Source organism: Ambystoma mexicanum, chromosome 2q (assembly GCF_040938575.1).
Source record: "Ambystoma mexicanum isolate Mex_15411 chromosome 2q, UKY_AmexF1_1, whole genome shotgun sequence".
Lineage (NCBI taxonomy): Eukaryota > Metazoa > Chordata > Amphibia > Caudata > Ambystomatidae > Ambystoma > Ambystoma mexicanum.
In genome coordinates this window covers 648136438-648208526 of record NC_090924.1, presented here as the reverse complement: position 1 = coordinate 648208526, position 72089 = coordinate 648136438, and positions in this window count along the sequence as shown.

Genomic DNA, 72089 nt, shown 5'->3' with positions numbered 1-72089 from the left:
GTTGTTTCCAGTCACCTGTCAGCAAAATCAAGTGCATAAAATACAAGTACCAGAATCCTCAGAGCTAATTAACTTGCCACACCTGAAAAAGAAATGCAGACCTGCCTGAAATAACTAAGAAACTCAGCCTCCCTGAACACTGATGAAGTCATGAAAATGTGCGTTAGGAGGAGAAGCTAAAGACTGGTAACAGAGCGGCTGCCTTTACATCTTTAAACATTGTTCCAGGAGTCCTGGGCTCAAAAGGCAGTAGCAGCAGGGCCATCATGCGTTACATTGGAGAGCCACAACCATGGCTTTCCCCCTCCCCGCATCAAGGGGAAGATTTGTGCTATGGAGGGAGTTGTTTCCAGTCACCTGCCAGCAAAATCAAGTGCGAAAAATACGAGTACCAGAATCCTTACAGCTAATTAACTTGCCTCACCTGAAAAAGAAATGCAGACCTGCCTGAAATAACTAAGAAACTCAGCCTCCCTGAAGATTGATGAAGTCATGAAAACATGCATTAGGAGGAGAAGCTAAAGACTGGTTACAGAGCGCCTGCCTTTACATCTTTAAACATTGTTCCAGGAGTCCCGCGCTCAAAAGTCAGTAGCAGCAGGGCCATCATGTCTTACATTGGAAAGCGACAACCATGGCTTTCCCCCTACCCCCGTCAAGGGGAAGATTTGTGCTATGGAGGGAGTTGTTTCCAGTCACCTGCCAGCAAAATCAAGTGTGAAAAATACAAGTACCAGAATCCTCAGAGCTAATTAACTTGCCACACCTGAAAAAGAAATGCAGACCTGCCTGAAATAACTAAGAAACTCAGCCTCCCTGAAGATTGATGAAGTCATGAAAATGTGCATTAGGAGAAGCTAAAGACTGGTAACAGAGCGCCTGCCTTTACTTCTTTAAACATTGTTCCAGGAGTCCCGGGCTCAAAAGGCAGTAGCAGCAGGGCCATCATGCCTTACATTGGAGAGCCACAACCATGGCTTTCCCCCTGCCCCCATCAAAGGGAAGATTTGTGCTATGGATGAAGTTGTTTCCAGTCACCTGCCAGCAAAATCAAGCGCGAAAAATACAAGTACCAGAATCCTCACAGCTAATTAACTTGCCACACCTGAAAAAGAAATGCAGACCTGCCTGAAATAACTAAGAAACTCAGCCTCCCTGAAGATTGATGAAGTCATGAAAACATGTGTTAGGAGGAGAAGTTAACGACTGGTAACAGTGCGCCTGCCTTTACTTCTTTAAACATTGTTCCAGGAGTCCCGAGCTCAAAAGGCAGTAGCAGCAGGGGCATCATGCCTTACAATGGAGAGCCACAACCATGGCTTTCCCCTGCCCCCATCAAGGGGAAGATTTGTGGTATGAAGGGAGTTGTTTCCAGTCACCTGCCAGCAAAATCAAGTGCGAAAAATACAAGTACCAGAATCCTCAGAGCTAATTAACTTGCCACACCTGAAAAAGAAATGCAGACCTGCCTGAAATAACTAAGAAACTCAGCCTCCCTGAAGATTGATGAAGTCATGAAAACGTGTGTTAGGAGGAGAAGCTAACGACTGGTAACAGAGTGCCTGCCTTTACATCTTTCAACATTGTTCCAGGAGTCCCGGCTCAAAAGGCAGTAGCAGCAGGGCCTTCATGCCTTACATTGGAGAGTCACAACCATAGCTATCCCCCGGCCCCCATCAAGGGGAAGATTTGTGCTATGAAGGGAATTGTTTCCAGTCACCTGCCAGCAAAATCAAGTGCGAAAAAAACAAGTACCAGAATCCTCAGAGCTCATTAACTTGCCACACCTGAAAAAGAAATGCAGACCTGCCTGAAATAACTAAGAAACTCAGCCTCCCTGAAGATTGATGAAGTCATGAAAATGTGCATTGGTAGTAGAAGCTAAAAACTGGTAACAGAGCGCCTGCCTTTACATCTTTAAACATTGTTCCAGGAGTCCAGGGCTCAAAAGGCAGTAGCAGCAGGGCCATCATGCCTTACATTGGAGAGCCACAACCATGGCTTTCCCCCTCCCCCATCAAGGGGAAGATTTGTGCTATGGAGGGAGTTGTTTCCAGTCACCTGCCAACAAAATCACATGCGAAAAATACAAGTACTAGAATCCTCAGAGCTAATTAACTTGCCACACTTGAAAAAGAAATGCAGACCTGCCGGAAATAACTAAGAAACTCAGCCTCCCTGAAGATTGATGAAGTCATGAAAACGTGCGTTAGGAGCAGAAGCTAAAGACGGTAACCGAGCGCCTGTCTTTACATCTTTAGACATTGTTCCAGGAGTCCCGGGCTCAAACGGCAGTAGCAGCAGGGCCATCATGCCTTACATTGGAGAGTCACAACCATGGCTTTCCCCTGCCCCCATCAAGGGGAAGGTTTGTGCTATGGAGGGAATTGTTTCCAGTCACCTGCCAGCAAAATCAAGTGCGAAAAATACAAGTACCAGAATCCTCAGAGCTAATTAACTTGCCACACCTGAAAAAGAAATGCAGACCTGCCTGAAATAACTAAGAAACTCAGCCTCCCTGAAGATTGATGAAGTCATGAAAACGTGCGTTAGGAGGAGAAGCTAAAGACTGGTAACAGAGCGCCTGCCTTTACATCTTTAAACATAGTTCCAGGAGTCCTGGGCTCAAAAGGCAGTAGCAGCAGAGCCATCATGCCTTACATTGGAGAGCCACAACCATGGCTTTCCCCCGCCCCCATCAAGGGGAAGTTTTGTGCTATGGAGGGAATTGTTTCCAGTCACCTGCCAGCAAAATCAAGTGCGAAAAATACAAGTCCCAGAATCCTCAGAGCTCATTAACTTGCCACATCTGAAAAAGAAATGCAGACCTGCCTGAAATAACTAAGAATCTCAGCCTCCCTGAAGATTGATGAAGTCATGAAAACGTAGGTTAGGAGGAGAAGCTAAAGACTGGTAACAGAGCGCCTGCCTTTACATCTTTAAACATTGTTCCAGGAGTCCCGGGCTCAAAAGGCAGTAGCAGCAGGGCCATCATGCCTTATATTGGAGGGCCACAACCATGGCTTTCACCCTCCCCCCATCAAGGGGAAGGTTTGTGCCATGGAGGGAGTTGTTTCCAGTCACCTGTCAGCAAAATCAAGTGCATAAAATACAAGTACCAGAATCCTCAGAGCTAATTAACTTGCCACACCTGAAAAAGAAATGCAGACCTGCCTGAAATAACTAAGAAACTCAGCCTCCCTGAACACTGATGAAGTCATGAAAATGTGCGTTAGGAGGAGAAGCTAAAGACTGGTAACAGAGCGGCTGCCTTTACATCTTTAAACATTGTTCCAGGAGTCCTGGGCTCAAAAGGCAGTAGCAGCAGGGCCATCATGCGTTACATTGGAGAGCCACAACCATGGCTTTCCCCCTCCCCGCATCAAGGGGAAGATTTGTGCTATGGAGGGAGTTGTTTCCAGTCACCTGCCAGCAAAATCAAGTGCGAAAAATACGAGTACCAGAATCCTTACAGCTAATTAACTTGCCTCACCTGAAAAAGAAATGCAGACCTGCCTGAAATAACTAAGAAACTCAGCCTCCCTGAAGATTGATGAAGTCATGAAAACATGCATTAGGAGGAGAAGCTAAAGACTGGTTACAGAGCGCCTGCCTTTACATCTTTAAACATTGTTCCAGGAGTCCCGCGCTCAAAAGTCAGTAGCAGCAGGGCCATCATGTCTTACATTGGAAAGCGACAACCATGGCTTTACCCCTACCCCCGTCAAGGGGAAGATTTGTGCTATGGAGGGAGTTGTTTCCAGTCACCTGCCAGCAAAATCAAGTGTGAAAAATACAAGTACCAGAATCCTCAGAGCTAATTAACTTGCCACACCTGAAAAAGAAATGCAGACCTGCCTGAAATAACTAAGAAACTCAGCCTCCCTGAAGATTGATGAAGTCATGAAAATGTGCATTAGGAGAAGCTAAAGACTGGTAACAGAGCGCCTGCCTTTACTTCTTTAAACATTGTTCCAGGAGTCCCGGGCTCAAAAGGCAGTAGCAGCAGGGCCATCATGCCTTACATTGGAGAGCCACAACCATGGCTTTCCCCCTGCCCCCATCAAAGGGAAGATTTGTGCTATGGATGAAGTTGTTTCCAGTCACCTGCCAGCAAAATCAAGCGCGAAAAATACAAGTACCAGAATCCTCACAGCTAATTAACTTGCCACACCTGAAAAAGAAATGCAGACCTGCCTGAAATAACTAAGAAACTCAGCCTCCCTGAAGATTGATGAAGTCATGAAAACATGTGTTAGGAGGAGAAGTTAACGACTGGTAACAGTGCGCCTGCCTTTACTTCTTTAAACATTGTTCCAGGAGTCCCGAGCTCAAAAGGCAGTAGCAGCAGGGGCATCATGCCTTACAATGGAGAGCCACAACCATGGCTTTCCCCTGCCCCCATCAAGGGGAAGATTTGTGGTATGAAGGGAGTTGTTTCCAGTCACCTGCCAGCAAAATCAAGTGCGAAAAATACAAGTACCAGAATCCTCAGAGCTAATTAACTTGCCACACCTGAAAAAGAAATGCAGACCTGCCTGAAATAACTAAGAAACTCAGCCTCCCTGAAGATTGATGAAGTCATGAAAACGTGTGTTAGGAGGAGAAGCTAACGACTGGTAACAGAGTGCCTGCCTTTACATCTTTCAACATTGTTCCAGGAGTCCCGGCTCAAAAGGCAGTAGCAGCAGGGCCTTCATGCCTTACATTGGAGAGTCACAACCATAGCTATCCCCCGGCCCCCATCAAGGGGAAGATTTGTGCTATGAAGGGAATTGTTTCCAGTCACCTGCCAGCAAAATCAAGTGCGAAAAAAACAAGTACCAGAATCCTCAGAGCTCATTAACTTGCCACACCTGAAAAAGAAATGCAGACCTGCCTGAAATAACTAAGAAACTCAGCCTCCCTGAAGATTGATGAAGTCATGAAAATGTGCATTGGTAGTAGAAGCTAAAAACTGGTAACAGAGCGCCTGCCTTTACATCTTTAAACATTGTTCCAGGAGTCCAGGGCTCAAAAGGCAGTAGCAGCAGGGCCATCATGCCTTACATTGGAGAGCCACAACCATGGCTTTCCCCCTCCCCCATCAAGGGGAAGATTTGTGCTATGGAGGGAGTTGTTTCCAGTCACCTGCCAACAAAATCACATGCGAAAAATACAAGTACTAGAATCCTCAGAGCTAATTAACTTGCCACACTTGAAAAAGAAATGCAGACCTGCCGGAAATAACTAAGAAACTCAGCCTCCCTGAAGATTGATGAAGTCATGAAAACGTGCGTTAGGAGCAGAAGCTAAAGACGGTAACCGAGCGCCTGTCTTTACATCTTTAGACATTGTTCCAGGAGTCCCGGGCTCAAACGGCAGTAGCAGCAGGCCATCATGCCTTACATTGGAGAGCCACAACCATGGCTTTCTCCCTCCCCCCATCAAGGGGAAGATTTGTGCTACGGAGGGAGTTGTTTCCAGTCACCTGCCAGCAAAATCAAGTGTGAAAAATACAAGTACCAGAATCCTTAGAGCTAATTAACTTGCCACACTGAAAAGAAATGCAGAGCTGCCTGAAATAACTAATAAACTCAGCCTCCCTGAAGATTGATGAAGTCATGAACACGTGCGTTAGGAGAAGCTAAATACTGGTAACAGAGCGCCTGCCTTTACATCTTTAAACATTGTTCAAGGAGTCCCGGGCTCAAAAGGCAGTAGCAGCAGGGCCATCATGCCTTACATTGGAGAGCCAGAACCATGGCTTTCCCCCTCCCCCCATCAAGGGGAAGATTTGTGCTATGGAGGGAGTTGTTTCCAGTTACCTGCCAGCAAAATCAAGTGCGAAAAATACAAGTACCAGAATCCTCAGTGCTAATTAACTTGCCACACCTGAAAAAGAAATGCAGACCTGCCTGAAATAACTAAGAAACTCAGCCTCCCTGAAGATTGATGAAGTCATGAAAACGTGCGTAAGGAGGAGAAGCTAAAGACTTGTAACAGAGCGCCTGCCTTTACATCTTTAAACATTGTTCCAGGAGTCCTGGGCTCAAAAGGCAGTAGCAGCAGGGCCATCATGCGTTACATTGGAGAGCCACAACCATGGCTTTCCCCTTCCCCCATCAAGGGGAAGATTTGTGCTATGGAGGGAGTTGTTTCCAGTCACCTGCCAGCAAAATCAAGTGCGAAAAATACAAGTATCGGAATCCTCAGAGCTAATTAACTTGCCACACCTGAAAAAGAAATGGAGACCTGCCTGAAATAACTAAGAAACTCAGCCTCCCTGAAGATTTATGAAGTCATGAAAACGTGCGTTAGGAGGAAAAGCTAAAGACTGGTAACAGAGCGCCTGCCTTTACATCTTTAAACATTGTTCCAGGAGTCCCGGGTTCAAAAGGCAGTAGCAGCAACCCCATCATGCCTTACAATGGAGAGCCACAACCATGGCTTTCCCCCTCCCCGCATCAAGGGGAAGATTTGTGCTATGGAGGGAGTTGTTTCCAGTCACCTGCCAGCAAAATCAAGTGCGAAAAATACAAGTACCAAAATCCTCAGAGCTAATTAATTTGCCACACCTGAAAAAGAAATGCAGACCTGCCTGAAATAACTAAGAAACTCAGCCTCCCTGAAGATTGATGAAGTCATGAAAACGTGCGTTAGGAGCAGAAGCTAAAGACGGTAACCGAGCGCCTGTCTTTACATCTTTAGACATTGTTCCAGGAGTCCCGGGCTCAAAAGGAAGTAGCAGCAGGGCCATCATGCCTTACATTGGAGAGCCACAACCATGGTTTTCCCACTCCCGCCATCAAGGGGAAGATTTGTGCTATGGAGGGAGTTGTTTCCAGTCACCTGCCAGCAAAATCAAGTGCGAAAAATACAAGTACCAGAATCCTCAGAGGTAATTAACTTGCCACACCTGAAAAAGAAATGCCGACCTGCCTGAAATAACTAAGGAACTCAGCCTCCCTGAAGATTGATGAAGTCATGAAACGTGCGTTAGGAGGAGAAGCTAACGACTGGTAACAGAGCGCCTGCCTTTACATCTTTAAACATTGTTCCAGGAGTCCTGGGCTCAAAAGGCAGTAGCAGCAGGGCCATCATGCCTTACATTGGAGAGCCACAACCATGGCTTTCCCCCTTCCCCCATCAAGGGGAAGATTTGTGCTATGGAGGGAGTTGTTTCCAGACACCTGCCAGCAAAATCAAGTGCGAAAAATACACGTACCAGAATCCTCAGAGCTAATTAACTTGCCTTCCTACAAAAGAAATGCAGGCTTGCCTGAAATAACTAAGAAACTCAGCCTCCCTGAAGATTGATGAAGTCATGAAAACGTGCGTTAGGAGGAGAAGCTAAAGACTGATAACAGAGCGCCTGCCTTTACATCTTTATACATTGTTCCAGGAGTCCCAGGCTCAAAAGGCAGTAGCAGCAGGGCCATCATGCCTTACATTGGAGAGCCACAACCATGGCTTTCCCCCTCCGCCCATCAAGGGGAAGATTTGTGCTATGGAGGGAGTTGTTTCCAGTCACCTGTCAGCAAAATCAAGTGCGAAAAATACAAGTACCAGAATGCTCAGAGCTAATTAACTTGCCACATCTGAAAAAGAAATGCAGACCTGCCTGAAATAACTAAGAATCTCAGCCTCCCTGAAGATTGATGAAGTCATGAAAACGTAGGTTAGGAGGAGAAGCTAAAGACTGGTAACAGAGCGCCTGCCTTTACATCTTTAAACATTGTTCCAGGAGTCCCGGGCTCAAAAGGCAGTAGCAGCAGGGCCATCATGCCTTATATTGGAGGGCCACAACCATGGCTTTCACCCTCCCCCCATCAAGGGGAAGGTTTGTGCCATGGAGGGAGTTGTTTCCAGTCACCTGTCAGCAAAATCAAGTGCATAAAATACAAGTACTAGAATCCTCAGAGCTAATTAACTTGCCACACCTGAAAAAGAAATGCAGACCTGCCTGAAATAACTAAGAAACTCAGCCTCCCTGAACACTGATGAAGTCATGAAAATGTGCGTTAGGAGGAGAAGCTAAAGACTGGTAACAGAGCGGCTGCCTTTACATCTTTAAACATTGTTCCAGGAGTCCTGGGCTCAAAAGGCAGTAGCAGCAGGGCCATCATGCGTTACATTGGAGAGCCACAACCATGGCTTTCCCCCTCCCCGCATCAAGGGGAAAATTTGTGCTATGGAGGGAGTTGTTTCCAGTCACCTGCCAGCAAAATCAAGTGCGAAAAATACGAGTACCAGAATCCTTACAGCTAATTAACTTGCCTCACCTGAAAAAGAAATGCAGACCTGCCTGAAATAACTAAGAAACTCAGCCTCCCTGAAGATTGATGAAGTCATGAAAACGTGCGTTAGGAGCAGAAGCTAAAGACGGTAACCGAGCGCCTGTCTTTACATCTTTAGACATTGTTCCAGGAGTCCCGGGCTCAAAAGGCAGTAGCAGCAGGGCCATCATGCCTTACATTGGAGAGCCACAACCATGGTTTTCCCACTCCCGCCATCAAGGGGAAGATTTGTGCTATGGAGGGAGTTGTTTCCAGTCACCTGCCAGCAAAATCAAGTGCGAAAAATACAAGTACCAGAATCCTCAGAGGTAATTAACTTGCCACACCTGAAAAAGAAATGCCGACCTGCCTGAAATAACTAAGGAACTCAGCCTCCCTGAAGATTGATGAAGTCATGAAACGTGCGTTAGGAGGAGAAGCTAACGACTGGTAACAGAGCGCCTGCCTTTACATCTTTAAACATTGTTCCAGGAGTCCTGGGCTCAAAAGTCAGTAGCAGCAGGGCCATCATGCCTTACATTTGAAAGCCACAACCATGGCTTTCCCCCTTCCCCCATCAAGGGGAAGATTTGTGCTATGGAGGGAGTTGTTTCCAGACACCTGCCAGCAAAATCAAGTGCGAAAAATACACGTACCAGAATCCTCAGAGCTAATTAACTTGCCTTCCTACAAAAGAAATGCAGGCTTGCCTGAAATAACTAAGAAACTCAGCCTCCCTGAAGATTGATGAAGTCATGAAAACGTGCGTTAGGAGGAGAAGCTAAAGACTGATAACAGAGCGCCTGCCTTTACATCTTTATACATTGTTCCAGGAGTCCCAGGCTCAAAAGGCAGTAGCAGCAGGGCCATCATGCCTTACATTGGAGAGCCACAACCATGGCTTTCCCCCTCCGCCCATCAAGGGGAAGATTTGTGCTATGGAGGGAGTTGTTTCCAGTCACCTGTCAGCAAAATCAAGTGCGAAAAATACAAGTACCAGAATGCTCAGAGCTAATTAACTTGCCACATCTGAAAAAGAAATGCAGACCTGCCTGAAATAACTAAGAATCTCAGCCTCCCTGAAGATTGATGAAGTCATGAAAACGTAGGTTAGGAGGAGAAGCTAAAGACTGGTAACAGAGCGCCTGCCTTTACATCTTTAAACATTGTTCCAGGAGTCCCGGGCTCAAAAGGCAGTAGCAGCAGGGCCATCATGCCTTATATTGGAGGGCCACAACCATGGCTTTCACCCTCCCCCCATCAAGGGGAAGGTTTGTGCCATGGAGGGAGTTGTTTCCAGTCACCTGTCAGCAAAATCAAGTGCATAAAATACAAGTACTAGAATCCTCAGAGCTAATTAACTTGCCACACCTGAAAAAGAAATGCAGACCTGCCTGAAATAACTAAGAAACTCAGCCTCCCTGAACACTGATGAAGTCATGAAAATGTGCGTTAGGAGGAGAAGCTAAAGACTGGTAACAGAGCGGCTGCCTTTACATCTTTAAACATTGTTCCAGGAGTCCTGGGCTCAAAAGGCAGTAGCAGCAGGGCCATCATGCGTTACATTGGAGAGCCACAACCATGGCTTTCCCCCTCCCCGCATCAAGGGGAAAATTTGTGCTATGGAGGGAGTTGTTTCCAGTCACCTGCCAGCAAAATCAAGTGCGAAAAATACGAGTACCAGAATCCTTACAGCTAATTAACTTGCCTCACCTGAAAAAGAAATGCAGACCTGCCTGAAATAACTAAGAAACTCAGCCTCCCTGAAGATTGATGAAGTCATGAAAACATGCATTAGGAGGAGAAGCTAAAGACTGGTTACAGATCGCCTGCCTTTACATCTTTAAACATTGTTCCAGCAGTCCCGCGCTCAAAAGTCAGTAGCAGCAGGGCCATCATGTCTTACATTGGAAAGCGACAACCATGGCTTTCCCCCTCCCCCCATCAAGGGGAAGATTTGTGCTATGGAGGGAGTTGTTTCCAGTCACCTGCCAGCAAAATCAAGTGTGAAAAATACAAGTACCAGAATCCTCAGAGCTAATTAACTTGCCACACCTGAAAAAGAAATGCAGACCTGCCTGAAATAACTAAGAAACTCAGCCTCCCTGAAGATTGATGAAGTCATGAAAATGTGCATTAGGAGAAGCTAAAGACTGGTAACAGAGCGCCTGCCTTTACTTCTTTAAACATTGTTCCAGGAGTCCCAGGCTCAAAAGGCAGTAGCAGCAGGGCCATCATGCCTTACATTGGCGAGCCACAACCATGGCTTTCCCCCTGCCCCCATCAAGGGGAAGATTTGTGCTATGGATGAAGTTGTTTCCAGTCACCTGCCAGCAAAATCAAGCGCGAAAAATACAAGTACCAGAATCCTCAGAGCTAATTAACTTGCCACACCTGAAAAAGAAATGCAGACCTGCCTGAAATAACTAAGAAACTCAGCCTCCCTGAAGATTGATGAAGTCATGAAAACATGTGTTAGGAGGAGAAGTTAACGACTGGTAACAGTGCGCCTGCCTTTACTTCTTTAAACATTGTTCCAGGAGTCCCGAGCTCAAAAGGCAGTAGCAGCAGGGGCATCATGCCTTACAATGGAGAGCCACAACCATGGCATTCCCCTGCCCCCATCAAGGGGAAGATTTGTGGTATGAAGGGAGTTGTTTCCAGTCACCTGCTAGCAAAATCAAGTGCGAAAAATACAAGTACCAGAATCCTCAGAGCTAATTAACTTGCCACACCTGAAAAAGAAATGCAGACCTGCCTGAAATAACTAAGAAACTCAGCCTCCCTGAAGATTGATGAAGTCATGAAAACGTGTGTTAGGAGGAGAAGCTAACGACTGGTAACAGAGTGCCTGCCTTTACATCTTTCAACATTGTTCCAGGAGTCCCGGCTCAAAAGGCAGTAGCAGCAGGGCCATCATGCCTTACATTGGAGAGTCACAACCATAGCTATCCCCCGGCCCCCATCAAGGGGAAGATTTGTGCTATGGAGGGAATTGTTTCCAGTCACCTGCCAGCAAAATCAAGTGCGAAAAAAACAAGTACCAGAATCCTCAGAGCTCTTTAACTTGCCACACCTGAAAAAGAAATGCAGACCTGCCTGAAATAACTAAGAAACTCAGCTTCCCTGAAGATTGATGAAGTCATGAAAATGTGCATTGGTAGTAGAAGCTAAAGACTGGTAACAGAGCGCCTGCCTTTACATCTTTAAACATTGTTCCAGGAGTGCCGGGCTCAAAAGGCAGTAGCAGCAGGGCCATCATGCCTTACATTGGAGAGCCACAACCATGGCTTTCCCCCTCCCCCCATGAAGGGGAAGATTTGTGCTATGGAGGGAGTTGTTTCCAGTCACCTGCCAGCAAAATCACGTTTGAAAAATACAAGTACTAGAATCCTCAGAGCTAATTAACTTGCCACACTTGAAAAAGAAATGCAGACCTGCAGGAAATAACTAAGAAACTCAGCCTCCCTGAAGATTGATGAAGTCATGAAAACGTGTGTTAGGAGGAGAAGCTAAAGACTGGTAACAGAGCGCCTGCCTTTACATCTTTAAACATTGTTCCAGGAGTCCCGGGCTCAAAAGGAAGTAGCAGCAGGGCCATCATGCCTTACATTGGAGAGTCACAGCCATGGTTATCTCCCGGCCCCCATCAAGGGGAAGATTTGTGCTATGGAGGGAATTGTTTCCAGTCACCTGCCAGCAAAATCAAGTGCGAAAAAAACAAGTACCAGAATCCTCAGAGCTCATTAACTTGCCACACCTGAAAAAGAAATGCAGACCTGCCTGAAATAACTAAGAACCTCAGCCTCCCTGAAGATTGATGAAGTCATGAAAATGTGCATTGGTAATAGAAGCTAAAAACTGGTAACAGAGCGCCTGCCTTTACATCTTTAAACATTGTTCCAGGAGTCCAGGGCTCAAAAGGCAGTAGCAGCAGGGCCATCATGCCTTACATTGGAGAGCCACAACCATGGCTTTCCCCCTCCCCCATCAAGGGGAAGATTTGTGCTATGGAGGGAGTTGTTTCCAGTCACCTGCCAACAAAATCACATGCGAAAAATACAAGTACTAGAATCCTCAGAGCTAATTAACTTGCCACACTTGAAAAAGAAATGCAGACCTGCCGGAAATAACTAAGAAACTCAGCCTCCCTGAAGATTGATGAAGTCATGAAAACGTGCGTTAGGAGCAGAAGCTAAAGACGGTAACCGAGCGCCTGTCTTTACATCTTTAGACATTGTTCCAGGAGTCCCGGGCTCAAACGGCAGTAGCAGCAGGCCATCATGCCTTACATTGGAGAGCCACAACCATGGCTTTCTCCCTCCCCCCATCAAGGGGAAGATTTGTGCTACGGAGGGAGTTGTTTCCAGTCACCTGCCAGCAAAATCAAGTGTGAAAAATACAAGTACCAGAATCCTTAGAGCTAATTAACTTGCCACACTGAAAAGAAATGCAGAGCTGCCTGAAATAACTAATAAACTCAGCCTCCCTGAAGATTGATGAAGTCATGAACACGTGCGTTAGGAGAAGCTAAATACTGGTAACAGAGCGCCTGCCTTTACATCTTTAAACATTGTTCAAGGAGTCCCGGGCTCAAAAGGCAGTAGCAGCAGGGCCATCATGCCTTACATTGGAGAGCCAGAACCATGGCTTTCCCCCTCCCCCCATCAAGGGGAAGATTTGTGCTATGGAGGGAGTTGTTTCCAGTTACCTGCCAGCAAAATCAAGTGCGAAAAATACAAGTACCAGAATCCTCAGTGCTAATTAACTTGCCACACCTGAAAAAGAAATGCAGACCTGCCTGAAATAACTAATAAACTCAGCCTCCCTGAAGATTGATGAAGTCATGAAAACGTGCGTAAGGAGGAGAAGCTAAAGACTTGTAACAGAGCGCCTGCCTTTACATCTTTAAACATTGTTCCAGGAGTCCTGGGCTCAAAAGGCAGTAGCAGCAGGGCCATCATGCGTTACATTGGAGAGCCACAACCATGGCTTTCCCCTTCCCCCATCAAGGGGAAGATTTGTGCTATGGAGGGAGTTGTTTCCAGTCACCTGCCAGCAAAATCAAGTGCGAAAAATACAAGTATCGGAATCCTCAGAGCTAATTAACTTGCCACACCTGAAAAAGAAATGGAGACCTGCCTGAAATAACTAAGAAACTCAGCCTCCCTGAAGATTTATGAAGTCATGAAAACGTGCGTTAGGAGGAAAAGCTAAAGACTGGTAACAGAGCGCCTGCCTTTACATCTTTAAACATTGTTCCAGGAGTCCCGGGTTCAAAAGGCAGTAGCAGCAGGGCCATCATGCCTTACAATGGAGAGCCACAACCATGGCTTTCCCCCTCCCCGCATCAAGGGGAAGATTTGTGCTATGGAGGGAGTTGTTTCCAGTCACCTGCCAGCAAAATCAAGTGCGAAAAATACAAGTACCAAAATCCTCAGAGCTAATTAATTTGCCACACCTGAAAAAGAAATGCAGACCTGCCTGAAATAACTAAGAAACTCAGCCTCCCTGAAGATTGATGAAGTCATGAAAACGTGCGTTAGGAGCAGAAGCTAAAGACGGTAACCGAGCGCCTGTCTTTACATCTTTAGACATTGTTCCAGGAGTCCCGGGCTCAAAAGGCAGTAGCAGCAGGGCCATCATGCCTTACATTGGAGAGCCACAACCATGGTTTTCCCACTCCCGCCATCAAGGGGAAGATTTGTGCTATGGAGGGAGTTGTTTCCAGTCACCTGCCAGCAAAATCAAGTGCGAAAAATACAAGTACCAGAATCCTCAGAGGTAATTAACTTGCCACACCTGAAAAAGAAATGCCGACCTGCCTGAAATAACTAAGGAACTCAGCCTCCCTGAAGATTGATGAAGTCATGAAACGTGCGTTAGGAGGAGAAGCTAACGACTGGTAACAGAGCGCCTGCCTTTACATCTTTAAACATTGTTCCAGGAGTCCTGGGCTCAAAAGGCAGTAGCAGCAGGGCCATCATGCCTTACATTGGAGAGCCACAACCATGGCTTTCCCCCTTCCCCCATCAAGGGGAAGATTTGTGCTATGGAGGGAGTTGTTTCCAGACACCTGCCAGCAAAATCAAGTGCGAAAAATACACGTACCAGAATCCTCAGAGCTAATTAACTTGCCTTCCTACAAAAGAAATGCAGGCTTGCCGGAAATAACTAAGAAACTCAGCCTCCCTGAAGATTGATGAAGTCATGAAAACGTGCGTTAGGAGGAGAAGCTAAAGACTGATAACAGAGCGCCTGCCTTTACATCTTTATACATTGTTCCAGGAGTCCCAGGCTCAAAAGGCAGTAGCAGCAGGGCCATCATGCCTTACATTGGAGAGCCACAACCATGGCTTTCCCCCTCCGCCCATCAAGGGGAAGATTTGTGCTATGGAGGGAGTTGTTTCCAGTCACCTGTCAGCAAAATCAAGTGCGAAAAATACAAGTACCAGAATGCTCAGAGCTAATTAACTTGCCACATCTGAAAAAGAAATGCAGACCTGCCTGAAATAACTAAGAATCTCAGCCTCCCTGAAGATTGATGAAGTCATGAAAATGTAGGTTAGGAGGAGAAGCTAAAGACTGGTAACAGAGCGCCTGCCTTTACATCTTTAAACATTGTTCCAGGAGTCCCGGGCTCAAAAGGCAGTAGCAGCAGGGCCATCATGCCTTATATTGGAGGGCCACAACCATGGCTTTCACCCTCCCCCCATCAAGGGGAAGGTTTGTGCCATGGAGGGAGTTGTTTCCAGTCACCTGTCAGCAAAATCAAGTGCATAAAATACAAGTACTAGAATCCTCAGAGCTAATTAACTTGCCACACCTGAAAAAGAAATGCAGACCTGCCTGAAATAACTAAGAAACTCAGCCTCCCTGAACACTGATGAAGTCATGAAAATGTGCGTTAGGAGGAGAAGCTAAAGACTGGTAACAGAGCGGCTGCCTTTACATCTTTAAACATTGTTCCAGGAGTCCTGGGCTCAAAAGGCAGTAGCAGCAGGGCCATCATGCGTTACATTGGAGAGCCACAACCATGGCTTTCCCCCTCCCCGCATCAAGGGGAAAATTTGTGCTATGGAGGGAGTTGTTTCCAGTCACCTGCCAGCAAAATCAAGTGCGAAAAATACGAGTACCAGAATCCTTACAGCTAATTAACTTGCCTCACCTGAAAAAGAAATGCAGACCTGCCTGAAATAACTAAGAAACTCAGCCTCCCTGAAGATTGATGAAGTCATGAAAACATGCATTAGGAGGAGAAGCTAAAGACTGGTTACAGATCGCCTGCCTTTACATCTTTAAACATTGTTCCAGCAGTCCCGCGCTCAAAAGTCAGTAGCAGCAGGGCCATCATGTCTTACATTGGAAAGCGACAACCATGGCTTTCCCCCTCCCCCCATCAAGGGGAAGATTTGTGCTATGGAGGGAGTTGTTTCCAGTCACCTGCCAGCAAAATCAAGTGTGAAAAATACAAGTACCAGAATCCTCAGAGCTAATTAACTTGCCACACCTGAAAAAGAAATGCAGACCTGCCTGAAATAACTAAGAAACTCAGCCTCCCTGAAGATTGATGAAGTCATGAAAATGTGCATTAGGAGAAGCTAAAGACTGGTAACAGAGTGCCTGCCTTTACTTCTTTAAACATTGTTCCAGGAGTCCCAGGCTCAAAAGGCAGTAGCAGCAGGGCCATCATGCCTTACATTGGCGAGCCACAACCATGGCTTTCCCCCTGCCCCCATCAAGGGGAAGATTTGTGCTATGGATGAAGTTGTTTCCAGTCACCTGCCAGCAAAATCAAGCGCGAAAAATACAAGTACCAGAATCCTCAGAGCTAATTAACTTGCCACACCTGAAAAAGAAATGCAGACCTGCCTGAAATAACTAAGAAACTCAGCCTCCCTGAAGATTGATGAAGTCATGAAAACATGTGTTAGGAGGAGAAGTTAACGACTGGTAACAGTGCGCCTGCCTTTACTTCTTTAAACATTGTTCCAGGAGTCCCGAGCTCAAAAGGCAGTAGCAGCAGGGGCATCATGCCTTACAATGGAGAGCCACAACCATGGCTTTCCCCTGCCCCCATCAAGGGGAAGATTTGTGGTATGAAGGGAGTTGTTTCCAGTCACCTGCTAGCAAAATCAAGTGCGAAAAATACAAGTACCAGAATCCTCAGAGCTAATTAACTTGCCACACCTGAAAAAGAAATGCAGACCTGCCTGAAATAACTAAGAAACTCAGCCTCCCTGAAGATTGATGAAGTCATGAAAACGTGTGTTAGGAGGAGAAGCTAACGACTGGTAACAGAGTGCCTGCCTTTACATCTTTCAACATTGTTCCAGGAGTCCCGGCTCAAAAGGCAGTAGCAGCAGGGCCATCATGCCTTACATTGGAGAGTCACAACCATAGCTATCCCCCGGCCCCCATCAAGGGGAAGATTTGTGCTATGGAGGGAATTGTTTCCAGTCACCTGCCAGCAAAATCAAGTGCGAAAAAAACAAGTACCAGAATCCTCAGAGCTCATTAACTTGCCACACCTGAAAAAGAAATGCAGACCTGCCTGAAATAACTAAGAAACTCAGCTTCCCTGAAGATTAATGAAGTCATGAAAATGTGCATTGGTAGTAGAAGCTAAAGACTGGTAACAGAGCGCCTGCCTTTACATCTTTAAACATTGTTCCAGGAGTGCCGGGCTCAAAAGGCAGTAGCAGCAGGGCCATCATGCCTTACATTGGAGAGCCACAACCATGGCTTTCCCCCTCCCCCCATCAAGGGGAAGATTTGTGCTATGGAGGGAGTTGTTTCCAGTCACCTGCCAGCAAAATCACGTTTGAAAAATACAAGTACTAGAATCCTCAGAGCTAATTAACTTGCCACACTTGAAAAAGAAATGCAGACCTGCCGGAAATAACTAAGAAACTCAGCCTCCCTGAAGATTGATGAAGTCATGAAAACGTGTGTTAGGAGGAGAAGCTAAAGACTGGTAACAGAGCGCCTGCCTTTACATCTTTAAACATTGTTCCAGGAGTCCCGGGCTCAAAAGGCAGTAGCAGCAGGGCCATCATGCCTTACATTGGAGAGTCACAGCCATGGTTATCTCCCGGCCCCCATCAAGGGGAAGATTTGTGCTTTGGAGGGAATTGTTTCCAGTCACCTGCCAGCAAAATCAAGTGCGAAAAAAACAAGTACCAGAATCCTCAGAGCTCATTAACTTGCCACACCTGAAAAAGAAATGCAGACCTGCCTGAAATAACTAAGAACCTCAGCCTCCCTGAAGATTGATGAAGTCATGAAAATGTGCATTGGTAATAGAAGCTAAAAACTGGTAACAGAGCGCCTGCCTTTACATCTTTAAAAATTGTTCCAGGAGTCCAGGGCTCAAAAGGCAGTAGCAGCAGGGCCATCATGCCTTACATTGGAGAGCCACAACCATGGCTTTCCCCCTCCCCCCATCAAGGGGAAGATTTGTGCTATGGAGGGAGTTGTTTCCAGTCACCTACCAGCAAAATCACATGCGAAAAATACAAGTACTAGAATCCTCAGAGCTAATTAACTTGCCACACTTGAAAAAGAAATGCAGACCTGCCGGAAATAACTAAGAAACTCAGCCTCCCTGAAGATTGATGAAGTCATGAAAACGTGTGTTAGGAGGAGAAGCTAAAGACTGGTAACAGAGCGCCTGTCTTTACATCTTTAAACATTGTTCCAGGAGTCCCGTGCTCAAAAGGCAGTAGCAGCAGGGCCATCATGCCTTACATTGGAGAGCCACAACCATGGCTTTCCCCTCCCCCCATCAAGGGGAAGATTTGTGCTATGGAGGGAGTTGTTTCCAGTCACCTGCCAGCAAAATCAAGTGCGAAAAATACAAGTACCAGAATCCTCAGAGCTAATTAACTTGCCACACCTGAAAAAGAAATGCAGACCTGCCTGAAATAACTAAGAAACTCAGCCTCCCTGAAGATTGATGAAGTCATGAAAACGTGCGTTAGGAGGAGAAGCTAAAGACTGGTAACAGAGCGCCTGCCTTTACATCTTTAAACATAGTTCCAGGAGTCCTGGGCTCAAAAGGCAGTAGCAGCAGAGCCATCATGCCTTACATTGGAGAGCCACAACCATGGCTTTCCCCCGCCCCCATCAAGGGGAAGATTTGTGCTATGGAGGGAATTGTTTCCAGTCACCTGCCAGCAAAATCAAGTGCGAAAAATACAAGTCCCAGAATCCTCAGAGCTCATTAACTTGCCACACCTGAAAAAGAAATGCAGACCTGCCTGAAATAACTTAGACACTCAGCCTCACTGAAGATTGATGAAGTCATGAAAATGTGCGTTGGTAGTAGAAGCTAAAGACTGGTAACAGAGCGCCTGCCTTTACATCTTTAAACATTGTTCCAGGAGTCCCGGGCTCAAAAGGCAGTAGCAGCAGGGCCATCATGCCTTACATTGGAGAGCCACAACCATGGCTTTCCCCCTGCCCCCATCAAGGGGAAGATTTGTGCTATGGAGGGAGTTGTTTCCAGTCACCTGCCAGCAAAATCACGTGCGAAAAATACAAGTACTAGAATCCTCAGAGCTAATTAACTTGCCACACTTGAAAAAGAAATGCAGACCTGCCGGAAATAACTAAGAAACTCAGCCTCCCTGAAGATTGATGAAGTCATGAAAACGTGTGTTAGGAGGAGAAGCTAAAGACTGGTAACAGAGCGCCTGTCTTTACATCTTTAAACATTGTTCCAGGAGTCCCGGGCTCAAAAGGCAGTAGCAGCAGGGCCATCATGCCTTACATTGGAGAGCCACAACCATGGCTTTCCCCCTCCGCCCATAATACCATATCATATCATATCATATCATTTGTGCTATGGAGGGAGTTGTTTCCAGTCACCTGCCAGCAAAATCAAGTGCGAAAAATACAAGTACCAGAATCCTTAGAGCTAATTAACTTGCCACACCAGTAAAAGAAATGCAGACCTGCCTGAAATAACTAAGAAACTCAGCCTCCCTGAAGATTGATGAAGTCATGAAAATGTGCGTTAGGAGAAGCTAAAGACTGGAACTAGAGCACCTGCCTTTACATCTTTAAACATTGATCCAATAGTCCCGGGCTCAAAAGGCAGTAGCAGCAGGGCCATCACGCCTTACATTGGAGAGCCACAACCATGGCTTTTCCCCCTCCTCCATCAAGGGGAAGATTTGTGCTATGGAGGGAGTTGTTTCCAGTCACCTGCCAGCAAAATCAAGTGTGAAAAATACAAGTACCAGAATCCTCAGAGCTAATTAACTTGTCACACCTGAAAAAGAAATGCAGACCTGCCTGAAATACCTAAGAAACTCAGCCTCCCTGAAGATTGATGAAGTCATGAAAATGTGCGTTAGGAGAAGCTAAAGACTGGTAACAGAGCGCCTGCCTTTACTTCTTTAAACATTGTTCCAGGAGTCCCGGGCTCAAAAGGCAGTAGCAGCAGGGCCATAAAGCCTTACATTGGAGAGCCACAACCATGGCTTTCCCCCTCCCCCATCAAGGGGAAGATTTGTGCTATGGATGAAGTTGTTTCCAGTCACCTGCCAGCAAAATCAAGCTCGAAAAATACAAGTACCAGAATCCTCAGAGCTATCAAGCCTTACATTGGAGAGTTCCAGTCACCTGCCAGCAAAATCAAGTGCGAAAAAATACAAGTACCAGAATCCTCAGAGCTAATTAACTTGCCACACCTGAAAAAGAAATGCAGACCTGCCTGAAATAACTAAGAAACTCAGCCTCCCTGAAGATTTATGAAGTCATGAAAACGTGTGTTAGGAGGAGCAGCTAACGAGTGGTAACAGAGTGCCTGCCTTTACATCTTTAAACATTGTTCCAGGAGTCCCGGGCTCAAAAGGCAGTAGCAGCAGGGCCATCATGCCTTACATTGGAGAGTCACAACCATGGCTTTCCCCTGCCCCCATCAAGGGGAAGGTTTGTGCTATGGAGGGAATTGTTTCCAGTCACCTGCCAGCAAAATCAAGTGCGAAAAATACAAGTCCCAGAATCCTCAGAGCTAATTAACTTGCCACACCTGAAAAAGAAATGCAGACCTGCCTGAAATAACTAAGAAACTCAGCCTCCCTGAAGATTGATGAAGTCATGAAAACGTGCGTTAGGAGGAGAAGCTAAAGACTGATAACAGAGCGCTTCCTTTACATCTTTATACATTGTTCCAGGAGTCCCGGGCTCAAAAGGCAGTAGCAGCAGGGCCATCATGCCTTACATTGGAGAGCCACAACCATGGCTTTCCCCCTCCGCCCATCAAGGGGAAGATTTGTGCTATGGAGGGAGTTGTTTCCAGTCACCTGTCAGCAAAATCAAGTGCGAAAAATACAAGTACCAGAATGCTCAGAGCTAATTAACTTGCCACATCTGAAAAAGAAATGCAGACCTGCCTGAAATAACTAAGAATCTAGCCTCCCTGAAGATTGATGAAGTCATGAAAACGTAGGTTAGGAGGAGAAGCTAAAGACTGGTAACAGAGCGCCTGCCTTTACATCTTTAAACATTGTTCCAGGAGTCCCGGGCTCAAAAGGCAGTAGCAGCAGGGCCATCATGCCTTATATTGGAGGGCCACAACCATGGCTTTCACCCTCCCCCCATCAAGGGGAAGGTTTGTGCCATGGAGGGAGTTGTTTCCAGTCACCTGTCAGCAAAATCAAGTGCATAAAATACAAGTACCAGAATCCTCAGAGCTAATTAACTTGCCACACCTGAAAAAGAAATGCAGACCTGCCTGAAATAACTAAGAAACTCAGCCTCCCTGAACACTGATGAAGTCATGAAAATGTGCGTTAGGAGGAGAAGCTAAAGACTGGTAACAGAGCGGCTGCCTTTACATCTTTAAACATTGTTCCAGGAGTCCTGGGCTCAAAAGGCAGTAGCAGCAGGGCCATCATGCGTTACATTGGAGAGCCACAACCATGGCTTTCCCCCTCCCCGCATCAAGGGGAAGATTTGTGCTATGGAGGGAGTTGTTTCCAGTCACCTGCCAGCAAAATCAAGTGCGAAAAATACGAGTACCAGAATCCTTACAGCTAATTAACTTGCCTCACCTGAAAAAGAAATGCAGACCTGCCTGAAATAACTAAGAAACTCAGCCTCCCTGAAGATTGATGAAGTCATGAAAACATGCATTAGGAGGAGAAGCTAAAGACTGGTTACAGAGCGCCTGCCTTTACATCTTTAAACATTGTTCCAGGAGTCCCGCGCTCAAAAGTCAGTAGCAGCAGGGCCATCATGTCTTACATTGGAAAGCGACAACCATGGCTTTCCCCCTACCCCCGTCAAGGGGAAGATTTGTGCTATGGAGGGAGTTGTTTCCAGTCACCTGCCAGCAAAATCAAGTGTGAAAAATACAAGTACCAGAATCCTCAGAGCTAATTAACTTGCCACACCTGAAAAAGAAATGCAGACCTGCCTGAAATAACTAAGAAACTCAGCCTCCCTGAAGATTGATGAAGTCATGAAAATGTGCATTAGGAGAAGCTAAAGACTGGTAACAGAGCGCCTGCCTTTACTTCTTTAAACATTGTTCCAGGAGTCCCGGGCTCAAAAGGCAGTAGCAGCAGGGCCATCATGCCTTACATTGGAGAGCCACAACCATGGCTTTCCCCCTGCCCCCATCAAGGGGAAGATTTGTGCTATGGATGAAGTTGTTTCCAGTCACCTGCCAGCAAAATCAAGCGCGAAAAATACAAGTACCAGAATCCTCACAGCTAATTAACTTGCCACACCTGAAAAAGAAATGCAGACCTGCCTGAAATAACTAAGAAACTCAGCCTCCCTGAAGATTGATGAAGTCATGAAAACATGTGTTAGGAGGAGAAGTTAACGACTGGTAACAGTGCGCCTGCCTTTACTTCTTTAAACATTGTTCCAGGAGTCCCGAGCTCAAAAGGCAGTAGCAGCAGGGGCATCATGCCTTACAATGGAGAGCCACAACCATGGCTTTCCCCTGCCCCCATCAAGGGGAAGATTTGTGGTATGAAGGGAGTTGTTTCCAGTCACCTGCCAGCAAAATCAAGTGCGAAAAATACAAGTACCAGAATCCTCAGAGCTAATTAACTTGCCACACCTGAAAAAGAAATGCAGACCTGCCTGAAATAACTAAGAAACTCAGCCTCCCTGAAGATTGATGAAGTCATGAAAACGTGTGTTAGGAGGAGAAGCTAACGACTGGTAACAGAGTGCCTGCCTTTACATCTTTCAACATTGTTCCAGGAGTCCCGGCTCAAAAGGCAGTAGCAGCAGGGCCTTCATGCCTTACATTGGAGAGTCACAACCATAGCTATCCCCCGGCCCCCATCAAGGGGAAGATTTGTGCTATGGAGGGAATTGTTTCCAGTCACCTGCCAGCAAAATCAAGTGCGAAAAAAACAAGTACCAGAATCCTCAGAGCTCATTAACTTGCCACACCTGAAAAAGAAATGCAGACCTGCCTGAAATAACTAAGAAACTCAGCCTCCCTGAAGATTGATGAAGTCATGAAAATGTGCATTGGTAGTAGAAGCTAAAGACTGGTAACAGAGCGCCTGCCTTTACATCTTTAAACATTGTTCCAGGAGTGCCGGGCTCAAAAGGCAGTAGCAGCAGGGCCATCATGCCTTACATTGGAGAGCCACAACCATGGCTTTCCCCCTCCCGCCATGAAGGGGAAGATTTGTGCTATGGAGGGAGTTGTTTCCAGTCACCTGCCAGCAAAATCACGTTTGAAAAATACAAGTACTAGAATCCTCAGAGCTAATTAACTTGCCACACTTGAAAAAGAAATGCAGACCTGCAGGAAATAACTAAGAAACTCAGCCTCCCTGAAGATTGATGAAGTCATGAAAACGTGTGTTAGGAGGAGAAGCTAAAGACTGGTAACAGAGCGCCTGCCTTTACATCTTTAAACATTGTTCCAGGAGTCCCGGGCTCAAAAGGAAGTAGCAGCAGGGCCATCATGCCTTACATTGGAGAGTCACAGCCATGGTTATCTCCCGGCCCCCATCAAGGGGAAGATTTGTGCTATGGAGGGAATTGTTTCCAGTCACCTGCCAGCAAAATCAAGTGCGAAAAAAACAAGTACCAGAATCCTCAGAGCTCATTAACTTGCCACACCTGAAAAAGAAATGCAGACCTGCCTGAAATAACTAAGAACCTCAGCCTCCCTGAAGATTGATGAAGTCATGAAAATGTGCATTGGTAATAGAAGCTAAAAACTGGTAACAGAGCGCCTGCCTTTACATCTTTAAACATTGTTCCAGGAGTCCAGGGCTCAAAAGGCAGTAGCAGCAGGGCCATCATGCCTTACATTGGAGAGCCACAACCATGGCTTTCCCCCTCCCCCATCAAGGGGAAGATTTGTGCTATGGAGGGAGTTGTTTCCAGTCACCTGCCAACAAAATCACATGCGAAAAATACAAGTACTAGAATCCTCAGAGCTAATTAACTTGCCACACTTGAAAAAGAAATGCAGACCTGCCGGAAATAACTAAGAAACTCAGCCTCCCTGAAGACTGATGAAGTCATGAAAACGTGTGTTAGGAGGAGAAGCTAAAGACTGGTAACAGAGCGCCTGTCTTTACATCTTTAAACATTGTTCCAGGAGTCCCGTGCTCAAAAGGCAGTAGCAGCAGGGCCATCATGCCTTACATTGGAGAGCCACAACCATGGCTTTCCCCTCCCCCCATCAAGGGGAAGATTTGTGCTATGGAGGGAGTTGTTTCCAGTCACCTGCCAGCAAAATCAAGTGCGAAAAATACAAGTACCAGAATCCTCAGAGCTAATTAACTTGCCACACCTGAAAAAGAAATGCAGACCTGCCTGAAATAACTAAGAAACTCAGCCTCCCTGAAGATTGATGAAGTCATGAAAACGTGCGTTAGGAGGAGAAGCTAAAGACTGGTAACAGAGCGCCTGCCTTTACATCTTTAAACATAGTTCCAGGAGTCCTGGGCTCAAAAGGCAGTAGCAGCAGAGCCATCATGCCTTACATTGGAGAGCCACAACCATGGCTTTCCCCCTCCCCCCATCAAGGGGAAGATTTGTGCTATGAAGGGAGTTGTGTCCAGTCACCTGCCAGCAAAATCAAGTGCGAAAAATACAAGTACCAGAATCCTCAGAGCTAATTAACTTGCCACACCTGAAAAAGAAATGCAGACCTGCCTGAAATAACTAAGAAACTCAGCCTCACTGAAGATTGATGAAGTCATGAAAACGTGTGTTAGGAGGAGCACCTAAAGACTGGTAACCGAGCGCCTGCCTTTACATCTTTAAACATTGTTCCAGGAGTCCCGGGCTCAAAAGGCAGTAGCAGCAGGGCCATCATGCCTTACATTGGAGAGCCACAACCATGGCTTTCCCCCTGCCCCCATCAAGGGGAAGATTTGTGCTATGGAGGGAGTTGTTTCCAGTCACCTGCCAGCAAAATCACGTGCGAAAAATACAAGTACTAGAATCCTCAGAGCTAATTAACTTGCCACACTTGAAAAAGAAATGCAGACCTGCCGGAAATAACTAAGAAACTCAGCCTCCCTGAAGATTGATGAAGTCATGAAAACGTGTGTTAGGAGGAGAAGCTAAAGACTGGTAACAGAGCGCCTGTCTTTACATCTTTAAACATTGTTCCAGGAGTCCCGGGCTCAAAAGGCAGTAGCAGCAGGGCCATCATGCCTTACATTGGAAAGCCACAACCATGGCTTTCCCCCTCCGCCCATAATACCATATCATATCATATCATATCATTTGTGCTATGGAGGGAGTTGTTTCCAGTCACCTGCCAGCAAAATCAAGTGCGAAAAATACAAGTACCAGAATCCTTAGAGCTAATTAACTTGCCACACCAGAAAAAGAAATGCAGACCTGCCTGAAATAACTAAGCAACTCAGCCTCCCTGAAGATTGATGAAGTCATGAAAATGTGCGTTATGAGAAGCTAAAGACTGGAACTAGAGCACCTGCCTTTACATCTTTAAACATTGATCCAATAGTCCCGGGCTCAAAAGGCAGTAGCAGCAGGGCCATCACGCCTGACATTGGAGAGCCACAACCATGGCTTTTCCCCCTCCCCCATCAAGGGGAAGATTTGTGCTATGGAGGGAGTTGTTTCCAGTCACCTGCCAGCAAAATCAAGTGTGAAAAATACAAGTACCAGAATCCTCAGAGCTAATTAACTTGTCACACCTGAAAAAGAAATGCAGACCTGCCTGAAATACCTAAGAAACTCAGCCTCCCTGAAGATTGATGAAGTCATGAAAATGTGCGTTAGGAGAAGCTGAAGACTGGTAACAGAGCGCCTGCCTTTACTTCTTTAAACATTGTTCCAGGAGTCCCGGGCTCAAAAGGCAGTAGCAGCAGGGCCATCAAGCCTTACATTGGAGAGCCACAACCATGGCTTTCCCCCTCCCCCATCAAGGGGAAGATTTGTGCTATGGATGAAGTTGTTTCCAGTCACCTGCCAGCAAAATCAAGCTCGAAAAATACAAGTACCAGAATCCTCAGAGCTATCAAGCCTTACATTGGAGAGTTCCAGTCACCTGCCAGCAAAATCAAGTGCGAAAAAATACAAGTACCAGAATCCTCAGAGCTAATTAACTTGCCACACCTGAAAAAGAAATGCAGACCTGCCTGAAATAACTAAGAAACTCAGCCTCCCTGAAGATTTATGAAGTCATGAAAACGTGTGTTAGGAGGAGCAGCTAACGAGTGGTAACAGAGTGCCTGCCTTTACATCTTTAAACATTGTTCCAGGAGTCCCGGGCTCAAAAGGCAGTAGCAGCAGGGCCATCATGCCTTACATTGGAGAGTCACAACCATGGCTTTCCCCTGCCCCCATCAAGGGGAAGGTTTGTGCTATGGAGGGAATTGTTTCCAGTCACCTGCCAGCAAAATCAAGTGCGAAAAATACAAGTCCCAGAATCCTCAGAGCTAATTAACTTGCCACACCTGAAAAAGAAATGCAGACCTGCCTGAAATAACTAAGAAACTCAGCCTCCCTGAAGATTGATGAAGTCATGAAAACGTGCGTTAGGAGGAGAAGCTAAAGACTGATAACAGAGCGCCTGCCTTTACATCTTTATACATTGTTCCAGGAGTCCCGGGCTCAAAAGGCAGTAGCAGCAGGGCCATCATGCCTTACATTGGAGAGCCACAACCATGGCTTTCCCCCTCCGCCCATCAAGGGGAAGATTTGTGCTATGGAGGGAGTTGTTTCCAGTCACCTGTCAGCAAAATCAAGTGCGAAAAATACAAGTACCAGAATGCTCAGAGCTAATTAACTTGCCACATCTGAAAAAGAAATGCAGACCTGCCTGAAATAACTAAGAATCTCAGCCTCCCTGAAGATTGATGAAGTCATGAAAACGTAGGTTAGGAGGAGAAGCTAAAGACTGGTAACAGAGCGCCTGCCTTTACATCTTTAAACATTGTTCCAGGAGTCCCGGGCTCAAAAGGCAGTAGCAGCAGGGCCATCATGCCTTACATTGGAGAGCCACAACCATGGCTTTCCCCCTCCGCCCATCAAGGGGAAGATTTGTGCTATGGAGGGAGTTGTTTCCAGTCACCTGTCAGCAAAATCAAGTGCGAAAAATACAAGTACCAGAATGCTCAGAGCTAATTAACTTGCCACATCTGAAAAAGAAATGCAGACCTGCCTGAAATAACTAAGAATCTCAGCCTCCCTGAAGATTGATGAAGTCATGAAAACGTAGGTTAGGAGGAGAAGCTAAAGACTGGTAACAGAGCGCCTGCCTTTACATCTTTAAACATTGTTCCAGGAGTCCCGGGCTCAAAAGGCAGTAGCAGCAGGGCCATCATGCCTTATATTGGAGGGCCACAACCATGGCTTTCACCCTCCCCCCATCAAGGGGAAGGTTTGTGCCATGGAGGGAGTTGTTTCCAGTCACCTGTCAGCAAAATCAAGTGCATAAAATACAAGTACCAGAATCCTCAGAGCTAATTAACTTGCCACACCTGAAAAAGAAATGCAGACCTGCCTGAAATAACTAAGAAACTCAGCCTCCCTGAAGATTGATGAAGTCATGAAAACATGTGTTAGGAGGAGAAGTTAACGACTGGTAACAGTGCGCCTGCCTTTACTTCTTTAAACATTGTTCCAGGAGTCCCGAGCTCAAAAGGCAGTAGCAGCAGGGGCATCATGCCTTACAATGGAGAGCCACAACCATGGCTTTCCCCTGCCCCCATCAAGGGGAAGATTTGTGGTATGAAGGGAGTTGTTTCCAGTCACCTGCTAGCAAAATCAAGTGCGAAAAATACAAGTACCAGAATCCTCAGAGCTAATTAACTTGCCACACCTGAAAAAGAAATGCAGACCTGCCTGAAATAACTAAGAAACTCAGCCTCCCTGAAGATTGATGAAGTCATGAAAACGTGTGTTAGGAGGAGAAGCTAACGACTGGTAACAGAGTGCCTGCCTTTACATCTTTCAACATTGTTCCAGGAGTCACGGCTCAAAAGGCAGTAGCAGCAGGGCCATCATGCCTTACATTGGAGAGTCACAACCATAGCTATCCCCCGGCCCCCATCAAGGGGAAGATTTGTGCTATGGAGGGAATTGTTTCCAGTCACCTGCCAGCAAAATCAAGTGCGAAAAAAACAAGTCCCAGAATCCTCAGAGCTCATTAACTTGCCACACCTGAAAAAGAAATGCAGACCTGCCTGAAATAACTAAGACACTCAGCCTCCCTGAAGATTGATGAAGTCATGAAAATGTGCGTTGGTAGTAGAAGCTAAAGACTGGTAACAGAGCGCCTGCCTTTACATCTTTAAACATTGTTCCAGGAGTCCCGGGCTCAAAAGGCAGTAGCAGCAGGGCCATCATGCCTTACATTGGAGAGCCACAACCATGGCTTTCCCCCTCTCCCCATCAAGGGGAAGATTTGCGCTATGGAGGGAGTTGTTTCCAGTCACCTGCCAGCAAAATCAAGTGCGAAAAATACAAGTACCAGAATCCTCAGACCTGGGTTGTTAGATATTTGCAGATAAAAGCCAACTAAACATTGCATCCACCAGACCTGTTCATAGTCTTTCCAGACCCTATCAATCTATGATCACTTTCAAGATGGCTCCCGTGGGCAACATAGATGCCATACCACCCTCCTACACAATCAACGATAGCCCACACTCTGTTCCGTTTTGTATGTGAAAAAATGGCACTCGCCAAATGGGTAAATTTGATAGGTGCACAAATACTGCTGTCTTAGGGCATGAAGACAGACCATTGTACATAGGGGGTCACGTTTATTTTGTATGCAGGAGTGAGGCTTACCAATGCTTACCGAGGGATTGGGGAAGTACCTGCTACTTGGGGATACTCTTGCCAGGAGTATATCTTGCAACGACTTCTGAAATTTCCAAACCACGCCCCAGCCGACCGGTACATGGTGATACAACCTGGGAGATTTTTGTGAATGTGGCAAAATCTTTTCTACCCTTCTGGGGACAGGTAATCAACTCATACAACATTAGAAGATTAGCTAGAGTCTTGGAGAAAACAATTAACAAAACAACAGATATAATGTATAATATGACATTGGAGCAAAAAGCAATCCGATTGGTGGTCCTTCAAAATAAGATGGTGTTTGACGTCATCCTGGCAGAACGTGGAGGTGTATGCAAATTAGTGGGATCCGGATGCTGTGTTTTGGTACCTGACTCCTCCCTCAAAATATTCAAAGCGATAACAAGGTTGGATCTACTAAGTACAGACATTCATGTCCCCAAGGATGATTGGAACATTGGTGGCAGGTTCTGGGACATGCTAAGATCCTGGGGGTGGAAGATATTCTCATTCCTGGCCATAATACTCAGAATTGTACTATTCTGTTGTCGCTGCGTGCAGTGTCTACCCGCCATTTGCACCATGATCCGAGGTAGCTGTGTACACGCTGTCAAAAAAGTCAAGCTGAAATCCAAACTGTCCAAAATCACCAACAATGCAATGATAGCACAAGATGCCATGATTAAACAATTCATGTCCATTGACATTTTTGATAAGAATGATTCTTGTTGTTCCGACGACAACACCTCAGACACTTGGTCTGAGCAAGATGCAGTTTTTGGGTGATTCTCTTGGCTTAGGCCAAAAGGAGGCTTTGTAGAAATATAAATGCAACTATGCCGTCTGATGATGTATTGGCCTAAGCACACTCGTATCACTTTCGCATCTTGAAACAATGTCGCAAAATGCGAACCTGAAACCATTGTTTGAGAAGCCATTTTGTGTAAGGAGGCCATTTTGAGTTTTTGTTCTGCTCTCTGCTCATCGCATATATATATTCTGGTTTTCAGCTTCAGCACAGTAACCGACTGCTGCTTGAACTTTGATTTGCTTACATAGTTTGGAATGCCAGGCTGCCACATTAATTGTTTTGTCTTACAATCAGAGAACCTTGAAGCTGCACATAAGCACGAGTAATCAGTAAATCCAGGTGCCATTCTGTCTAGATAGGCCATTATAGCAGGCAGCTACAAAGAATTAAACATGGCTGTATGTGCTCCTCCGCAGGAGTTGTTATTCATCTCTGCTTCAGAACTGTCTGACCTTAGCACTGAAAGGTAACATTAACTGTTAAAGCAAGGAATGCCAACTCATTAAAGGGAACATGATATGTCTTCCTGATGATGTCTGCACCCGGTTTTCAGATAGTAAATTGTCTTGGCACTGGCAGCAAGAATGTATGATATCTTATTGTAATGAATTACGCAGTAACCCCTTTAACCCTAGCCTGATGATGTCTGAACAAAGGGGGCCTGGGCAATACCTTCTAATGCTATGAAGTTTGCTATATATGTGTGTGTTGTACTACTGCTTGCTCTCTCTCACCTCACCTTTTCCGCCTTACACATCGTGGGGCGCTAAGAACCATCTGATCAAATGCTGCTATTGAATAAATATATTTGACTTTGAATCCTCGTGACTGGTGTGTCATTAGTATATGGTTGGATGCCTTAATTCCAGTCTTTGATCCGTCAGACCTAAAAGCAAAGACTTTCCCATGATCTATTGTGGAGTTAGTGCTCATCAAGAATATGAACCCAAAGGTATTTTAAGGTGATTGATAATTTGCTAGTGACAATGCACTAGATCTATACAGATCTATATATGCCCTAGGAATATATAGATATAGCATCTTAAAAGCCCCTTATGGGAAAGATGAAGTTGAGCAGGTTCCTTACCCATAATTTTGTTGAGGATATTGTCCACCCAGCATCCACTTGGTAATATTATAAAAGGTACCTTAACCATTTGAATGTCGTAAAGACATATATATGGACAAAACGAGTGATCTCATTTTGTCCATCTGACATACATATGTCATACATATTTGGGGTCATCCGTGTTGCCCCAAGTGACAGAGACCACAGCAAAAGCTTTTGTTTTGCCTGCCATTCTCAGCCCCCCATGCTGGAGAAGCCGTGGCAGACAACATGTTAAAGACAATACGTAAGACAGCTTGCTGTGTCCATGGATCCTGGTGAAGATGCAAGAAGTTGGAATGCTGCAACTAAAAAGATTGGGGAACTTAACAAAATACCCCTATTAAATCAAGGAAAAGGTGGAAGCAGTGATACGTAGGGCAAAAAGGGAAACATGAACCAACAAGTAAATGTCATGCAAACACATTCCATACATCAGGGACACAGGAGCAGGAAAACTAAGAAATAAGCTCAAACACAAACCTTGCAAATGTCTACACAGCAGCGACTTAGAGAAAGGTAGCCAAGGACTGTCAACTGGGAAATCAATAGAATGAGATGAAGCTCAAGAGAGATCACAGAAAAGTTTGAATTCTGTAATCAAGGAAATAACTACCTACATATAACTTTCAACTCAAGAAAAATTGATCACTGAAAGATAACAAAAGCAAAGGAACAAAGGGGTTCAGAGCAGAGCAATGTAAGCCAAGGAAACCAACTGTCCTTGCAGAACTATGAAGGCCTGGTAAACAATGATCACTTCTAAAAAAAACAAAATTACAACTGGCACACAAAGTGATTCCCTGCTTCCCCGGGTATATCAAGCAGAGAAAATAAACATTGATTCTCACTCGAGCACATCCAACATGGAAATGTAGGAATCAGAGTGTCGTCATGTATAGGAAACAAGGCTTTGGAGAGATAAAGAATGATCGCCCGTACAAGGCTTTCACAGCCGTAGTTGTCATCTACCATTCTCAACAAACAATGGGGCAATTTCTATAAGTTGACATGGTATTGCCCTTAGATAGATATTATTAACACAAAAAATTAGGCAACACACAACTGTATGAAGGCTACTAGCAACAACCTGAAAACCCAAAGATAGGTCCAGATCGTAAAACCAAACCCTAAGGCAAGGTTTTATTTATTTTACTTATTTTACTGTGGGGTGGTCTCAAATCTATTCAAAGAAGAATAGAACAAGGTTGTGGCTGAAGACAGGAGGATAGAGCGAAACAAGGGTACTATCCCTACCTAAAGTGCGCTCTTAGCTGGGTTGCGGTGTTACAACGCCTGTCTATTAGTGACAGAATAAGAGTAAAATTGCCACTTCTATAGTATGTAATACATTCAACCATGAGAGTCTCAGCCCACTCTCTTCTCGATTGGCTTAAATCGGAAGAGACTAGCAATAAAACCAGGGAAAGGAAAGGAGAGTCAGCCCAGGAAAGTGAAGAGAGTCAATTTTTCTCTTCAAACTAAACCGTGTGGCATCTAATGGGATTGACAATTTTTAATAGCCCATTGATTGTCAGACCGCTCCTGGGGTACTCAATTGTAAAAATGACACAACTTCGGGAAATGGGATAAGTTCCCAATCCCACAAACACACACAAAGACAATACAATCACCGCTTCCCATGTAGAATCAACCATCCTAGACAGTCCAATTATTATTTATTTTACAGTTGCTGGAAATAGAGAGACCAACCCCCTAGTTTCTATGAACAAAATATGCTCCCATCTCATTTCCCATGCCAGGGCCTAATTTGTCGGACAGCTTGCCTAACGAGGAATATTCTAGTTTGCAACTGTGATCTTGATACTCGCTGCCAACGTAGGTGCATAATCTTTTAATTGGGTAACGGGATGAATAACAGTTTATGTGGGCCTCAGTCTGCTGGCGATATTTCCCTCTATTTAATACAGAGTGTAGTGGCACTGCCTGGCCATAGGAGCGGGCACTGTGCATACAACGTAGGGGCTGATTCATGGAATTTGTGCGCCGAAAAATGGGGATTTGTGTGCCATTTTGCCCGCAAATCCCCATTTGTTAAACAGGGATTTGCGGGCAGAATGGCCCACAAATCCCTGTTTTTCGGTGCACAAATTCCATGAATCAGCCCCTTAGTTTGTTGTTTTGGCAATATTTTGCCTTAGGGCACCATGTACCTGGTGATCAAGGCGTGTGTGTTTGGACCAGAGGTAATTGCTACATATCTGTTCTTGTGTCATGTTAATGATATCTCCTTGATGCTCCATCAAGCACTATCTTGTACTTCCTTCCACTATAACTTTTGCTTCCTCATACTTTCAGATAAGAAAGGGTTTTTCATAAAAGTTTAACAAATCTAAGCACTGTGGTTCGGCAGCTCCAAAATAACATGTGTGTCAATTTCACATAAGGCCTTTGCTGATAAATGGCAGAATCTCTGCTCAATGCTACACTTATAAACCTTCATGTATGTCTCAGTGTATTCAGCAATATATATTTCTCAGTTATCTTCTCAGTGTACGCTGAAACCTAATGATCTTCTCGGTGTATGCTGCAACCTAACTTCCTGAATGTGGCACAATTACCTGTAGTGTTGCAAACAAATTCTATTCTACTTGTGTTTATATTTTAACAACATAATATGGGCCTCATTACGAGTGTGGCGGTCCGGAAACAAGCGTGCCGGTAAGCTTACTTGCACCCTTGTTTCTGGACCGCCACACTATAAGTTTGCCTGCCGAGGGCGTCACGCCCGGCAGGTCTCACCTGCCAGATGCAGCAGCCCCGGTAGGCAGACTTTTCACTGAAGCACCGGCACCGTTAGCAACGGTGGCAGTGGGAGTTACAAAATCCGCCGCCTGACTTCCCGTGCCACTGGGACTTGTAATGTCCTGGTGGCACTGGGAAGTCAGGTTCCAGTATCAGTGTTATGTGGTTGGTGGCAATGCCAAACAGGGAGGCATTCTCTTGGTCCTAAATTGAGAGTCGAGCTGGAGACACCAGGGGAAGGGAGTTATTCCCCCAATGGCTCTGTTGTGAATTGTACCAAACCATACCAGGGGAAGGGAGTCATTCCCCCTGGTTTTATTTGAAATTGTACAGAGCCACACCAGGAAAAGGGAGTCATTTTCCTGGAGAGTACCTAGTGTAAAGGCGGACTGAAACCCACAAGCCAAGGGAGGGGATTCATTTCTCCTGGGATATTTGTTTTGAGAGAACATTTTGTTGAACCACATCCAAGAAGCAGGAGACGGGAGCCATTCTCCTTAAAGAAGGAACTTTCTATTAGTTTAGCTTTATAGTTGTAATGTGAGGGATAGATGTAGGTCTTGACACAGGATTGTGGAATTTACTTTGACGGACATTCTGACAGACCCTTTTAGTATTAGTTTTTTAGAAGTTAGGGATAGTAAGGATCTTTTTACCTGATGAAACAAAGGTCTATAACAAAACGCATGTCACCTTTGTATCAGCATCCTTCTTCGACATCCTTACACTTTTCTTTTGAATGACGTACAAACTTGGGAAGTACCCCAAAGCAAAAGATCAAAGAATGTGAGGATTATATTCAACACAGACCTTAAATTCACACCTCTGATCGATGCTGTGTAGAAATAGAGCCGGAATCATAGCAGGGGCGCATGCTGTGACAACAAATTAGGACCAATGGAGGGTGCACAATTTATATACAATTATTGGAAACCATAATGGGTTAAAAAGTGGTGGAAGGAGAGGCTGATTGTAAGAACCGAGCATGAATAGGTAACAGAAATAAAATCAGCTAAAACAAATAGAATGGTATGTCTTTTGTTAGACTATAGTGAAATTGTGGACATTTAATATCAGCTTCCATCACCACTTAGGTGGTAGTGGTAAGTTCCTTGGTCGGCCAACATATGTCACTGTTAGAGGAAGTAAACAGGTCCAGGTACACATGGGTAGTTAAAATGTCAAACATCCACGATTCAACAATGCTAAGGGTTATTTTTTATATTGAAGAGGTTCAAAAATGTCGTTGCAGTAGAATATTATTTTGAATCATAAGTTTGGTATGGTGCTCATCATGTGCTGTACACCCTAGTTTAGTGTTTGGTATTAGCTGTTCATCGTATTCCCTTTTTTAGTTTGGGCTATTAGGTGGCACTGAAAGCACTTTCTTTAAGCCGCAACTATTGTCATTAAAATAAGAGCTTTAACATAGCTTCAAATATGGGCTTTGAATGAGGATCTGTAATGCTTTTCAATTGAGATGACATTTGAGGATGGATACAAAGGTATTTGGTGCTGTTTGGTTTTTGAATCCCTCCCATTCCTTGCCCCTAGGAATGCTAATCCCTATGGCTAACCCCACCCATTCCTTCCCAGGCCTGAACTCTTTGAGCTTTGATATATTCAGACTGTCTCTAAGGAAGCTCTCTGGAAACAAGCCAAAACTAGCAGCCATCTTTGAATGGGAAAGATGCCATGCATCTTCGCATAAAATAATAAATTGAATCATGTGAGTATAATCTTTTTTAAAATAGCTAAAGTAATTTGCATTTTGGGAGCTTTTTTTGATTGTTTTTACATTATTCAATTGATTCCACATTTTATTTCAGTATTACAATGGTATATGTTACATTCTTTTATCGTATACATTACCTCAATAAACATGAAGATTATAAAGTAACTGTACAGGTCCAATACCAAATATACAGTCCATCCCGCATATTAACTGCTATTACTTCAGTATTCTAGCAGCAATGTAAGAGTGCATGCCCTGCATTGCAGACCAAGCCTCAACAATTGAACTTTTCTTTCAGTCTCTGGGTGCTGCGATGGGATAAATTGGCACGGTCAGAGAAGTCTGGCAGACATCTTTTGTTTTGAGACGCATGCACAGTGCCCGTCACAGCCTCAGAATTGGTTCCAAGACACCAAAGGGGTGGTGCAGAAATTTGAGATGCGATTAATTGATATGAGTTTGGTAAAGCGCCTTCAGGTAACTTTATCTAACAGGCTGAGTCCAGGGGCCAGTGGCATCTGCTTAGGCAATGCCGTGACCCAGCAATCTGCCTTCACCCCCGCGTGAGATGCCCAACCCAAAGGCGTGCTATCAGCTCTAGGCTGATCGCGGCTTTGTGCTCACAATTCTCCAAAGCTTCCCGGCTCTACGGAGCACCTTTTCAGATCAATCAGCATTTAGTGGGGTGAAAGAACCCCCAACGTGGGATTAAAGCCCCGGATTTAGAGGTCAGCGCTGGTAACGTGCAGCTCACTTCCCAACCATTGGCAATTCCTACATTAAAGCTTAGCTGTACAGTAGCCATGACGCCATGAGTATTGCTCAGTAGGTTTGTGTGCCTGCTGAGGAGACATGCAAATGGAGATCTGAAAGATCTGTCTCAGGCTTACACCCCATGGCCATGACAGGAAGAGGTCCATGAACCGCAGTTGTCAGAGCTTGTTTTGCTGTTTGCGTTGTGTTTGTCTGGGTGTTTTTCCAGGTGGAAAAGGTGGGATATCCGAAGTAGTTCGTATTGTACATGGATAACACAATAGAAAACATTGCAAAATAAGGAAATGTCTACAACTCCCTGCAATTGGCCGGGTGCCCATATTTAGATCATCCAGACAGAGATGGCTGCTTCACGGAAAGTTTTCCCTGAATTAGCTGGAAGTTCCAAGAGTTTTACTGCCTGGGTGGACAGGCTGCCCCCTCCCCTGCCCAATTTCAGAGCCGCACACGTGACAGCATCCATCACCCTGAAAGCTTTCCTAGTGCCCAGTGATTCCAGTTTTAGTACACTGGCTTGCATCACCTTGCAAGCTTCCCTTCTGGCCAGTGACGCCAGTTCCAGGGCAGTGATATGCATCACCTTGCAAGCTTCCTTAGTGGCCCATAGCAGCATCCATTGCCCTGAAAGCTTCCATAGTGATGCCAGTTTTAGTACACTGACCTGCATAACCCTTGCAAGCTATCCCAGTGTCCAGTGATAGTAAACCGACTTGCATCATGTGTTGCACATAGATACATGCATAGCCAATGCACACAGTAGATTTATGAGGGTAGCAAATACACTGCACCTAGACGAATTTGAGGGTATGCAATTTATCACACTTAGATGAATTATGAAGGAAATCAATGTGTTGCACTTGGAGGAATTTGAGGGTTAGCAAATGAATTGCACATCTTTTCATTGTTACAGGGTCTGGTGCTTTCCCTAATCATAAATAGGCTTACCTTGGACATAGATTGCTTTACCAGCGCCACGGCCAGTCCATAGGTTGCAACTGAGGCCAGCGTGTCCTAATTGACCGCTCACCTTTTCAACCATTGAGGACAGTGTGGGGGTGCCACAGCCATGTGTCTGAGCCAAACATTGCTGTGCCTTCATAGTTCAGATGCTACTGCGGAAATAAAAATGTCTAACCAGCCTGCCTTCAGCGACTCGATCTAAGTGCTCACTCTGCCTGTCCTTCACTGAAGTCCTGTTAAAAACGAGCATTGGCAAAGCCACTGATCTCCTGCCTAATACAAGCATTGCCAAAGCCAACATTTTTGGCTTGTGCATAAGGTTTAAGCTTTTGACAGGCCCTGCTATTAGATGCCCAGAAGCTCCACAAAAGCCCAAACTGTTGGCACTGCCAATGCGTGTTCTGTCCAGTGTTTTGCAAAAGCTAATAATTGTAGTCCCTATTTCTGGCGAAGTGGCAGATACTTGTGAGAGTGGGGTACTTTCAGGGTGTCTTTGTGCCGGTGCCTCCTTATTAATCAGACCTAGATAGAGTTAGAACAGTGACACTAATCAGGACGTACCGAAGTTAATTTTCGCCTACAAAAAACCTCAAATAAATAATGGTGAACAAACACGTGGTGCCAATTTGGCAGTTACCATGGCTGAAGTCATCACAGCAATTAACACCCAAAAGAAAAATCGTTGTCCAGGGCCATATCGTATTCCTGCAGACCTATTTCAGGCACAGGTGGAAGTATTGGCCTCATTGCTCAGCATTTACTTTAATGCCCTGATTGATATGGGAAAAATCACCAAACCCTGGTGCCTTGCTATTATCATGCCTATATACAAACAAGCATTTGCAATGCCAACAGTTTGGGCTTTTGTGTAGGCACGGGAAAGACACTTGCCAGGCACAACCTTAGTGGTATTAACTGGCCATTGAAAGTAGCAGGTGCAAAATGGTGCGAGTACCTGGGCTTCTAATGGCTGTACCTGGCAAATGCCTAATACTAAACCACAAGCCAAAACTGTTGGTTTTGGCAATTCTTGTTTTTAACAGGACTTCAGTGAAGCACACACAGAGTGCTTATAAATCGAGTGGCTGAAGGCACAACTGGTAGGACAGTTTTATCACATTAGTAGTTGATTTACAGCCCCAATTAAGTCATTCACTCTCAGAATACTGCTTTGGAAAAACAATGCCAGTCACGTTGTGAACAAAGTTTGATGGTAAGGCTTGTTTAAAGCAAGGTCAAAGAGTTCCCATGAGGAGGTGTTTTGGGTGGGTAGGGACAAGAACTGGGTGGGAATGGCCATATGGATTAGCATGGCCACCGGCAGTCCTTTGGTGGGTACAGAACCATACAAAACCCTCAGGCTGTGTGTCCCTCCTTGTATGCCGTCCCTCCTCATATACCATTCCTCCCTCTCTGTATTCTAATGCAATAGTTTTGGCTTGTAGGTGTTGCAAGCAACACATAATAGCCCGAACTAAAAAGGCCCCAGAGAGAGTCTGAAATCTTACAGACCAAATTCGTCATTGGGTTCCTTCTTTAAGATTTTTGGCTGGATTTTACTAGCCAGACTAGAAGAATGGGTCGAAACCAATAACTTTTTATCACCCGTTCAAGTGGGATTTAGACCTGGACTGGGTACCGGTTATCAGACTCTGAATATATATTTGACAATGTCCAATTCACTGTTTTTTAAGAATAAGCTGAGCTATCTGGCCTTCATGGATCTAAGCACAGCCTTTGATAAGGTTAACTGCTCCAAGTTTTGGCAGGTGTTCGGGTCCTTGAGGTGTCCATGAGGAATCTTGCAACTACTTATTAGCATTCCTCATAACACCCTGTAGCGGCAGCGGACCCAATCCAGATCACTTGTGGTGTCCCACAAGGCTATTGTGTCTCCTCGACAATGTATAATATCTTTACTAAGCCTCTCTTCGATAAACTTGACAGATTAGGGGTAACCTATACTAATTATGCGGACGATACGCAGATTCTCATACCACTATCAGGCAACTTTGTCGAAGACACAGCTCTAGTAAACAAAATGTACCTCCTCATTCAGGCATGGATGGCCTCCCACGGCCTCTGCCTAAATGACGACAAAACTCAGATATTGATCTTGGGTTCCGACTCCAACCTAGAGAAACTGAGTCCCAACTATCGCAATTTCAACATAGATGGTAACACAATCAAGGTGGCTACTGAGGTAAAAACTCTAGGCTTTTACCTCGATTCCACTTTATCTCTTAAAAACAAGTTAACACCCTGGCATCATCCACAGCGTACACCTGTAAATTAATCAGGACCTGTAGACCTTACCTCTCTAAAACTAACTGCATCATGCTAGCTAACGCATTAGTAATGTCCAAACTGGACTATTGCAATGCCCTCTATGCAGGTGCCAACAAATCCATTATAAATAAAATGCAAATCCTTCAAAATAATGCTCTTAGAGCAGCCCTTGACATACCCCGCAAAGCACATATTTCCAACATCAGGAAAGACCACCACTGGCTTAAAATCAGCGACAGAGTCCTGCTCAAGACACTATCGCTTACCCACAAAGGGCTCAACAACACAGCACCCCCTTATATCTCGGCCAGACTGACCATAAAATCATCCAGCCACCACACTAGGGCTACCAACCACTTCCTGCTCGAAACTCCTAGATTCAGACCATCCAAAGCGGGCGGAGCAAGCTTCCCCGTCAGAGCTGCCCAGGCTTGGAACGCATTGCCCATTGCACTGAGAGCTAACCTACCCTACTCCAACTTCAGATGTAAGGTAAAAAATTGGCTCTGGTCCAATGACAACTAATTCTCGTGGTACCTAACGGCCACAACACCCTTGTAACCCAGTCTAAGATGATTCTGCTCTCACCCTTTTACCTTGTACACTCTCTCAATACTGTAACATGTTAGTTTTTCATTCCAACTGCCTGCATTGACATGTATGTACCGTATTGATATGTTTTTTATACTCTGTATGCAACTTAAGCTTAAGTAATCTTGTACCTGCTGCGCCCGGCTACCCCTGGGTTTTGTGCGCATTATCAAATAATAAACATAAACATAAACCCAAGCCTGTTTCAGGAATGGAGTTCACGAACATTGTAGGACCCACATTTTAGGTGAAACAGGGGTGCGTCAGGAATGCGTCTTAGTCCCCCTGCTTTTCAGTTTATACATAAATTAACTATATGAAGTCTTGGTACGTTTAGGATGTAATGTACCAACACTGGGCCATAAAAGGTTACCACTGCTCGTTTATGCTGACATGGTCTTGATCGCTGACACTCCCTGAGAACTACAGAAACCTATTTCTGAATACACAGTCTTTACAAATGGGCTCCACTTGACCCTTAATGCAGCCCTGTCAGCAGTCATAGCTTGCAACAGGAAAAGAAGGGCTCCCAAGTTTCCGGCGATGTACAGTAATGGCTTTGTAATACCGCTGGTTAAAGAATTTGATTATTTGGGAGTTTGTTTTTCATCGACATTCACACCAGCTCCCCATATAGCAAAATAAACTTTCAGGTATAAGCAGGCACTAGGGGGAGTATGATGTTTCAAGTCCATGTCAAATTCGAAGTCATTAAACCTGGTATTAAAAGTCTATCATTCCAAAGCGGGGGCAGTGCCCAAATACGTTATTACACTTTGGAGTTACGCCAACACTAATGAAATTCAGGTCATAGTGAATGTAGGACTACCGCATGCCGCATCAAATCATGACACCCACATGGAATTGGACTGTTCACATATTAATGATGCATTGTCTGTAGGACCAGCATTGCATTGGCTGCATAGGCGAATGAGCTACAAGGCAGCCCTTATCCAGGATCTCATCCAGTGTTTACTAGCATGGGTCAGGTCATTAAATATTCCATGGCTTAAAGCTATACAAATGAAACTCATTGAAATAAATACATTGCACTTTTTCGAAGCACAAGACACTTTAAATAGTATAACGGCAGGTAATTTAAAAAAGAAATTGGAAGCATGTATTAAGGATTGACATGAGCAAGTGGAGCTTGAGAAAATGTCTAACCGAAGGCTTGCAATGATAACAGAACTTTGGGGCTACAATCCAAATCAGAGAACAGTCATAACAAGGGCTAGATTCAATTGCCTGGCACTTAGAGCCATCACTGAAACTTGGACAGGCTGGAATAGTACGGATCGATCTTGTCCGCTATGCTCTACATCAACAGAGGACCTGGCATATTTCTTTTTTTTCTTTTTTTTGGCCCTGTTTACACAAATATTAGAAAGGTAACTTTAATCCCTGGACTTAGAGAAACATAATTTTTACAGTATCATCTGGCATTATCATCCAGCTTTATCATCTGGCATTAGATTACTTGTTATGGGCAGACTCACCAAAAGTGGCATGGGCACTTTTGAGTTTTTAAAACACGACTGGTAGAAAAGAAAATAAGTATTGTCCTGTTCATGAAGCAATCTTCTGCTATTGCTTTGGACGTGGCATGATGAGTCCTTTTTTAATTTGATCCCTTGATTGCCAATTGTTTGTATGTGCTTGGTGCACTATTCTACACGGTGAGTAGCCTGATTATGCTTTGTATTTTTTATTTGCTCATGTGGTGTTCCATAGTAAACAATGTAATTGTTTGCTGATGTTATATTATTGCTGTGACGTTTGTTTTTTTATCGAAAGGTCATTCTGCTTTCCGAAATAAACTTGAAGTTGAAATATTGCCAGCAGATATCAAAGCCCAACATAAGAATACTTCAGAATAATTCATAATAAGCTCACTCCGAGTTGGACACCATTTGAGGGAACATAGAATTTATGAAATACAAAAATCAACACGAGCTACAAGCTGGACAAGGAGTGAGACAGTCGAACAGCATATTATACTCCCCCATTAATATGGCTGCCATCTCCATGCATCGACTCTTAGGATCATCATATAACACCAAATGAAGCCATTGCCCAATACAACATGGCCACCATGGTACTGGAACGGACACTCAAAAACAGAAGTTTACATGAAGCCCATTGTAGTTGTTGACCCCTGACCAGTCTTGTATAATTATGCGTATGCACGTTTGAGGCCATGAACAGGCTCTGGCTAAGTCTGGGGCATCTTGAGAGGTAAGACTGGTTTCTGAGTTTAGAAACCCTACATGATGCTCGCTGTTAGTTAGTGCCACACATGTGGAAGTGAAGGGGTAGGAGGAGGGAGGCCACTAGTGGACAGGATGCCTAACATGATGCAGTGGGCACACAGTGTGGCTGCTACACAATCTTCAGCACTGAAAATTGGCCAGATAAGCTGGGTGTGGCGCTACCATGACATGCCCTAAACTGCATCCAGCAATGCAACACGATACAGAAATCCATAAATTATGCAATCTGGTGAACTGAGCTGCAAAACTAAGGTAAATTGGATATATTCCTCTGGCAGACTATATGATTCCAGTGTGGAAGGGCAACAATGGGGCTGAGGTGGGTCAGATGAAAACCCTTTGTCAGGAGCTCCCAGTCAATGTTGCCTACCTCTCTGCCATCTTTAAAAGTCATGTATTTATTTATTTATTGGCGTTTTGTAATGCACTACCATGTCTGATTGCAATTGCTTCAAAGCACACGAAGGTTTAAGAGGAAACTTTCCCAGATAAAGTGGAAGGCTGCATTCCAGATCCAGATGGAAGATGCAAAAGGGGAGACCAGGTTCATAGTGGGCGCAAGGAAGTGAAGCAGAAATGTCAGCTTACTCTTTCACAGCGAAGCCTTTGGGCCACATTCCAGATCCTGATTAAAGAGGGGATGCTAGAGTAAGAATGGGGGGGGAAAGGGAAGCAGAACACTTTTCACAGTGAAGCCTGTGGGCCGCATTATACTGATTAAAGAGGGGAGGCTAGAGTAAGAATGGGGGGAAAGGGGAAGCAGAAAACCTTTCACAGCCAAGCCTGTAGGCTGCATTTCAGATACTGATTAAAGAGTAAGAGTGGAATTGAGGAAAGGGAAGCAGAACAGGAAACCCTTCACAGCAAGGCCCAGATGCTGCAGAGTCTGATAAATAAAGATTAGAGGGGTGGCCTGGGTGAGGGAGAGAAAAGAGGGAAGGGGGGTATATTGATGAGAAAGGGGAACAATCACCATTAAACAATTTCTTAAACATACTAGCAATACAAAATTGCAAAGGTCAAAGCCTGCACAGAGAAAACTTTAGATTTTCCTTGCATTGGAAGGGGGACAGTGAGTTACAGTCACAAGGTGTGCCAAGGGCACCTCTCTGATATGCCAGATCTGCATGGCCCTTGTGTTAGGAATGGTGGGATGACCCTCAACCAAACTGCGACACTCTACTGGAAGCACTCAATATTACCCTTTCAGCCTCCATCGACCGACACACTCCTCTGAAACAACGCACCTGCAAACCAAAGCCATCAGCACCCTGGTACACGCAAGAACTGAACCTCAGCAAAAGAGTCATCAGGAAACAAGAGAAAACCTGGTGTCACTCCAGGCCCGCGTCCGACCTGGCACACCTCAAGGAACTCAGAGCAACCCGCCGACCACTCATCAACACAGCCAAGGCCTCCTACTAACAGAATACCATAGCAGAAGCTGACAAAAAAAAGCAGATTCCTCTTCAAAGCAGTCAAGCACTGCATCAACCCGCTATACGCCCCTGCCATACCAATCTCAATCGAAAAGTCCACCGCCATCAACACCTTCTTCATTGACAAAATCAGCAAGATTCGCAAGCACATAGACACCAGCTCTGCATCCACAGATTCCCCTCACGTCCCTCCTTGTGAAATCTCTACACCCTGGACAACATTCAAGACACTCTTGACAGAGGACCTGGTAGAAACCCTAGTCGCCCTCAAAGCCACATTGTATACAGACGACATCCTCCTAGCATCCATCCTCAAGACCCTCCCAGCAGAAGCTCTACTTTCCTACCTGGAGATCATCAACAGCTCCCTAACTCAAGGCACCTTCCCATCGACCCTAGAAACAGGACACATTCTCCCTCTACTAAAGAAACCGACTCTGGATCCCGACAACCTAGGTAACTACTGCCTCATCATCCTAGGTAAGACCATTGAGAAAATGGTAGCCGAGCAACTGCAGCAACACATAGACACCAACATCCTCCACCAAACCTGCCAATCCAGGTTCAGACCCAGATGCAGCACAGAGACAGCAACCATACAGGTGGTCGACGATGCCCTCAACATCCTTGATGACGGCCACCACTGCCTCCTCATCCTACTCGACCTTTTGGACGATGATTTTGACACAGTAGACCACCAGGTGCTTTTGGACATCCTACTTCGGTGCATGGGGATCAGCAATCTTGTCCTATGCTGCTTCAAATGCTACCTCGCCAACCGCCAGCAGTTTGTTCAGATGGATTCCTCTAGATCGCCAATGCCAATGCTACCTGTCACCTGTGGAGCCCTACAGGGTTCCATCCTCTCCCCAGTGATCTACAATCTATACATGAAGCCGCTGGGAGCCCTCCTAGCCACACACAACATCCACATTTACCACTATGCAAATGACTCACAGCTATACCTCAAGATCGACTCCATCAAGGACATCCATAGTCTCAGAACATGCTTCTCACTGGCTGCGAATTCTCAATGTGGTTAATAACCACTGAACAGGTTATCATGCCTTGTTCTTTCGGGAGAGGGGCGCCTGCTACCTTTTTTGTATTTTTGAAAGGAACTTGCGGTTGGTCACCCTAGGTTACCTGGGGGCAACCAGACGTGGACTCCCTGCTCACTGTGCTTAGAGAGGCTCAGCTTCACCTCACTGATGATGCCCAACAAGGCTGAAACACGTGTATGGGGTTGCTGATGGTACTCTTGTTCAGAGAGGAATTGCCATAGCATTTCGGTCTTGGACTGCCCTTGTGGGCAGGACAAAGACTGATATGCAAATGGATATTTCCCATCTGTGAAGGTACAGTGAGCAAAAAGCAATGGCTGCGAATTCTCAATGTGGTTCATAACCACTGAACAGGTTATCATGCCTTGTTCTTTCGAGAGAGGGGAGCCTGCTACCTTTTTTTTGTATTTTTGAAAGGAACTTGGGGTTGGTCACCCTAGGTTACCTGGGGGCAACCAGACGTGGACTCCCTGCTCACTGTGCTTAGAGAGGCTCAGCTTCACCTCACTGATGATGCCCAACAAGGCTGAAACACGTGTATGGGGTTGCTGATGGTACTCTTGTTCAGAGAGGAATTGCCATAGCATTTCGGTGCTGGACTGCCCTTGTGGGCAGGACAAAGACTGATATGCAAATGGATATTTCCCATCTGTGAAGGTACAGTGAGCGAAAAGCAATGGCTGTGAATTCTCAATGTGGTTAATAACCACTGAACAGGTTATCATGCCTTGTTCTTTCGAGAGAGGGGCGCCTGCTACCTTTTTTGTATTTTTGAAAGGAACTTGGGGTTGGTCACCCTAGGTTACCTGGGGGCAACCAGACGTGGACTCCCTGCTCACTGTGCTTAGAGAGGTTCAGCTTCACCTCACTGATGATGCCCAACAAGGCTGAAACACTTGTATGGGATTGATGATGGTACTCTTGTTCAGAGAGGAATTGCCATAGCATTTTGGTGCTGGACTGCCCTTGTGGGCAGGACAAAGACTGATATGCAAATGGATATTTCCCATCTGTGAAGGTACAGTGAGCAAAAAACAATGGCTGCAAATTCTCAATGTGGTTAATAACCACTGAACAGGTTATCATGCCTTGCTCTTTCGAGAGAGGGGAGCCTGCTACCTTTTTTGTATTTTTGAAAGGAACTTGGGGTTGGTCACCCTAGGTTACCTGGGGGCAAGCAGTCGTGGACTCCCTGCTCACTATGCTCAGAGAGGCTCAGCTTCACCTCACTGATGATGCCCAACAAGGCTGAAACACGTGCATGGGGTTGCTGATGGTACTCTTGTTCAGAGAGGAATTGCCATAGCATTTTGGTGCTGGACTGCCCTTGTGGGCAGAACAAAGACTGATATGCAAATGGATATTTCCCATCTGTGAAGGTATAGTGAGCAAAAAGCAATGGCTGCGAATTCTCAATGTGGTTCATAACCACTGAACAGGTTATCATGCCTTGTTCTTTCGAGAGAGGGGCGCCTGCTACCTTTTTTGTATTTTTCAAAGGAACTTGGGGTTGGTCACCCTAGTTTACCTGGGGGCAACCAGACGTGGACTCCCTGCTCACTGTGCTTAGAGAGGCTCAGCTGCACCTCACTGATGATGCCCAACAAGGCTGAAACACGTGGATGGGGCTGCTGATGGTACTCTTGTTCAGATAGGAATTGCCATAGCATTTCGGTGCTGGACTGCCCTTGTGGGCAGAACAAAGACTGATATGCAAATGGATATTTCCCATCTGTGAAGGTACAGTGAGCGAAAAGCAATGGCTGCGAACTCTCAATGTGGTTAATAACCACTGAACAGGTTATCATGCCTTGTTCTTTCGAGAGAGGGGCGCCTGCTACCTTTTTAGTATTTTTGAAAGGAACTTGGGGTTGGTCACCCTAGGTTACCTGGGGGTAACCAGACGTGGACTCCCTGCTCACTGTGCTTAGAGAGGCTCAGCTTCACCTCACTGATGATGCCCAACAAGGCTGAAACACGTGTATGGGATTGCTGATGGTACTCTTGTTCAGAAAGGAATTGCCATAGCATTTCGGTGCTGGACTGCCCTTGTGGGCAGGACAAAGACTGATATGCAAATGGATATTTCCCATCTGTGAAGGTACAGTGAGCAAAAAACAATGGCTGCAAATTCTCAATGTGGTTAATAACCACTGAACAGGTTATCATGCCTTGCTCTTTCGAGAGAGGGGAGCCTGCTACCTTTTTTGTATTTTTGAAAGGAACTTGGGGTTGGTCACCCTAGGTTACCTGGGGGCAACCAGACGTGGACTCCCTGCTCACTGTGCTTAGAGAGGCTCAGCTGCACCTCACTGATGATGCCCAACAAGGCTGAAACACGTGGATGGGGCTGCTGATGGTACTCTTGTTCAGATAGGAATTGCCATAGCATTTCGGTGCTGGACTGCCCTTGTGGGCAGAACAAAGACTGATATGCAAATGGATATTTCCCATCTGTGAAGGTACAGTGAGCGAAAAGCAATGGCTGCGAACTCTCAATGTGGTTAATAACCACTGAACTGGTTATCATGCCTTGTTCTTTCGAGAGAGGGGCGCCTGCTACCTTTTTAGTATTTTTGAAAGGAACTTGGGGTTGGTCACCCAAGGTTACCTGGGGGCAACCAGACGTGGACTCCCTGCTCACTGTGCTTAGAGAGGCTCAGCTTCACCTCACTGATGATGCCCAACAAGGCTGAAACACGTATATGGTGTTGCTGATGGTACTCTTGTTCAGAGAGGAATTGCCATAGCATTTCGGTGCTGGACTGCCCTTGTGGTCAGGACAAAGACTGATATGCAAATGGATATTTCCCATCTGTGAAGGTACAGTGAGCAAAAAAGCAATGGCTGCGAATTCTCAATGTGGTTCATAACCACTGAACAGGTATCATGCTTGTTCTTTTGAGAGAGGGGAGCCTGCTGCCTTTTTTGTATTTTTGAAAGGAACTTGGGGTTGGTCACCCTAGGTTACCTGGGGGCAAGCAGACGTGGACTCCCTGCTCACTGTGCTTAGAGAGGCTCAGCTTCACCTCACTGATGATGCCCAACAAGGCTGAAACACGTGTATGGGGTTGCTGATGGTACTCTTGTTCAGAGAGGAATTGCCATAGCATTTCGGTGCTGGACTGCCCTTGTGGTCAGGACAAAGACTGATATGCAAATGGATATTTCCCATCTGTGAAGGTACAGTGAGCAAAAAGCAATGGCTGCGAATTCTCAATGTGGTTAATAACCACTGAACAGGTTATCATGCCTTGTTCTTTCGAGAGAGGGGCGCCTGCTACCTTTTTTGTATTTTTGAAAGGAACTTGGGGTTGGTCACCCCAGGTTACCTGGGGGCAACCAGACGTGGACTCCCTGCTCACTGTGCTTAGAGAGGCTCAGCTTCAACTCACTGATGATGCCCAACAAGGCTGAAACACGTGTATGGGGTTGCTGATGGTACTCTTGTTCAGAGAGGAATTGCCATAGCATTTCGGTGCTGGACTGCCCTTGTGGGCAGGACAAAGACTGATATGCAAATGGATATTTCCCATCTGTGAAGGTACAGTGAGCGAAAAGCAATGGCTGTGAATTCTCAATGTGGTTAATAACCACTGAACAAGTTATCATGCCTTGTTCTTTCGAGAGAGGGGCGCCTGCTACCTTTTTTGTATGCTTCTCACTGATCCAGTCTTGGATGTCCAGTGCATACTTAAAACTCCACTCTTCCGAGACACACTTAACACACAGACATACAGACCTGGTTATCAACCATGAACTCTGTGGGCCTCACACCTGAGCTCACCTCTGTGCCAGGTCCTTCAGGTTCCACATCAACAAACACTTCTCTTTCAAGACACACATAGCTAAGAAAACTCAGAAAGTTTGGTATCAGCTCTCCCTCCTGCAGAAAGCCAAGCCCTTCCTCCCAGCAGAGAGCTTTAGATCCACTGTTCAAGCACTGGTCCTATCCCACCAGGATGGGGGTAATGCCCTCCTCGAAGGCCTCCTGTTGTACTCCCCTGTGCCCCTGAGAAGTGTCCTACACGCAGTGGCACACCTGATCAAGGGCCAACGCAGATACAATCACATCACCCCGGCCCTCATATACCTTCACTGCCTCCCAATGCATGCACAAATCACCATCAGGTCTTACTGCATCATCTATAAGGCAGTCGTCCTCAAGTCACCCAGCTACCTTGTGGAAAAACTCAGCATATCTGGCGGACAGCGCACCACCATAAACCAGGACATTTGCAGACTTGAAATCCACTCCTGCAAAAAGGAAAGCTCCAGAAAACAAGCCTTCTTTACCTATGCCCCAAGACAATGGAACCTCCTCCCCGTCAGCATCAGACTTGCCCCCAGGCTCCTATATTTCAGAAAAGAACTCAAGACCCGCCTTTTCAAGGAATCTCTCCGCCTCAACACCTAGGCCATCACATCACCCCTCGTGTCGCTTGACTTGCTAGATGCTGACCGCCCCTCTCCTCCCTGCCACCCGGTACAGGTGTACCCCTCCTCTGTGCCGCTCTGTATCCCACCCCCGCTGTATATCTGTTCTGTTGTTACCTAGATAGAATTGTGAATGTTAGCATGTGCACACATAGAGGGAACACCTAAGCTTAGCATGTGCCACATCTAGATAGACTTGTAAATGTCAGCATATGCCGCACTTAGTTGGAATCCTCAACGTAGCCTGCGTCACATCTAGATAGAGATGTTATTCAATGATTGATATACGACTTTCCTGCCAAGCCTAGACCAAGTGTGCAATCATGAATGAATAACCAACCCACTAACAATTTCACTCCTCTGCATACACCTCTCAAACACTCAAACCAAACACAACCACAAGCCGTAAACGCAGCAAACCGCACAAACTTCACTACACTGCAACAACAAAACAAACCACACATAGACTTGCACAACAGCACACAACGAATACCAACCGAAAAACACCCCAAGCCCAGCCAACGGACCCACCGGGCTGAGGCTGCCAACAGCACATCACTGCTATCTTGCACTTTTCCAGCCCATTCCCACTAACTCACTCCCCTCTCCCCTTTTCAGAGCCGCCAGAGTGCCAGGGGACCACTCCGGTGGTGATAGTGCGCAGTACAAATATCCCTTAACATTAACATTAACCTCTGAAAAGTGCTCTGTTATGCATCTGTACTGTTGTATACCTCTGCAAAGAGCTACGTTATGTATCTGTATTGTTGCATACCTCTGTAAAGCGCTCCGCTGCTTCTGGAAAGCTAGGTCAGCACTCAATAAATACAGTAAAAATATTAATAACAATATTAATATTATTATTATTATTATTATTATTATTATTATTATTATTATTAATAATAATAATAATAATAATAATAATAATAATAATAATGATAATAATAATATGCAGATTGCTTCTAGGAAGGTGAGGGAGGTCATGTCATCAGGAATTGCAAGGGGTGGAAACTAAGCCAGGCAAACAGGCAAACATATTTTACCCTTGCCAATCCAACTTTTTTAGCGAGTCCACCACAGTTGATGACATATAACGGAAGTGGGGGGCTGTGTCACATGATCTCTGCTGCCCTTTCAGGTAGCCTGTTGGAGAGAGGGAACATGCTTTTCGGGGTCTCTGCACTTGGTGTTTCTAGGGGTTGGCAGATGGAGTGCCTGGTCCAGTTAAGCCACCATGGTAGAAAAGGCTGCAAATAAAGTATAACACTAGATGCTTTGCAGGTGATATGGTGAATTGGCACAGTTCTGGATGTGTGTCCTTTTCTTGTTCAATCAGGTTACTGGATGGGGCGCACATTCTTCTGGGGCACACTTTCCTTTTGGTGATAATGTGTATTTGTACAAATGTGTGTTTGTGTGTGTCTCTAGCGCTGCTGCTCCTGATTTAAGTGGGCTGCAGTGGTGCCTGCTACTGCATTTGCTATTCCTATCCAGCGGGGCACTTTACTGCATCATAATTTATGTTTACCTCTGCAAACATAGATGGGGACACATTCTCTTCGTATGGTAATGCATGTGTATTCAACATCACCTACGGAGGTGTTGTGTTATTTAAGCAATATAACCCGAGCAGAGGGGCATTATTGGTCAGGTAATGCCCCTGAGTATCAGTTACAAGCCTGAGTGAATGGATACATTGTGGTGCAAGTTATTGCACATTAATGGTCTAGTTGTCTAGTGGATGTGTCCATAGACTTGAGGCATGTAGCCATTGGATATGTTTGGGTGACATAGTCATATGACAGGGTTAAGCTCTTTCGTGTCTTGCTTGGTGAGTTCGACTGAATTACTCTGTCGAAAGAAATGAGGATTAGAGTAAGTAGTGGTATTGGCTCTGGATGCTATGTCTGTTTGAGTTATCAGACATGAGTTTACAGTTGAGTCTTTGTAACATGCTCTAATGGTTTTTAGATGAGGTTTTAAAACAAGTAAGATGTTGGGTATTTCCATATAGTAGTTGTTAACACAGTGAGGAAATAGACTTCCATTAAAAATGTACCATAAAGAAATAAATATATATTTATCACTGGCCAGCGTGATACTTCAGATAAATTACCATTGCTCGTACAAATTAGAGGTGCGTACCTCACAACGCACTAGAGGTGCTTTGATTAATGGTGATGGTGACATTATAAGGTGGTGAATACATTTAGATTGAGAGTCTGCTTTTTAATCTGGTTTTACAGATTGAGCGTGTTAACAAGTCTGGAAAGGCCTTAGATGAATTACGACTGCTCGGGAGAACTATATGTGCAAACCTTGTAGTGGCACTGGGGGCATTTACATGTTGGTGATTTCACAGATTCAGTGTGTCTATACGTTTGGAATCATCAGAAGTCAGCACAATCAAAGTGGGTCCTAATGAATTTGGAGTTATCAATACCATCTGAAATTGCATAAGGTATTGTTTTGCATGCTGACGTGCAGAAATTCTATTAAATGAAAAAGACTTTATGATTTAACATAACAGGATAGGGGAGCACATATTTGTTTTTTAATTAGGTAGAGGTAGCATAGCTCAGTGGCAACACGTCTTGAAAACAAGACGGCGCAGAACAACACAGGTTTGAATACGCTTAGAAACCTCTTCGGTATAAGGTGTATTAATAACCAATTATAATTTTTTGTATTGTCTTCAGGGAATTAGGTTGTGTGCCATCAACAAGAGGATGGTCTGGTTCTTTAAAGGATCAATGCGTGTTCATGTCTGGCTGGAAATAGTTAATCTGAACAGAGAATATAACATGAGCAATTGGGTATTCTGAGAAGGAGATACACTAAAGCAATATACCCCTGAGGAATGTCCTAAACGTTTACTTTGATGGACAGAAACATGTTGGATTGGGTGATAATCCAGTGATGATCTTTTGGAAATGTATGATTCATTCATTTGTTTTATTATCTATTAGATTAGTTTAGACCAACATTCTATTGTGATTGTCACTTGAGTGTTGATGTTATTTCACCTAGACAAGTGTTGTGCATTAGTGCATATATGCTGTATTTCTTTATATATGTCTGTGTATGTTTATGTTTAATAAAATGTGCATTGTTTTACATTTGATTTGAATGTCACTGTGGTTCTCTCTTATCATTAACTACCTTTTTTGTTGTATACTGCTAGATTGCCCAATTACTAGGTATTATGAATCACCTCCATGATATTGGGTTAGCCATTTTTGTTGTGACACAGAGGTCTAGATGCCACATAATGATGTGATGTGAAACGAGAGGTCGTTTTCTCAAAGAGGCTGTATATAGGTAGTGTGGTGCACCTTTCTCTCTCAGACTAGATGGTTGTTCATTGTCATGGTGCAATACTTGTGCATTTTCTTGTACTGGCACATGTAGCCTAGAGTGGCTTGTGATTGGGAAATGGAACGTTATTTGTATGATTCACAAAACTGACCATATGCAATTCTGGCCTCCCCTGTGCATGCAAGTGCTGCTGCAAGAGAGAAGGGACCCCAAGAAGCATATTACCCCTTTCCTCTACCTCATGTTGGTGGTGCAGACATAGGGCCTCAAAAACGTCTGGCAGTAACCCTTAAATGCGGCATTAGTGCTATTACCGCTGCATTTAAGGGTCCGCCAGATCATGGCCTTGGAGGATTTCCCCCCAGCTCTGAACTGGGGGGAAATTTGTGGTAAATGTGCCGATTTTCGGTGCTATTACAGCCGACGGGAAATCCTCCGGTGGTAATAGTGCAAATTTGAATGGGCACTAACCGTTCCCCCAAACCCTTGATCCGGCGCTAATAGCGCCAGGGGGTTTGGCGGTAGGGCTAATAACGTCAGCGGTAATAGCGCCGGCATTACCGCCCAACTCGTGATGAGGCCCAATGTGTCCAATTGTGTGTCACGCAATGCCTCCTCAAATCTCTGCTGCTCCGTCCAAAATCAGGTCAGCAGGGCTCTCCCAATCTCCAATGCTACGTGTCTCACCCACTCACAGCAAGACACACACACTGACTGGTGTGTCACCGGCCTCTTTAAAATGCAGCTGCTCCCTTCTAGCAAAATCATGCATGCATTACTCTCCCACAACTTGCTCTTAGGGATTCCCAGCTTCTCATGCTGCATCTCTCAGGTGTCACCCAACGGCCCATGTCTTGGCCACTTACTTCAAGAGACGGACAACCAATTCACTTTAGTGAGAGTGTCACACAATATAGTGAGAGTGTCAGACAACACTAAATCTCACTCTCTGATTGGGTCCCAGTCAACTCTCCCTACACTTCTTTTTACAAATACTCTAAATATCGCTACACTTCCCTAAATATCGAAAGCCTACATCCAGCAATGACCTCCAGCCTCTCTGAAGGCGGCCTGAGACTGACTGTGATCTCCAGCCACTTTTGTACCAAAATTAGAGTGATTCAGGTTTGTTGCAGGAAGGTTTGTCCCGGCCTATTCATAAATAATGCACAGCACAACCACCTGTTCTCAATCACGCACTCCTTGGCCTCTTTTTTGCCTTTGGTACAGTCCACAATATGGTCATGACTGTCATGCCTTGTTTGAAATCACAAGCCCCACCCTCTCCCCACACCCCCACATCTTGCTGACCAAGATTGCTCCAACCTCTTTTAATATGCACAACATTTTAAGCTACTCCTTCTTCTTTTACTAATTCATTACCTAATACCAAAGTGTCACTTTTTAATCAGCATTTCATGATTTATATTGTTTTAACCAGAAAACTTCAAAGGATGCCAATTTCTTTTTTATAGCAATAGTAAACCACCAGTCCATCTAAACAGAAAGACCCCAGGCAATATAAATCACAGGTGAAAATCCAATATTACCTACCACTAGTATTGCTTTTTAATCGGTTTCTCGCGAATCTCACTGCACTGTACCACACTGCACTGTAATCACTGTAGTCAGATGCACTGCACACGACAAACAGGAACGCAATGATAATGGCGAGTAGGTTCTGCCCAATCTTGAATTGACTTGGGTGCTCTCTTATGCACGTTTTTATGTATCTGTTGAGATGGCACACTGCCTCACTGAGTAGCAGTGAAACTTCCAGCAGACAGCCTGCTCTGCCAAGGCACTGAACGAGTCAAGGGAAATTGGAACAGTGCCGGAAACCCCCTACTTCTCAGGTGAAAAGCGTTTCAGATACCCAATTTGGTTATCCTAAAAAAGTGGAAGAGTAATGAATGTTGAAACGGGAATGGCTGCTTAACTGCACTATTTGCATACCAGATCACTACTTGCACAGCTTGACAAAATGGTGTCTGACAATATCTCAGTCCAGATTGCCTTGTTGCATAGCAAGATTTTAGTGGCATAGCCAGATTAGTTCCTGTGGCTAAACCGCCGGTTACCTAGTTTAGTTTAGTTTCTTTATTTGTATCACGCACCGAACCCTGATGTAACTGGGCATCAGAGCTTAGACAATTGTTGCAGTCAAATAACGGAATTTACAACAAACAATAAGTGCAGGTCGACCGTTGTTTACAGGCTGGTCAGAAGATACAAATAGACAGCCAAAAGGATTAAGCAGGTACATAGGTTTTGAGGAGCAAGTTAGCCGGTGGTTAGTGTTTCTTATCGGAGAGCCAGCTCTTTACTTTGGCTCAGAAGGTCCAGAATGAGGGTTCCGTTCTGATGGTGAGGGGGAGGGTGTTCCAATGTTTAGCGGCTAGTACAGGGAAGCTAGTTCCTCCAGCTCTTTTTACATTGAACCTCAGGATGGTAAGGCACTGCGAATACAGGGCTGTAGTGGGTCTGGCTGATTGGTGTTTATTGAATTCGTCTGATAGGTACTTAGAGGCAGAATTTGTCATACATTTGTGGGTCATGACTAGTGTACGGAAGGATATTCTATCACGTACTGAGAGCCAGTGGGCATCCTGTCTGTGGCTGGTAATATGGTTGGATCTAGGTATGTTCAATGCAGATCTGAGGGCGTTATTTTGTAAGACCTGTTAAGGTTCCGTTCAGAGGTGCCTAAAAAGAGGGTGTTGCAGTAGTCGATTTTTGGCAGTACTAATGTCCTCGCTAAAGTAATGCAGCTGTTAGGTGACAGAAATGATTTGCAAGCGTTAATCAGCTTATTGGTATAGGTGGTAGTGGAAGCAGTGGCATTCACTTGCTTCTTGAGTGAGAGGGTGGAGTCTATGTAAACCCGAAGAGTTTTGATTTGGTTGGCGACATTAATCAAATGTCCATCAATGTTGATGAATGTATAACGTGGGTCTAATCTGTTTAAGCCTGATTTGGATCCTACAATCAGGAGCTCAGTATTCCTGTCATTAAGACATAGGCTATGGTCTGCCATCTATGCTTGGATCTCCAAATATATGTCACTAATTAGTTTGGAGTCATCTTCATAGCACCCTGACAGCATAATGAGAACCTGGGTGACATCAGCGTAATTTGTGTATGTGACACCAAGGTTGTCAAGACGGTCAAAGAGGAGCTTTGTGAAGATGTTGTAAAGATGTTGTAAAGCATTGGCAAGACACACCGCAGTAGATGGGAAATGGGTCGGCTGAGGCAGAGGGTGCTCGACAAGTTCAAATGCTGCCGATAGGTCCAATAGCAGGAGCATGGCCAGCTTGCCATTGTCCTTAGCCTCATCCATTTGTATTTTTAGGTCCAAGAGGGCTGTTACTGTGCCATGACTTGGCCTAAAGCCCGATTGTCTAAGGCCAAGTAAGCTATTGTCCTCCAGATGTTTCTGGATTTGTAGATAGGCCACTCAGTCTAATATCCTTAAGAGGTATGGGAAGTAGTGATGGGCCTATAGTTGGTAGGTATATTTGGGCCATGGTTAGGTTTTTTAACAGGGGCATAACCCGGGCCTCCTTGAGGTTGCTCGGGACCTACATGAGGTGTTTTCACCTTTAGTCTTGCTGTTTCAAAGCTTTACAAATTTGTTGCATAGACATATTAATTGCTGGGTAAGGTTAACATTGCATGCCCACTGATTATGCTGTTGCATAGGCAGACTAGATGGTGCATTGTTACACTTGAACACGTAGCTAAATTGATGGTTCTATGATGATTGCCTGAAGGCTGCATTCGCCAAAGCCTGGTTGTCTTGGTTTAGATTCGGCGCTGCAGGGAGCCATCATTCCCTTGGAACCATCATTCCCATGGGAACACCCCTCTTTATCTCTGCTCGAAATGTGGGGGACACCCCCACAAATCCTATTCCCTCTCCCGCCCCCTCCCATCATGGCATGTTGCTTGCTCAGCAGGGAACCCCCCCCGCCACCCCAGGACTACCGACCCACCTTCCCATTCCCAATTTACAATCTACTCACACAACACACATTCACCCCACACCCACACATACACGCATACACTCATAAACATTCCCTAACCCATCCCCAAACTGCCCTCCTTATCTCCTTGTCTGCACTGCCATCGCTGCCATCTGACCCTCTACCGGGTTGCGCAGTAAGCGCATGCGTTATCCCCCTACAGGCCTCCGTTCAGTGAAAGTGGCATGTTGGCAGAAATGTTTTCAAAGTAAGTGGGCAATTCGAAATTGATTGCTCTCCAACCATATTTTGCTTCATGTACACTTTGATCGTCTTCCCCTCTTCACTACGATTAACGTACCCTTCCAAAATCTTCCACCTTACAGGACACATACATGTAGCCCGCATGGCAACTTCAGTCCTCTCAGTTATCATTTACCATACCAACATTAATTGAGCTATTGTGAATCTCATGCCTTCAGCTACCACATCCTCCCACATCAACAACTAACCCACACTGAGAGTCCCCTGGTATTTTATCAGACCCTGGACTCTCTTTTCCAGAGGAAGATTCCCCCAAGGGTCAATGCTGAACACAGAGAACCAGACTGACACTCTGCAACGAGATTCTTTTGAGCTGCACCCATCAACATCACAGGTTTCGCATCTGCCTCTCCCTCGATCCCACTAACAAGCGTCCTTCCTCATTGCTTACAGAGCCATGCACAGTGCAGCCATCCACATGGCCAATGCCTGCTCTACAAGACCAGTGTACCTTACTTTTCAGCTCGGCATTGTTTCTCATTTGGATCACACCATTATTTCCATCCCCAGCCTTCCTCCCTGAATTAAATTGGTTCATAAATAACTGCTGCACACCATTTACCATGTTGCAATGGTGTCGCTTTTTGACACCCATGCAAGAGCCTCAGTAAGTCCCAAGCATCCTAAACCCATCAGTGGAGGACACCCTCGCCTTCCTTCTGGACGCTCCAATTATATGTTTTCCAAAACCCTTGGTTCATGCAAGAGGGATACTCCCATTCCCTGCTCATTACACAGGTGCAGCTAATCTGCTAACATTTTAGAGGTCATTAATGTATTGTGGACGAATGGTATTTTATTCTTCATGTTTTTAATAAAGAAATGCACTTGAGTAAAGCAATGAGAAGTTGTCTTGTGTCTCATTGTGTTTAATACCTGAGATACCAAAATGTCTCCCACACACTGGTCTTTAATCTTCCATAAATGACGGTCTATGACCCACATTTAGCAGGTTGATACAAAAACCACTGAGTCAGTAATTTCAAGGACAGTCCAGATACACTCAGACACACCTAACATTTCAAAAATATGTGCTGTTTATTGATTTAATTAAATACAGGCACACTTTCCAAAGCGAATTCCTATCCACTCAGTTAGCTCGGCTCCATTCAAATTATTCTCCTGCATAAATAAATAAATAAATAAATAAATAAATAAATAAATAAATAAATAAATAAATTGGCATTTCTCAAAGCTACGTTTATTGCCATTGCAGTCCCTCTTTCTTGCAAATTGTGCTTGGAGTACCATCCAACACAAACATTGTTATTTTCGAATATAAACTTTGTAATGGTAATCTGTGCCACCAGACTGGCAGATGAAAAGTGAATAATCTTTGGCAAAGACAACAGTTTTGGCTTTTGTGTAGGCGTGTTATAGGCATGGCGCTGCCATAATGGTAAACGCTGCAAAATGGTGTGATTATCTGGCCTTATGAGAGCAGTGCCTGGCAAATAGCCTATCTAATACCGATATACAAGCCCAAACTGCTGGCTTTTTTAATGCTTGTTTTTAACACAAATTCAGCGCAAGGACCACATATTAACCAAATGCTTGACAGCACAATTTGTTGGGACATTTTTATTACACTAATAGTTCATTTACATCTTCCATTAAGTCATTAACTCTCAGCAGATAACTAAGTTATAACACTGGAAGGTCAACGTTTGCATTTAGTGCTTGATAGAGCTAGCCCAAAGCGATCCCAGGAGGGTGTGTTTTGCCCCAGGAGGGCTGGGTATGGGGTGAGAATGGGCATATGGAGTAGCATAGGTATGGGCAGTCAGTGGGTGCATGCATAACCAAACAATACCCACGCGCTGTGTGCCCCTCTTAACATGACATCTTTCCCCCAGCTGTACGCCATTGCAATAGTTTTGACTTATTGCTGGTGTATTTTCACCATCTAATAGCCAAAACTAAAAACGAGAATCCCGCCCAAATGTTAAATAGAACTATACAGAGAAATAACACCAAGAGTTACCAGTGGCAGGTCCCTTTCTCGTGGGAGGTCACTCACACATTTGTGTCAATTCCTCTCTCATATATTTTAGAAAAAAAGTATACCCCGGAGATGAAAAAGGTATCCACAGATTTGGGTAGCTTTTCAACTTCCTGGTTCCAAACGCATGCGTGCTCTCTGATGGTCGTGTATTTTAGACAACACCGTGGTGCACAAATAAGAAGTGGAGCATAAATCGTTACATTGGTCATTAGTAACTAAACTGTTCAAGCTGCAGACAGTTTATGTTTCAACTTAGTCACAGCTCTTTCCAGGAAGAGATGATTCAATACCTTTACAAAATACCCGCAGCTGTGTACAGTGACAGCATTGGCCCCTATGTCTGCACTCTTTGCTATTTACGGATAATCATGTAGCTGCTTTCATAACAATCAATCTTTGGGTCCCCAAATTGAAACTGTTATTTCCATTAGCAGTGCAGTTTTTCAAAATGGCAACTTATTATTTTCTCAAATGTATTAGCTGATTAAATGGTTATTAGTATTCAGAGGAATACATCTACTGGGTACCACAAAACAAATGAAGTTCTAAATCTGATAATATATTCGTCTGGCTGTATGAAACCCTTCATCAACAGTGTTACGTCACGTAGGACGTGCGGCATCATCTATATCTTTAATTGATCGCTCACTCAAAGTCTGTATCGCGCTTTCATTTGAGTGATAGAAAACTATTCTCTAGGTTTTGGCCTGTGTATGTGTCTTTTGATCTCTGTTGTAGAAAATTAGCTCTAGCCCTGCTTTTAGCAGGAAGATACACACTTCCATACCTGATATAGTACCCAGGAGCTGCCCCATAGTCCTTTGTTTCCACAGGGTATCCATGCAAATACTCTGAGATGAAGCACTCTGAATAGGTTTATAAAACCTCTACGCACTCCGCCTGCTGCGACATTGCTACCCAGGCTAACACAACTAGGATAACAAACCTCTTTAAACCCTTAGGCCCTGATTCATGGAATTTATTGCGGGGCAAATAGGGACTTTGCGTGCCAAACCACACGCGAAACCCCTTTCGTCGATTCATGGAATCAACTGCGCTGGACTTTCCAGGGATTTGCGTGGATTTCGTGCAGGCCTGCCACGTCTCTGCAAGCGGACCATAGCCTTGCGTGAGACTCTGCGCAGAGTGTGGGCCGGGCCTACGCAGAGGTTGAAATAGGAGGGGGGAACATGCAGAATGAGGAAAAACTCAGCTAAATGTGGCCGTATTGAGGGACGGTCCATGGCTAAGCAAGCATACGCCCATTCCTACGCAAACCCAAACAAATTCATGGATCTCAATGTGCAACCTCACGTTGGGAAAAGGTACAGGCAACCCCTGTGATCCATCCGCCACATGATAGCAGGTGTAAAATTCCACACGCATAGAAACCAAAGTGTATGAAGCATGAAATGCACACCAAACTAACATCTACAGCCACGATGATCCCAGCAATAGTAGGAGCTATCTTTCATGGACACCACAGGAGGAGGAGGATGCCCATGGCCTGGATCTTCGCAGCATGCTGTTTGGGATGCCGGATGACCAGATATATGCAAGATACAGGTTCCCCCCCATATAATCCTAGACCTCGTCAGGGAGTGGGAACATGGCTTAGCATCACCCACCATCTGCTCCCAGGCCTTTACCTCTCTAGAAAAAGTGCTGACTGCACTTCATTGCATAGGAACTGGGTCCTTCCAGCGAACCACCACATTAGTTGGTGGGATATCGCAGGCCACCCAATCCTGCTGTCTAAACCAGGTATTGTCATGCACAACAGCACGTGCATTTTCACACAGGCACATATATATGACCCGTACATTGGTGGAAAGGCAGACAGTGATCCAGGAATTCTATGCAGTAGAACACTTTCCCTGTGTAGTAGGTGCAATTGACTGCACACATGTTGCGCTACGGACCCCCCCAAATGATGAAGCACATCTACCAGAATCGAAAGCACTGGCACTCTATTAATGTGCAGGTAGTGTGTGATGCCAATGGAATCATCATGGAAGTGTATGCCAATTTTCTGGCCAGCACACGTGATAGCTACATCTTCTGCAAGTCACTGCTGCACCGGGCCCTGGCATCTGGAAAACATGGCAACGCATGGCTCATTAGTGAGTATGAATAGTCATGCAAGCATGTGACTCACCGAACAACTGACCCTGACAATAAATGACAATGACAACCATGTACACATTTACAGGGGACAGCATCTACCCGCTATCAACATTCATGATGGCACCAATCTGGAATCCCACAACACCAGGTGAGGTGAGATACAATACAGCACATGTAGCCTCTAGGGGAATAGTGGAGCGCACAATCAGCATGCTGAAGTCACAGTGCTGTTCCCTTGACCATTCTGGTGGGGTGTTGCTATATGCACCACAAGTAGTATGTAAAATCATAGTGGCTGCATGTGCACTGCACAATGTTTCCACACAGCATTGCGTACCAGTGAAAATGCAGGTGGGACACAGCCCACCGGCACAGGCACCAACCTTGCCCTTGGTTGGCCAAAGGACATGTGGAGAGGCTGCACGCACCCAGAATGCCTCTGTAGGGTAATACAACACAATCTGAGGGCAGGCAACACATTCATGCACCCAATTAAACAGCAACATGTGCCCCCCTGAGTGATATGCAACACATGCAAACAAGAACTCACCAGAGACCCATCACAATGTGTCCCTGCAGCCATGCAGCCAGATCCGCCCACCTCAGGCCAATGCAATATGAACACTCCACACTGTGACACGTTACCCACCCACAACACCTACACTCCCTGCTCCCCCAGTGATCCCCCCGAGTGCCATGCAGTGAAGGAGTATTAGGGAGAATTTTCAGTTTCTGTGCTAATTCCCTTTAAACTTAGACACCCCAGCCCTTTGCTGGAATCTGGGACCTTTTTGATTTTAACCTCCTGAGTGAGTGGGTCTTTTTGCCACCCACTCATGCCTTTTTCCTCTGACTAAGATTGTGTGTTCCTTATGTTTTAATGGAGTCTGGTAAACTCCATAGGCATCTGCTTTTTATATAGTGGCACATAGCACCACTTGTGCAGTGCCACTGAGGAGTCCAATGGACCCCTGTAAAGGTTTAAATACATTTTCTTGTGTGAACTACAGTTCCCAAGAATAGTAGGACAACTTTTGTCTTACTTACCTTTTTCCTTTGTGTATCCAGCACACACCACCTTATGTGGAGTGCTGGGGGGTTACAAAGTACCTTCTTATCCCACCTCTCATGTACCTTTTTGTTACACTAACTAACTTGAATGGCTGGTGGCAGTGGGTTATTTTTTACTACCTTTTGTGCAATATTTGTCGGCTGATTTCTCAGTTGCAGTGCAGCACCCAAGGGTGTCCATTTGACTAAAATGCCCCTGTCTTCTTTAATCACCATTTCTTGTTGTTTGTTCCATCTGGCCTTTTACTTTGGCGGGCTTCCGTCATGAAGCCTGCCGAGGATCCAGTGTGACTGGGAAGGTAGGAAGTGAGGGAGGAACCCAAAACATCACTGGCCCTTGTGTGTAGGTATGCCTGTCTGAAACCAATTCCAACTGGGCAGGTTGCCGTCCTAGAGGACAACCCCCCCTATGTGATTGACAGCTTAGTGCTATGAATTAATGGACTTTCACATTTAAGGTGAGGGTTTTGGGACTACAGGCCGAGTCAACCACTGGAACATCAAATCCAAAGAAGAAGGTGCAGAGAGAAGCCAGCAGCACCTTCCAGGACTACAAAAGCACAGGTGAAGTCTTGCAGCTGTACTGACCCCGTTTCCCATCGTCAGTGAGGCTCTGCCAAGGATGACTTCCTCCCTTAGTCTGGTGGGACCAATTAGGCTCAAGACCTGATTCATTCTTGGCCAACCCCTGTGTTGCTGCAACCTTCCTGGGCTACAATTTCCCAATACCTGTGGTACCTGGACCATCGACGAGTGCAACATCTTCCGAAGGATGAATCCAGCTGAAAATTTGCAAGCATCCATATGAGTCTACAGAAGCAATACACCATTATCCAGAGTCCCTTCACCAGAGTTCAGGACCGAGGGACCAAGGAAATTCCTACCAGGGATATTCGTTCCTCTTTGGCACTGAAAAAAAGGCACCAAAACCGCAAAGAGCTGCTGAAATTAGTGGAATCCATTGCTGCAGAGACCCTCTTGAGAGTGCTGCAACAGAAGCTAGCCAAACATCCTTCCTTTCATCACCACGACCAAGGTCCAGGAACAAGGGTCTGCATCGCTGCATCAAGAAGGAAGTCAGCTGGAACATCTTCTTTGATACTAAGGTACTGTGGGGCTTTGAGTTTCAGCACCTTAAGCCAAATCTAGTGCTTCCTAGCTTGGGAGTGCTCCTTTCTATCCTTTTGAATTACTGTATTTCACTTGTGCAGACCTAATAGCTTGTGCTCATCAGGTAGGCTCTCGTGAGCTCCTGGATTTTTCTTCAAAGACCTACTGACTGTTTTACTAACTTTTTCTAAGTAGATTACATCATAACTAGAGCTGTCCTATTGAATTGGCTCTCCTGGCTCCCTAAAGCCATTCCTTCTGAACCCTACTGGATTTGGCAGTGCTTGTTCCCTATAAACGTGTCAATTGTTTGCCACTCGTATTGCTGGGGAAATGACTTCCTACATTCCTGTGGGAGAAAATACTATTGTTACAGTGCTACAGTGTTCTATTCTACTCTAACACTTTTCCAACCAAACTCAATATTGTGTGGTGAACCATAAGTGCTACTACTGGCCTTGATTGATGTCACTCCGTGTGCTGGAAATGTTTTAGCACATGTTTAGCATGGGAGGATAGCTCAGGGGCAACGTGCTTGCCTTGGAAGCAAGAGGTCACGGGGCACCACAGGTTTGATCCCTGGATCCGCGCTTAGAAACCTATGGGTATTAAGCGCATTATAAATAACCTATCATATCATTATTGCTGTTTGCATAACTTGATGCTGAAATGTTACTTGGTGTTACTTTTAGTTGCTGCATATCTAGTGTGATTCACATGCTTTGTGTATATATAAATAAATAATGTCATATAACTTTTAAGTGTGTAAGTGTTTACTGGAATACTGGTATTTACTGATTTCATTGTACTGCTCTACAGCTCACAGTACCCTTTTCCTAAAATAAGTGAAGAGGGAAAATGGAGACCAAATCCATGCCCCCGCACCCCAAGCGCCCCAGCGCACCCATGGGTGACAAATATGCTGAAACACACCCACTTCACCAACAGTGCAACTTCTATGCTACATTAGAATCAATGCTGCAATATCAGAATCTACAAACACAAAAATCCCTGTTTAAAGGCTTGCAAATGCCTATATGAATTAACATGGTCTAAATGCACAGTGTAAAGCTATGTTTCAGGAAAATTACAGCTAAGTTCATTTCACTCACTGAACACTGAACACTGGCTGCGGGAGCCTTATCAACATTCCTCGCAAAAGAAGTCCGACCTGCCAAGGCCGCAAATTCAAGATAAAATTGCTTTCTGCAGACAGACATTTTTTAATTATCCACAAATGCGAATAAACCACGGCAACCCAGTGTGCTTTTTTTTTCTTTCTGGGAAAGAAAGACATTTTCTCAAGGACACGCACAACATTGAAACATAACTTGTAACAAGCCAGAGCCCAGGTGCGAACTGCTTGTTCAGCTAAAAAGTTATGGGAACAAAGTCACATTGCAACAAGATTAGAATTAGGTAATGGGGGCTGGCACAGCTAAATCAACCCACTGACGCAGGAGGTTAATATCCAATTATCAGGCTCTCTATAAGGGCTACATATGTAACCCACCACTCTGCAGCCAATAACAGGAGGAGATAGGTTTCTGGGAGCTGATCCAATTCTGTGAGGTCAGCCTGCAGTGTGATTATAAAACTTACTTGCAAGACAGCCCCGGGGGAGACGGCGCCTGAATTCGCGGTGTGCAAAATGCTTTGTGTGTTTTTTTTTTCTTTTCTTCGCCTAGAAATAAATGCAGTTTGAAAACATGCTGCTGCCTGCTTGGCACTCTGTTGCATTTCTGGGGGCCATATGGGAGGTGTTGGGGCCTCCCATAGCTGGTGAGGGTATGGCTGCTGGCCCCCCACTGCCCTGGGGGTGGGGGGGGATCCAGCTTCTCCCCGACAAGTTGGTGCCCTCTGTGAGGCTCATTGCTCATTGTAACATGGGTAATTGAGCTCTGCCTGCGCAAGCTCTGCGATGGACTGAGCTCCCTGCCGCCGACTCAAGGAAGCTGTGAGACCCTCGCCTGCACCTGAAGACCACCGGAAAAACGCGTAACCGGCTAAAGGCTTCGGGGGCCACTTGGAAATACCCCGCTTGAGGGCAGGTGAGAGCCCTGCAGGAGAAGGGGTCCGGTGAAGCGCATTGAGGGAGTGTCCAGCAGTGGTGCAACTGCCAGTGCAGCATAGGAAAATGTAAGTAAACCAGCAACATGGGCTCTGAGGGGGGGAAATGTTTAAAGTAGAAATGTTAAAGTGTTTTTTTTATTTTTTTTTTTTTAGGGAGGGATTGTAAATTGGGTGGTGGGTGATTGTACATTGTCACAAAATTCAGCGCATTGGTAGTGATCGGCACGTGAATTGTAGTTGGGACTGGGGTGGTGGCAGTGGTCCCTTCTTGTGTTTTTGAGCATATTGGGTGGGGTAGTGACTCCCTACACATAGAACAGGAGTGCCGCGCTGATTGGTCTAGAACAGGAGTGCCGCGCTGATTGGTCTGGATGGTGATTTCATGTACGGGGTCTGGATTTCCTATGAATTGACGTTATAGATCAATGAGTAGATGAGGTTCCCTGCTAATTGAGCGTTTTAGTTCAGTGAGTGGATGATGTTTTCCCGCAGGAGGTAGCTAGATTGTTCCCGAGTGCGGAAGATAGTTGGCTGGTTAAGGTCCCCTGGTGAGGAGCGTATCATGCACTAGGCGACGCAGTGTGTGCAGTCCAATTATAAGAGTTTATTGTGGTTTACCTTGTTCCAGTTGAGACAGGAAGACAGCTGTGGGGATTGTGGGGTTTTATTTTGGGATTTTTGTGGGGTTGGGAGAAATGGGTTATTGTTCTGTGTATGCACATTTGTCTGTTCATTTGCATTGTGTTTTTAGTTTGGTGACGTCACCTTCAGATTGATGTATAAGGACACAAAGTTTTGATGGTGAGGAGATAGTGGTGTGGTTTTGGATTTGGAGAATAGGTGACCCAGAGGCGGTGTGTGGAAGACACATGTGCAAGATTGTGGGGGTGTGCCGGAGAAGGCAATGGTTTGGTGAAGATGGATTGCACGTGGAGTGCACTGGCTAAGGTGCGGAGCAAAGAAGGCTCACAGAAGTTGAAAAAAAAATGTTCAATTATCTTCTAACTTTTGCTCCCTGAACAGCGGACTACCGAAATTTTCGAATTGAATAGAGGTAAAATGTATCACACAATACAGAAATGACTCCCCTTCACTTGTTGTGTAGCACACAGCTTCCATGCTGAAATAAGTCAGTAAAACATAGTGTGCAAAGATTAAAAAGTACTGAAGGTAAATTAAAAAGACCATGGCTGCTCATAGGCGGCTTCTCCAGAAGCGTGCAGCAATCGCTAAGGACACACATACACAGCACTTACACGGGAATAGCTTTAAAAGCACATGGCTACAGTTGAACTGTGTGCACGAAGGAAAAGGAAAATGCGAGGGGTCAGCTGATGTTGAACAAACACGAGCAGAGGGAAGTGGGGACTCACCTTTCTGAACCTCCGGGAGTGTAATATTTGATGACACAGGGGCAGAGAAAGGCAGATGAGGACAAGTAGGCACAAAATAAATCATTCAAGCATGCGATGGGAGGGGCAGTTAAAAACAGCTTCAACACACACGCACAAGAATCACAATAGCAGTGTCAACAATCACCACAATATGCACCGCCCATGTGGGGAGGATACATGGGGCAGGATGGGATCATTTCAGCAGACACCACAAGCACCAATGCAGGTACTGTTACCACTACATGTACAGACACAACAAATGACAGCACCACTACCCCAGGACTGACTAGAATGACAACACAGGGGCACTGCACAGCAGCCAGCACCCATACAGAACACTGACACAATAGCAATGGTACCGGTTACATGACTGGGTGGGGTCTTCCTGATGGGGAACAAACCTTTCAAAGGACATAGATTGACATTATACCGCTAATAGGACAGCCCAAGACAACCTTGATTTGACTGACTCTGCCACACACACTCATGCTCCACCTCCCCGACAGAGCGGGCGAGACGCGCGCCGACACACACACTCACGCACACTCAATAATGCAGAGGACGATTGCATAGGGGTGGTGATAGGTATCAAAACATTTTCTTTTCTGGGTGACAGTGGGGCGACTAGGCCATGCATTAGGGAAGAGACATTTGTGACATCATGAGCAATGTGGATATGACCACCTTATTAACAGAGAAATCCATAACTTGTTAAACACCAGACATACACATGTTGAAAGTAAGGAAGATTGTTTAAGAATAATGGGGGTGCACGGTACAGAGGGGGGTGCATAATGATAGCGCATCACAAGAGAGTACATTGAGCTACATCTTTGAGCACACATCTTTCAGTGAGGAGACTGGGCTCATGAATACACGATTAACACAGAACAATCAAATGAGACACACAAGATGGAAGAAAGTGCACTTGAGGGGGGAGGCCTACATTTCATTGACAGTTCACCACAGGAGGAGAAAAATAGGGGTAAAGGGTGGATGATCCATGTTCCCAACAGAATTAATTTGGCGACAAAATAACAGTGCAAGTGGTACTGCCACTAGCGCTTTTGAAAATAACACTGGCACAAATGCATTAGCCAACACACATAGGGAAAGAGGTCATTGCTGCACGAACTGGAGCATAATGGTTGTATTAAAATTTGAGAGCAGATATTGGGGGGAGAAATATATATTGTTTAAATGTAACAGTAATTAGAAATATATATTGTTTAAATGTAACAGTAATTACAGTAGTGGAGTAATAAAATACTAGACTAAATGAGTAATTAACAGAGTAGGTAAGCTTTAAAAAGTGGACATGGGGTGGGATAGAGAGAATGAGAGTAAATTGGTAGCGGATTTCATTAGTACCAGCTTAAAGTGCCTGCAGTTCACTGCGAGGCACGCCCTGAGAAGTGAGAGAGGAGCCATAGAAAAAAAAAAGATTTAAAAACCCTGCGATTATTTTAACTAAGTAACATGGTGCACTTAATTTAGAAACACAGCCAAATTTACCACCCTGATGTTTCCCTATTTAGCTTGTCAGTGCCTGATGCCCCACGGGACAAAGGCACGCACTATAAATAACTTATAACAAAAGCACAGTAAATACAAAGATCCAAAGGCCCATTTGTACACTAGCACCCAAATTGCATATATATGATCCAAGTGTGTAATGAGTATCTTCACAAAAATTAAGTGCCTACCCATTTTCTGGGTACATTCCGAATTGTGTAATAATTTACAGTCAGACCGCCATTGAACGCCACCAGGTGGTGACAGGATGGTGCATAGGTGTACCATTGGCTCCTCCCGCTAGGACACTGAATAGTGTGAGAGTAGTGCAGAGAGGTTAGGTCAAGAAAATGAAGAATATGTAAATTCTCAGGTCTCAAGCGCTTCCATTTCATTTCTCGCCAGATACAAAGGACCCAGGGCAGGCCTGAAGACAACGGACAACCAACACCCAATGGCTATGGACTACAGTGGGACATTTTCCCCTCCTGACAGACTTTGTCAGAAGTGTAAGGCGTCAAGCCCTACAAAGCGGTGGCCACCCTGGCAACGAGGGAGCAACGATCAACAGGGCCAACGCAAGAGATTTTCATGAACTGCAAAATAGCACGAACTCTCCCGAGTTAGGGAAACATGGCCATCCCATGGTCCAACGCACACTAGCAACTAGAATAGGGACAGACACACGCATTTCCAAAGTTTAATTGAGTTTCATATTACATTTTGTGCACCTACAGCTGTAACACTGTTTTGTTTCTTCTCTTTCCCCGCACATGCAGGTTGTTGCGTATGTATGCTGTTAGAAATGTGTAGGAAATTTCCTTAATGTTATCTTCCATTAGAAACTGTGAGGCCTATTGATTAAAACATTGTGTAGCATTCCCCACTCAATTGCCCACCCTATCAAGAACCTCAGACCACTTAGAGCATGTTTCCCTGAAGTATATTTCCTTGCTTCCATTGAATAAACAGCCCAAGATTTTCCCTACCCATATTGAGAAATTTTGAAAACACAAAATGTCCAGGGGGAGGTTTGATTTTTGCCCTTAGTGATTGTTTAGTTCGCGGAGCTTGAGGTTACTAACATGTACTAACGTATTAACGCTTTTCTTGCGATTTTCAGGCGGGCAACTTTATCATCTCATCAGCTGCAAGGACCCAGCAGCGTAAGTGGTTATCGGCACGCAAATAAGGACTTTTACCTTCACGATGGGACTATTAATGATGAACGAAATAATGGGGGTGGTAATTTGAAAATTAGTTGTAATAATGAGCGTTACCGCTGTATCCCCTGCTAACATTCCCTAACCTAAGCAGGAAGAGTTACGGCGTCAGTGGGTAAGGAAAAGCTGCTGCTAAAGTAAGGAGAGTTAAAGGCAGACACAAGGGGAGTAAAACATACACATAACACACATATCAGAAGTGACCAACAACATGCACACATGTACAAAATTGGTAGGGACACCACTGGAGAGAGCTGTCCTGACTGTTCTTTAACATATGCCGGAAGAGAATTGATTACAACAGAAATTACTACAGCAGAGCACGACGCCCATGTATGACAAGGTGCGAAGAAGATTGCAAGGGAAGACAGCAACATTGAGATTGAAATAAATAAATAAATAAGTAAATAAATAACTAATAAAAGAAGAAAGAAAACAAAAGGAGAGAAGAAAAATAAAATGAAAAAGACAAAAATATGATAAGTGCCTAATAGAGTGAGAGAAAAGAGCAAAGATGGTCACTGAATAAGGACGTATACTGTTAAGGTACCAACGTTATGTTACCAGCACAACAGTGACAAGAAGTGGACAATCATGATGGATGCAAGAAGGATGAGAGAAGTTGCGAGATGAGAGCAGGAACATCACTGCTTATGGACTACTATTGAGCACATGCATCCAAAGATCAAGAGAAACTACCACTGAATTGGGGAGGAGAGTGTTCATTGGTGCGCATCAGCATGCCCTTGTTGGTGATGACCAAGGAAGATGTGAAGAGTGACACATTAACAAAGATGGAAAACAACGGAAGAAGAGAAACAGACAGAGAAGTAAAAAGAGGGGGGAATTACTTCTCAAGCGAGACAGAAGGATGAGTGGGTGAAGTACCAGCATACCAAAGAATGATCAGCAAAAAATGCATCTGAAAGGAGAAAGCAAAGAACTAGCTAGTGCTTGCATGGTAATGGATGACATCATGACTGCCTGGTTGCTTCAAGGTGATAACGGAAGGACGAGTACCGAGCACAGCACCATTGTGCAAGATAGAGATACATTGCAAAAGAACAACAGAAGAAGTTATCGGAATGCAAATAAGAGACATGGTGAAAGGAAGAGCCGGACTAAGATAGCGGTGCGCAACATGGTTCCAGCAGTAATAAAGGTGGCCACTCCCTGTGATCAGAGGAAGTACGAAGGGAAGTGAGTGTGGTGGAACACAGAAGGGGAACACTCCTATATGTACTGTTGATCAACAACAATGCAGAAAATTATGGACACTTCAAGGAATTGGCAAAGATATGCAGACCGGAAGGAGGTGAATGTTGCTTGGTGGTGTGGTCGACAAAGTCGACCAGAGGGGGGACTGAAGAGGGAAAATGGAGACCAAATCCATGCCCCCGCACCCCAAGCGCCCCAGCGCACCCATGGGTGACAAATATGCTGAAACACACCCACTTCACCAACAGTGCAACTTCTATGCTACATTAGAATCAATGCTGCAATATCAGAATCTACAAACACAAAAATCCCTGTTTAAAGGCTTGCAAATGCCTATATGAATTAACATGGTCTAAATGCACAGTGTAAAGCTATGTTTCAGGAAAATTACAGCTAAGTTCATTTCACTCACTGAACACTGAACACTGGCTGCGGGAGCCTTATCAACATTCCTCGCAAAAGAAGTCCGACCTGCCAAGGCCGCAAATTCAAGATAAAATTGCTTTCTGCAGACAGACATTTTTTAATTATCCACAAATGCGAATAAACCACGGCAACCCAGTGTGCTTTTTTTTTCTTTCTGGGAAAGAAAGACATTTTCTCAAGGACACGCACAACATTGAAACATAACTTGTAACAAGCCAGAGCCCAGGTGCGAACTGCTTGTTCAGCTAAAAAGTTATGGGAACAAAGTCACATTGCAACAAGATTAGAATTAGGTAATGGGGGCTGGCACAGCTAAATCAACCCACTGACGCAGGAGGTTAATATCCAATTATCAGGCTCTCTATAAGGGCTACATATGTAACCCACCACTCTGCAGCCAATAACAGGAGGAGATAGGTTTCTGGGAGCTGATCCAATTCTGTGAGGTCAGCCTGCAGTGTGATTATAAAACTTACTTGCAAGACAGCCCCGGGGGAGACGGCGCCTGAATTCGCGGTGTGCAAAATGCTTTGTGTGTTTTTTTTTTCTTTTCTTCGCCTAGAAATAAATGCAGTTTGAAAACATGCTGCTGCCTGCTTGGCACTCTGTTGCATTTCTGGGGGCCATATGGGAGGTGTTGGGGCCTCCCATAGCTGGTGAGGGTATGGCTGCTGGCCCCCCACTGCCCTGGGGGTGGGGGGGGATCCAGCTTCTCCCCGACATAAGCCTGTCTGCTCAGCCACTCTACCAACTTGTTTACCAGAGGCCTATGTTAATTGTTGGGTCACTAATACCAAGCAGATAACTCTTGTAAAGTCCCACACCAGTTGGATTCCACAAAATCTTACCTAACAAGGAGCACATAACACTTACCTATTATGGTGATGGGACGTTGTGAACATTGTGATCCGGCCACAGTCAGTATGACACTGAGAGGACTCCCAAAAAGAGACCACTGAGAAGTTTGAAACCCAGGATCACCATGTACTACCAGTGGCACAATATGGCATCCCCTGATTAACGTGACTGTGCGACAGTGCAGTAAACACTGGCAGGGGTCCAAGACGATGTGATGGAAAAATATCACCAATTACACAGAAGATAGGATCTGACAGAAGGCATCTCCTCACAGAGGCAGCTGTTATATTGGAAGGCAGGGCACCGAGGCAAATGGCATGAAAGAGACAAGCAGCCATGAGAAAGGAATGAGAAATATAGGTCAAGGACACTGCCAAACAAAAGGGAACATGCAACAAGAAAGACGAAGGGAAGGCAGATTTCACCGGAAGTGGATTGAATTGGGTCCAATGTACTTTGAACTAAAGGGAGCATGCAGATGCACGCAGCAGCTGTCAACAGGGTATGACGTCCTTTCATTGTGGGATGTTTTTTCGCTGGGTTTTTTGCTGCAAATTATTTGGGAGAAAAAACCCATCACATTTTTTAGGGGAGTTAGTAAATTATATATATGGGGTTTAATACAAATTAAAGAAAATGGGAGGTTTGGGGGAGAAACCACCCCA